Here is a 72,089-nt window from a genome sequence, read left to right on the forward strand (position 1 = left end):
ATAGACAAAGGCAGTTTGAGGAAAAAGTGACATCAATTGTCCAAAGATGATCTTCAATAGCATTTCCAGACCAACCCCAGTCAAAGTGCATAAGTCATTTCCACCACAGTGCACAATTATGAGGTCAGGATGTGGGAGATGCATGAAGGATTTCACCAATGGTATCAATTGGTGACATCTCAATCCTCTCTGGCCAATCCATAAAATATCCACATTTGGTAAATCAAGGTTTAAAATTCCTCTGTTTGTTGCATACCCTTTAGACCAGAATACAAAGCTGTGTCCTACAAACCATTCTGAAATCATGTTCAAGGCAGATCTGGTTGGGATGTATGACGTTACCACGCATACTATTACCACGCATACCATTACAACGCGGTATTTACAACGCATACCGTTACAACGCATAGCGCTTTGAGGTGCTGGATAGTGGTAAGTATAATTTTATATTCCAATTCCAGTCCCCGTGGACACTAGGGAAGGTGTTGGATATAAAATTAAACTTATTCCCTATCCTAGAGCGCCCCCCAGCACAATGCGTTGTAATGGTATGCGTGGTAATGCCTGCGTTGTAAGTGTAGTGTAGTGGTAAAAAATGCGTGGTAAACGTTGTATACCATCTGGTTGTACTCAGATGAGGGCTGTAAATGAAATGGCAGTTGGAAAGCTTGCAGTTTAGAAAAAAAAGAGGAGGACATTCATTGCACTTGAAGCTTAAGAAATGATTGGTAATTTCTGAAAATGCAAAAGAGCATAATAGGGTGATAGTTTTGTTTTTTAAAAGAAGCAATTCTAATGGTCATTGAAAGGAACATTGCACATGATTAGCTGTTATATTGAAAGCTCTAACAACCTTGATGGATTCATTTGCAACATAGTATGATGAACTTTTAAACTCTGTTCTTCCTTAGGTGGGAGTTACCATGGTAACAGGTTGAATGAGCAGTAGGGGGATGGGTGAATATTATGTGAGTTTGAAAGTGTGGAAATGTAGAACCAATTGAAATGTTAGTTTAGTTTTGAAATAGTGTGGGAAGACATTTCATTGGTTATGAGCAGAAATAAGTGAAAAGAATGAGTGGGAAACTGCCATTTCTGTTTCCAGTGTCTGAGCTGCAGTTCAGGGATTCTGCTTAAGAAAATTTGGTGTGTGTTTCACACTGTTCTACATTTTCAAAAGTGATTTTAAAGGTGAGTAATATAGAAAGAGTGCTGTTTGCTGTATTGGGAAGCATAACAAGCATATTGGGCTTCATTACTGTTGTATTTTGAAAATGAGTCAGGTTTCTGCATTGTAGTGCAGTGCTCACTTAAATGGGTTGTGCTCTGTGTGTAAAATGATTTACCATGCTGAATGTTTTTTGATAAAATGTGTGGCTTAAAGATTTTTGACAAGGATCACAGTGAGTGTCTGTGTGAATTAAGGAATTATATTTTCACATTTTTCCATAATGTTAACTGAATACTGCATATTAGAAATGACATTTTGAAATGAGTTAGGTTTCAGCAAAGTAATGTAGTGCATATTGAAATGGGCTGTGTTCTGCGTCTAAATCGATTTACCATGTTAAATGATTTTTGCTGAAATGTGTGGCTATAATATTTTTCACAAGGGTCACACTGTGTGTGTATGTGAATTAAGGAATTATATTTTCATATTTTTCCATAATATTAGCTGTGTGTGCTTATAGTTTGTATCTTTTAGTTTATAGGGTAGACTTCTTTTTAAATTGTTTTTCATGCTTGGATTCAATGCTGGTATAGAGATAGTGTAATGGTTTCATTGGACTTGTAAATATGCTCCTTTTTTACAAGCGCCTTGCGCAACCTTTAACATGGGTGGAAGCAGTGAATGTATGGAAAGGGATAGGAATAGCAGATAGAAAACCTTATGAAATGGTGTGGGAGATGCATAAAGGATTTCACTAGTGGCATCAATTGAGATGGAATATAAGTTAAAGAGGGGCATATTTACAAGCCCCTTGCGCAATGTTTGACATGGGTGCAAGCAGAATATGCATGCAGAGTAATAAAATTGCTACACAGACAAGAATATGAAATGTTGTGAGAGATGCTTAAAGGGTTTTTCTAATGGCATAAATTGAGATAGAATATAAAAAAAAGAGAGGCATATTTACAAGGCCCTTGTGCAATGTTTGACATTAATGCTGGTATAGAGATAATGTAACGGTTTCATTGGCATATTTACAAGCCCCTTGTGCAATGTTTAACATTAATGCTGGTATAGAGATAGTGTAATGGTTTCCTTGGCATATTTACAAGTCCCTTGCGAATGTTTGTCATGGGTGCAAGCAGAAAATGCATGCAGAGTAATAAAATTGGCACACAGACAAGAATATGAAATGCTTTGAGAGATCCGTAAAGGATTTTACTAATGGCATAAATTGAGATAGAATATACAAAAAAGAGAGGCATATTTACAAGCCCCTTGTGCAATGTTTGACATGGGTGCCAGCAGAAAATGCATGCAGAGTAATAAAATTGCCACACAGACAAGAATAGAAAATGCTGTGAGAGATGCATAAAGGATTTTACTAATGGCATAAATTGAGATACAATATACAAAAAAGAGGGGCATATTTACAAACCTCTTGCGCAATGTTTGACATGGGTGCAAGCACAAAATGCATCCTGAGTAATAAAATTGGCACACAGACAAGAATATGAAATGCTGTGAGAGATGCGTAAAGGATTTTACTAATGGCATAAATTGAGATAGAATATACAAAAAAAGAGGCATATTTACAAGCCCCTTGCGCAATGTTTAACATTAATGCTGGTATAGAGATAGTGTGTGCCAGTTTTATTACTCTAGCATGCATTTTCTGCTTGCATCCATGTTAAACATTGCGTAAGAGGCTTGTAAATATGCCCCTCTTTTTTGTGTATTGTATCTCAATTTATGCCATTAGTAAAATCCTTTACGCATCTCTCACACCATTTCATATGGTTTTCTATCTGCTATTCATATCCCTCTCCATACATTCACTGCTTCCACCCATGTTAAAGATTGCACAAGGCACTTCTAAAAAAGGAGCATATTTACAAGCCAAATTAAACTATTAGCACTATCTCTGTACCAGCATTGAATTTAAGCATGATAAACACTTTAAAAAGAAGTCTACCCTGTAAGCTAAAAGATACAAATAATTGTGAGTATACACAGCTAACATTATGGAAAAAGATGAAAATATAATTCCTTAATTCACATACACACTCAGTGTGTTCCTATCAAAAAACTTAAAGCCAGACCTTTCAACAAAAAACATTTAGTATGGTAAATCGTTTTAGACACAGAAAGTGAGATGAGACACACAAACAGACAGATGGTGTAGGCAGAGATTGAGATGACACACACCTACTAACAGAGAGATGGTGGAAGGAGAGAGTGAGATGAGGCATGGAAAGACGGAGATGGTCCAGGCAGAGAGTGATATGAGACACACAAAGAGAGATGTGAACTAGTGTTTATATTGTTTAGTTAATGTAATTGATATGTGTTATGTTGGTAGTGGTCTATAATATGTCATATTTTTCTTTTCAACAGATTGTAAATATCTACAGAGTCATAATAGATTATGCCTACCAAGAACCGCAAACAAAGACTTTATAAGCAAGTTTTATCAATCAAGAGGACTCAATAAGAAGATTCATCCAGAAGACAATCTTCAGAGAAAAGAAAAAATGCTCCTGGTAATGCACCTTTGCTTCCTGTTTTTTTGCAGGATAACTTGAATGGACTCTTGTGCCAAGGTTATTAGTTTCTGGCAACAAATGCATTACATCATCAAATTCTTAAGTTCAGGTGGGATATTTGCAACCATTGATGCTTGCATTGGTGGTGCTGTTGCTTCAGAAGAAGTGCTGGGAGTAGAGCCCTGCTCCTCTGATGATCTTTTTATTACAGCCTTACTCCAATTGTTTGGGTGTATATTCTGGACATGGCATTCCATGCTATAAGTTCCATAGCTGTACTGTTTCTGTGGATTCCCTCTTGAAAGTACTGTGTGACAGATTTTAAATGTGACAAAAGGCGCATTTACCTTTTTCTCTCTTTCTGTTTTTTTTTTAAATTTCCATACTATGGACTCTCTCTGTGTTCTAGGGGTTTCAGGAACAAACTCTTCTGAAGGTGAAGTAGAAGAATGAACTTTTTACACAAAACAATTGTTGCATCTGTGGTTCCTGTTCTTCTGCAAAATTACAATGGGCTGTTGTCCGAAGACTACTAATTTATTGCAATGTATGCATTGCATCATTACATTTTTCAGTTCTGGCTGAATGTTCACCACCATTGAAGATGGCATTGGTGGTACTCTGGTTCTTGCTGTAGATGTACTAGGAGAAGAGTCCTGCTCCTGACATCTTTGCACCACAGCTCTACTCCAATTGTTGGGGTGTATATTTTTTACATGGCGTTCCATGCTGTGGGTTCCAAATGAATATTTCTTATTAGGATTTCCTCTAGATAACACTGTGTCACAGATCTTGCAGGTGACCAGTGGTGCATATACTTTCTTCTGATGTTCTGGAAAGCTGAAAAACTTCCCGACTAGAAAAAAGGTGTTGCTTCTCTGAAAGCCAAAGAAGAATGATGAACATGGGAGGGGTCTTTCAAGAATTAGAGTAGGAAGTATTATAAACCAATAAAATCTTTTGTTATAAGGGCACATGGTTGGATGTAAGCTTACGGAGTGTTTACGGAGCGTTTACGGAGTGCTCACGTAAGCTTATTTTGCGTTTACGTTTTATTTACGGAGCGCTTACGTCATCTTATGATGTGCTTACATGGTACGCACCCTCGTGACATTTATAATTGTTTAAATAAAGTTATATATGTTGTTTAAAAGTTTAAAATAAACATGTTCTTTACTATCCCAGTTAATATGTTCCTTTATTTAGTTCTTTTTTTAACCAGTAGAGGTAGTTGTAAAAAGAACTGTTTGGTACGCACCCTTACAAGATTTGTTATTGCTTAAATAAAGTTATATATGTTTTTTAAAAGTTGCTTGAATAAAGTTATATATGTTGTTTAAAAGTTGATTAAATAAAGTTATATATGTTGTTTAAAAATTAAAATAAACATGTTCTTTATTATCCCAGATATTGTGTACTTTTATATTGTACAATGAATATGTAGATATAGCGATAAAACTTTCGGGGGTAAATAATGAATTGCTGTGTACATGCACATCTGTGCATGTACATTTGTGCCATGTGTCACACATACATGTCGTAAGACCATGTATGTGTGTGACATGGCACACAAGTCAGAATCAGGGGTGCAACAGGCTGTCAAAGTGACAACCTGTCCCCTTTGACAATTCGGTAATTTTACCGAATCGATATTTACTGATTCAGTAATTGCCATTGATTCCTATTGGCCTCAAGGCCCATAGGAATCAATGGCAATTACCGAATCGGTAAATACCAATTCGGTAAAATGACTGAATTAAACAGATTTGGTAATTTCAAAAGACAAATTACCTACATCCCATTTACTTACTCTTAAATATTGAAGTGGTATGATTTGGGATGCGAGGTAGGTAGGCATTTACCGGTCGGCTGAATTTGGCCGTTGCTGACCGGTAAATGCCTTTTCCTATGTAGGAGGCATTTATTTACAGATTTGGTATTTTTACCGATTCTGTATTTACCGAACCGGTAAAATTACCGAATCGGTAAATACAGACTCGGTAAAAATACCAAATCTGTCAATTCTAATGTAGGTAGCACTGTTGACAGTGCTAGAGGCGTCTAAGAATTCGTTATTTACCACCCAATACAATTGGGTGGTAAATAAGGAATTCTTGTGTACATGCACATCTGTGCATGCACATCTGTGCATGTACACCTGTGCCATGTGGCACACATACATGCCCTAAGGGCATGTATATGTGTCACATTGCACACAAGCCAAAAACAGGGGTGCTACAGGGTGTCAAAGTGACAACTTGTTCCCCCTGGCAGGATTCGGTATTTACTGATTCGGTAATTACCGAATCGATATTTACCATTGATTACTATGGGCTTCAAGGTCCATAGGAATCAATGGCAAATACAGATTCGGTAATCATCGAATCGGTAATTACCGAATTTTACCAAATCGGTAATTCATTTGGTAAAAATACCTACATCCCCATTGCCAGTTCTTAAATACCGAATTGGTATGATTCGATATTTAGGAAGTGGTAATCTGGGATTACCTATATCGGGCCCTCGGTATTTATAAGTAGGTAAATCGAGATTACGTACATCTGGCCCATTGATTTGTAACATATTTATATACGTATGTTACATTTCAGTGCTTTGGAAGTAGTACAGAATGCTATAGGTAAACACCTTATAGGTTTATGCTGTACCACATCCTTATAGTTTTGCACTTTGACATTCACTATGACAAACTTTTACATACAAACATAGAACTCTAGTTCTTTCTTTAACCAGTAGAGGTAGTTCTAAAAATAACAGTTTTTTTTGTTTGTTTTGCTTGAAAAACGTAGAAAAATGAACTTTTTACACAAAATAATTGTTCAACAGGAACAAACTATGAAATTGAAAGAAAAAAATTATTTGCTGCATCTGTGGTTCTTGTTCTTCTGTAAAATTACTTCAATGGACTGTTGTCTGAAGGCTACTAATTTACTGCAATGTATGCATTGCATCATTACATTTTTCTGTTCTGGCTGAATGTTCGCCACCATTGAAGATGGCATTGGTGGTACTCCGGTTCTTGCTGTAGATGTACTAGGAGAAGAGTCCTCCTCCTGAGATCTTTGCACCACAGCTCTACTCCAATTGTTGGGGTGTATATGTTTTACATGGCGTTCCATGGTGTGGGTTGCAAATGAATATTTCTTATTTGGATTTCCTCTTGATAACACTGTGTCACAGATCTTGCAGGTGACCAGTGGTGCATTTACCTTCTATTGATGTTCTGGAAAGCTGAAGAATTTCCAGACTATGAACTCCTTCTTACTTGGGCAAGGGTCCTCTTCAACAAAGTCTTCATTAGAAGAATGGTCAGACTCTGGATGTTCAGCCATTTGGAAGTATTTTTCTGTAGCTAGGAGCTGTAGAAAAAAGGCGTTGCTTCTCTGAAAGCCAAAGAAGAATGATGAACATGGGAGGGGTTTTTCAACAATTGGAGTAGGAAGTATTATAAACCAATTAAATCTTTTGGTTTGAGGTCACATGGTTGGACGTAAGCTTACGGAGCGCTTACCGAGCGTTTACGGAGCTCTTACGTAAGCCTACGTTGCGTTTACGCTCTATTTACGGAGCGCTAACGTAATCTTATGATGCGTTTACGTAGAACGCACCCTCGGGAGATTTATAATTGCTTAAATAAAGTTATATATGGTCTTTAAAAGTTTAAATTAACATGTTCTTTATTATCCCAGATAATGTGTACCTCTATATTGTGCAATGAATACGTAGATATAACGATTTAAAGTTTATAAAACTTTCGGGGGTAAGAGCTCGAAGCTTTCACGGTGCGCGGACGGAGCTCTTACGTTGCGAGATTTGTTACTACTTTAAAAAGTAATATACTGTTGTTAAAAGTTTTAAAAAAACAATTTCTACATTAAAGCAGATATTGTCTACCTTCAAAATCTACGTTAAAAACGTAGATATTATGTTTTAGAAACGTAAAAAAATGTGTTGGGGTAAGAGCTTAGAGCGCTCGCGGAGCACGGACCCTGTAATCATATAAAAAAAAAAACTTGAAAATAAAAATTATATATATATTATATTAAATAGATATATTCACTGAAAAAACCATAGGTTTCAAGCCTTACATAGTTAGGTCTTAGCATTTAAAAAACCTTGCAAATTCACTAAAAAAAACATAGGTTTCAGGTCATATATAGTTATGTATTAGCATTTAAAAAATCTTGCAAATTCACTGAAAAAACCATAGGTTTCAGGTCATATATAGTTAGGAATTAGCATTTAAAAAACCTTGCAAATTCACTGAAAAAACCATAGGTTTCAGGTCATATATGTTAGGAATTAGCATTTAAAAAACCATTGAAATTGCTCCTATATAGTTAGTTGTACTAACTATATTTCGCGCACCCGCAATCCACTGCTGATGATGTCACATATTACATCATTCATGACATGGTCACTGACATCACTGATGACATCACTGATGACATCTCAAATGACATCACTGATGACATCACTGATGACATCATCCAGTGACTGTGTGTTTCTATAAAGTTTAAATAAGTTTTACATATTGAAAAATGAGTGGATGTATAAGTGTCTGGATGAAGGATTTAGTAGGTACATGACTGAATGTATGAGTGATTGATTAAATGTGTCTTACTGAATGCATGGGTTAGTGACTAAACTGTCTGAGTGTGTGCATCAGTATGTCTGTTGTGTAAGCTACTGCATGTGTTGATCAGTAGGTATATGAGTGGCTATATGTGTTATTGATTGGTCGCTCGAGTATTCGTATGGGAGACTGAGTGTGTGTGTGGGTAGCTGGCATACATAAATGACTATACATAAGAGTCACTGATTGTGCGAGTGGCTGTATGGATCATTGTGTACTTGTATCAGTAATCGTATAACAAAGTAAGTATGTGTTTGTATATGTTGGAATAAGTAAGGTGTTGTGTGTATAACTGTATAGTTGAGGAAATGGAAGTGTGATTGATTCTTTGCATGTCTGACTAGATGTGTGAGTAACTCCATGGATGAGTGCCAGAGTGTGAGTGTCTGTATAGGTGTTTGAGTGCAGATGATAGTGTTGTATTGATGAGGGACTGTATGTATGAGTGATTCTATGGGTAAATGATTGGATGTCTGTGTAGACCTAGAAATCAGTGAGTGCGTATGTAGTAACTGGTATTGGTGTGTCAATGGTTTCAAGAATGGTAGTCTGTATTTAACACTGGTTGTATCAAAGGTTATATTAGAGTGTGAGGAGGTGCATCGTATTATCACATAAATGATATCATCAGTGATGTGATCAGTGATGTCAAATGTGATGTCATCAGTGATGTCATCAGTGATGTCATTTGAGATATTATCAGTGATGTCATCAGTGATGTCACTGACCATGTCATGAATGATGTAATATGTGACATCATCAGCAGTGGATTGTGGGTGCGCAATATATAGTTAGTACAACTAACTATATAGGAGCAATTTCAATGGTTTTTTAAATGCTAATTCCTAACTATATATGACCTGAAACCTATGGTTTTTTTCAGTGAATATATATATATATATATATATATTTTTTATTTAAAACGAGTGCACCACCGTTGCCGGAAAACTTGGAAGGAGGATTGAATAACGTTTCCCTCACCTTGGAATCTAGTCCGGAGGAACAAACGGGAAGTGCGGAAGCCGGCGAACACTATACGTGGTAAGCCCACTTATTCAATTTGTAATCCCGTGTTGTTCTGATCACTATATTGGACGGTTAAGCGAGGGGTTTCAGCAGTAAGCAGGCATTGGTTATTTGTTGGCTCCCGGGACCGGGATACCACATAGAACTGAAATAAACAGAGCATGTTTAACATGTCAGAACGCAGAGATGCGGCTGGTGACACCTTCAAGAATAAAAACCCGGACATTTCCAAACCGCCACCCAAAATCAATGTGGCAGTTACTAATACTCTGACACCTCAATTTAAAAAATTAGAAAAACTCTACGAGTGTGAACTCCGCAAGTGGTGGGAGGGAACATCACTGCAAGGATATATCGAGGTACAGAGGGTACCTCGAGGTTTACGGATCTTTACTGTTCCTGCGTACGAGAACCCAGATCCCCTCTTATTAGAAACATGGGCTACACATATAGCCAATTCATGTAAAGGCATGTTGGAGATTTTAATTCAATTTGCGTGGAGTGACCGCGACTAAGTCGTGAAGGAGATCCAGGAGTTGGAAGAATTAATCTCACAAAATACTGATAAAGAACAACTTAGGGCGAACATGAAAAAGAGACTACTGAAATATGAAACTAAGATTAAACTGAGAAAACAAGAAAAATTTGACCGGGACGAACTGGACTACGCAATGGGGAGGGTTCTGACCTTCCCTAAGAAATATGACCAGCCACGAAAGGAAGTTGCGAGAAAGAGCCAAATGCCAAAAGCCTCAGTAGAAACAAGAGTAGAAACCTCTGATTCAGATCTCACCACAAGTGAAATATCCGGAGATGAGACGACGGGCTCAGTAACAGTGCCTTCAGTACCAACTACCAAAACTCCTTTTCAACAGGAGTTCAAGGTAATTCAAGAAAGTTGGCTCAGAGATGGCAAGAACAAACCCCCAGAAGAGGCAGGCAAACAAGGCATGGCGGCTGGAAAGGGAAGAGGCAGCGGTCAAACAAAAACAACCTCAAGGGTAACCAGAAGCCAGAGGAGAGGCAGATGGTGAGCGCCTCTGATCAACTGACCATTGTGAACCTATCCCAAAGACAATTAACATCAGTGGAAGAGTCCGTTCTGAAGTTAGGACTCACATTTTGTCCGAATAATAATATGGAATATACGCAAACGCGAATTGACTTGTATAAATTTATTTGGAAGGTCAAATTGCACAAGTTTTACAAGACTAAACCAACTGTTAAAGAAGCAAAACACCTGAGACAGAATAAAAAGGACACTGACCTCTTAACTGTCAATGATCTGACAGCGTGTGAAGTTCTGCAAAATCTTAGACTAGAGGGAGACATGGAAACTAATGCAACGTGCAACCCTCTCACACAAAGATTGGCCAATGTCAACATTGACCAAGAGGCACCTAAGAGTGAATTTAAACTTGCATCGAAATTCGCCCCCCAGATTGCTGTGGATTCAATTGATATCATTTCCGATACGGTCATCAGGGATCTGATGGCTATGAGGACAGAACAGAGTCATCAGAAACAGCATTTTAATACCACCAAGGAACAAAAATTGGCAATTAAGAATCTGATGGAGGACAAAACGATCGTATGCAAACCCTCCGATAAAGGAGGGAACATTGTCATCATGTCGAGATCACAATATATTGCAGAAGCCATGCGTCAATTACAGGATACAACTTGCTATGCCGGGATAATGAAAAAAGATTACCTGGCAAGCATTGATGATCTACACGCTTTGCTTAAAAAATGGCATGATAAGCAAATGTTGGACTTCGAGGAATACCTTTTTCTAAAGACTGTGAACCCTATTTTACCTTGTTTTTACCACCTGCCCAAGGTACATAAGAACATTGACAACCCCCCAGGGAGACCCATCATCTCCTCCATGGGAGGACTCACTGAGAATCTTTCAAAATTTCTAGATCATCATCTATTCGGTTTTGTACTGTCTCTGAAATCTTATATCAGAGATACTACAGACTTTATTGAGAAGGTGGAACTTCTTGCCTGGCAACCCTCCTATGTACTGATTACTTTGGACATCACAAGTCTATATACTTGTATAGACCATGAACAAGGTCTGAATGCTGTGGAATATTTCCTGAACAAAAGAGAACTGAAGTATGCAATGCACAATAAGATGTTACTGGAGCTAATTAAATTCTGCTTATACAATAATATCTTTCTCTTTCAGGATATCATTTATCGACAGCTCTCTGGTACGGCGATGGGCTCCTGCTTCGCCCCCAGCTATGCAAATTTATTCGTAGGCTGGTGGGAGGAGCAGGTAACCTGGGCCCCCAGAAACGCCACATGGAACAACAAAGTGGTGGCATGGAGCAGGTATATAGATGACCTGTTCCTGGTGTGGGACGGGTCCATAGATGAGGCTAATCAGTATATACAAGTACTTAATGATAATGAGTGTCACTTAAGGTTCACGGGTGAAGTGAACAGTGAAAAGGTCAACTACCTGGACCTTCAAGTGAGTGTAAGAGAGGGACGAATCTGCACAAAACTTTATCGTAAGCCGACTGCCGGAAATAGCGTATTGCACGCTTCAAGCAGCCACCCCCGTAAAATCATTAACAACATCCCTTACGGGGAATTCTTACCACTTAAGCGTAATTGTACTCAAACTGAGGATTTCGAGCAAGCAGCCACTGATAGTGTTGAGAGATTCTTGAAGAGAGGTTATAACTCAAACCTCCTACAGGATGCTTTGAGTAAAGTCAGGAAACTACCCCGCAGTACCCTTTTTGTGAAAAAGACCGGTTCCACCGTAGACGGAAGATTCCGCATGATAACACCCTATTCAGCGGATTCCTTTAAATTAAGATCCATTATGTCCAAACATTGGCATATTTTAAAATCTGATCAAATCGTAGGGCCTGACATACCCGATGTTCCATTAATAACTTTCAGGAAGGCCAGATCACTACGTGATCAGATGGTTCATAGTTATTTACAGCCGCTGGATAAACAACAAGGGACTTTGAAAGACGTAAATCCTGTTCAGCCAGTAAGAGAACTCTGATGTATGAAGTAACAGGCTGCAAATGTGGAAAGAAAATCAACACATTTATGTCCTACTACACTGATCATGCGGTCTATTGTCTAATGTGCCCTTGCCCATTGAGGTACGTTGGAAGTACCATTAACCCTGTTAAATTAAGGGTGTTGGAGCATATGCGGGCCATCATGAATAAAGACTTCTCATATCCGGTGGCCCGTCATTTAGCAATTAAACACAACAGCAACAGGGATCTCCTGAGATACTTTTGCTTGGACTGCGTTGTTGAAAATCCAAGAGGAGGTAAAACATTGCAGACACTCAGGAGATTAGAATCTCAATACATTATCGATTTAGAGACAAGGGCGCCTAGGGGTCTAAACATGGGAAAGGAACTGGCATCTCACTTGGGTTGAAGAGAGGATATCAGTATTATGAATGCTAAATTGTACAGTATAATAGTTTGAGATATATGACAATATAACCAATGTGTTGAAGACGGGTTTATGATTGAAGATGCGCCTTGATGTAAATTTTAGTTGTACAATGGAAATGTTTGAGGTTTGTTTAATCCATTTAATTTACCTGAGACTCCAGCAGCCATTTCATGGCTGCAATTGCCGATACACGCCAAGATTTTGTTTAAAATTGTTACTGAATAATGCGATAGACGCAATGATGTTGCGTTGTGTTTCACAATGCCATTTAATTCTCAGGACTCTGAAGTTTGGATGAATTATGCCCACTAACTCACAGTGAATGATTTTCTATTGAAGACTGTATTTGTGCCGACACACGGCGTAATTGACGGTTTAATCAACCTAACATGAAACTTTCCTATGACAAATGTTTAAAGTGTAACATATTCAAAGATGGCGTGTAAAATTGCGTGACTGGTGAAGTCCATTGTTTGTTTTAATGACTCTTACAAACATAGATAATGGTGCCGCACAGCGTTCCCTGATGTGAACACTGACGAAGGGATTTTGCTCCCGAAACGCGTTTGTTCTGAATAAATTCCTTTGCTGAAACTCTGCTGAACCCGTGAGTGCTGTATTTTCCTGAACCCGGCTGGGTATTTTAAAGGAAATTGGAGCTGTCATATATATATATATATATCTATACTACTATAATAAAGGAAGAACTTTCAGCCTTTGAGGCGGGTAAACTCGGGAACCACAGCACCAATCCACATACCCGATACACTGTTGGAATCGTCAGGGTGTGTAGATGGTTATAGGCTATATACATTTTTAAATAAAACGTTATTTAAAAAATTTACAGTAAAATAAAAAGTAGTCCCTCCGAAGTAGCGCCAGCCACGACGTGCGTGCTCACGTCAGGAGCGGGGGGAGGAGCAGCGTCCAGGAGCGCGGCGAGGAGCGGCGGACATGGCGCGGGGAGGAGCGGTGACGTGAGGAGCAGCGGACAGTCCAGCGGCGGTGCGAGCAGCGGACAGGCTGGAGGAGCGGCGGCTGAGGTAAGGGTGCAGCAGACATGGCGCGGGGGAGGAGGGGTGATGTGAGGAGCAGCAGACAGGCCAGCGGCGGTGTGAGCAGCGGACAGGCGGGAGGAGCGGCGGCTGAGGTAAGGGGACCCATGTCGGGGCAGGCGGGGGACGGGCTGGGCGTGGGCCCGGGCTACAGGAGAAAAGAGAATGATCCTGTGTTTTATGGTGAAACAGCAATCATTAACACACCTCTAGGACAAAAAGATTAGCTATGATGTAAGCTTTCCCAGCCAATGTGCACTCTGTAGAACGGATTGGTCAGCTGTACACCTCTGCAAAGAAGAACAGACATATTTAAAGCAGTATATCAGCAGCGGACAGGCGGGAGGAGCGGCGGCTGAGGTAAGGGGACCCATGTCGGGGCAGGCGGGGGTCGGGGCAGGCGGGGGACAGGCAGGGCGGGGGCCCGGGCTGCTGGACAATTTTAGGGGCGGGCGGGGGTCGGGGAAGCCTGTTGCTCCCGGACAAGGTTGGGACGGGCTGCTAGTATATATATATACTAATATAATAAAGAGAGAGCCCAAACCTTTGAGGCGGGTAATCTCAGGAACCACAGCACCAATCACAACACTCAATACAGCGTTGGGAAGGGCAGTTGAAGCAGAATGACATAGGCTATGCAGACGCCCACCATATACATTTAAAAGGTAAAAGAACCATGCCAGCAAAGTAGTCCCTTGTGGGCGTGTCTGCGTTGTGCTGTGGCGTGACAAACGCTGGGGGAGTGTGGTACGTTCCGCCCTTCATGCCATGTCTCATATCGTGTGCTGTGAGCGTGTGCTGGGGGCGTGGGCATATGCGGGGCGCGGGATTACAAAAAGTGAGCGTTGTTCCCAATATTTCATTGTTTTTTCGGGCCAGGTTCAGTACATTCCATCTCCGGGTGTGCTTGCCCCGCGCTCCCAGTGACGTGCACCTGCTTTACTGTATGGAGGTCAGGCATGGCGCTATTCCCAAGGGCCGGAAGGAGCGCAAACAGGGGCCATTGTGCAGGAAATCTAATCTCGCCTTAACTACCTGTGATGCTTGAAGCGCACACTGGAGATTTTCCAGTTTTGTTGCGCACAGGCGTTGCACCACGCACATCCGGACACAAGGCCACCTCCACGGAAATAGCAAGAAAGGGACTATCCCTCCCCGGTAAGTAGAATGGTGGCACGGCGGCCAACATCTCCAGCAACATACTCATATGTTTTCACAACCCATTTTAAAAATGCACAGGTCTCTCTCATTGATGGCCAGCACCGACATACACTTTTAGACACATCTCCCACCAGAAGTTCTAGAATTGCGAACTTTAGAGCTGGGGAGCTGCGTTTGAATCTCGGCATCAGCGCAACATCCTATGATTCCAGGCAAATCGCTTTGTCTACCCGTGCCTACCACAAATGAATGTGTTCTTCTGTAATGTAAATTGTGCTCATGCCCTGTTGTCGAGTTCGCGCTATATAATATTGCAAGGAAAAATAAAGTAGGGAAACTCGAGTTCACACACTACTGACCGCGCACTCTTAATTGCATCAGCAGTGCACTGTGAATCGGAGCGTTTCACAGGCCTGTCACAGATAAGAAATGCTATCAAAACGAAATCCTACAAAACAATATAACACTGGTCGGCAGCAATTCATACCCGGACAACGTCGGGACGGGCTGCTAGTATATATATATAATTATATATATATTCTTGTCACAACAGCACTTCAGTACGCTCTCAGTAAACGTCCACAAGCCAGCTCATATTCCAAGGGTGTTTATTCCAGACAACAACATGTTTCGGCTTACCAGAAGCCTTGTTCACGTTAAAGTGCTGTTGTGACAAGGATTAATCACCGGCGTGCTCCGCCGGTGGTGTACGCCAATTCCCTCGGGGCAGCAGGAAGTCGGAAGGAGCGTTTTTTGAAACTAATATATATATATATATATATATATATATACGCAAATGTATTCGTGGGCTGGTGGGAGAAGCAGGTGGCCTGGCGGAGCAGTACAACACATGGGTGAATTGCACCATGTCTTCATACAGATATGTAGATGACCTGTTCATCTTATGGAAAGGTCCTAAATCGCAAGCAGAGGCTTACATTGATGAACTCAATAGGAATTCTTTGAATCTCCACTTTAGTGGCCAGATGAGTCTAACTATGGTATCCTTCCTTGACTTAGAAGTATTTATTTGTGATGGCAAAATCTGCACAAAGCTATTCAGAAAATCAACAGCAGGTAATTCAACTCTTGAAGTGAGTAGTAGTCATCAACAAACCTTGAAAAATAACATTCCATATGGGGAGCTATTACGCCTCAAAAGGAATTGTTCAAATAACGATGACTTTGAAGAGGCAGCTAGTGAAGCCATCGAACGCTTTAAGGTCAGAGGGTACAAGACTGCCTTGCTAAATAAAACATTTGAGAAAGTAAAGAATATTCCACGTAAAAACTTAATGAATGAAACAAAGATGCCAACCCACCGAATGTGATAGCGCAGCATGTAGATTTATTACAACATTTTCTGGTGAGGCTGGGGTACTACGACGCATACTATATCGCAATTGGCATATACTAAAAGCTGATTTGGTAATTGGTAAAGATTTATCTGATCATCCCCAAGTTACCTTTAGACGCAGTAGATCTCTTAAAGATCACTTAGTAAAAAGCCATTATGAGTCGGTACCATTTGTCCCAAGAGTGAGCAATATGACAGGATGTTTTCAATGCTCAAAATGCAAGGCATGCAAATGTAGCACTAAAGTACTCACCTACCAGGTCCCAGACAGAAAAGATGTGAAGAAGATTAATTATTTTCTGACATGTACCACACCTTTCTGTGTATATTGCCTGGTGTGTCCTTGCATGAAAATGTATGTTGGTAGCTCTAAACATCCTGTAAAAAAGAGAATTCTAGGGCATGCACGTGCAATTGAAAATAGAGACCCGACATATCCGGTGGCAAGGCACTTTTTTGAAATTCATAACAGTGATCGTTCCCATCTCAAATTCTTTTGCATTGACCACGTTCCTGCAAGTGACCGTGGTGGCAACAGGATACAACGATTACGTAGACTCGAATCGAGATACATTATCGATTTACGTACCATTATTCCCTTTGGTCTTAATTCAGAAGAAGAATTAGCGATACACTTGGGTGAAAATGGCTCTGTAATACACTGGAGTTGTAAAATAACGATCACTACACGTAGACAAGTGTGGCCTCAAATTATGTGAATATTGAGTATTGTTGATTTGATGGTTTTATGCCATCATGGATACTGAATATGAATGAACTTTTCTGCAAAAATGCATCATTGTCCGTAGATATATCTTTCATTGCTGAAGTATCTCGCTCAATTATGTTGTTTATTATTTTCTCAAAGGTCCAAATGACATTGCCCACCCAGGGCTGAATCGTGAGAACTTATTCTAAAATGTTTTATTTTAAATGACTGAGAGCTATATAGATTTGTTCGCAATCATATATAATGAATTGTGATTCATCTTTGCAAGAATAATTAGTATGATTATAAAGCGATATATACAATGTATATAAACATATTTAAAGATGGCCTCTATATTGGGATCAAGGAGGTTGTCCGCTCTCTCTCAATGAAATGAATCCCCGCAAACGGAAGGGGAATAGCCATGAAGAAATGAGCTTTAAATGGCGGGGAGCTTCTTCATTTTGTGTGTATACAGGGGAAAAAGGTACGTTCGCCGAAACGCGTCCTGTTTGTTCGTGAATAAAACTTTGAAAAACTTACCACAAGAGTGCGGCCACTTCCTTTCCTGTGTGAGAGGTTTTTCTTGGAGCAGATATATATATATATATATATATATATATATATATATATTAAGCATGAGCGAATTTTGCGGATCTCGCGTTCGCGAATTTTGCGGATTTGCGGATTCGCAATCCGCAAAATCCGCGAATTCCCGCGAATTTGCGGATTTTTTTTTTGTGTTCGCCCGTGTTTCTGCCAGTTCGCGAGGGTTTTTACAATTTCGCAATTTGCGAACTTACCTGTCGGGTCGCAAGTTTTGCGAACTTGTTGTTTCTACGTGTCCAGCCTGTTTGGGACACTCTTCTTCATCACTGCCACTCTCTGTCACCACTGCCACTCTCTGACTACTCATGCCACCCTCTGGCCCACCCATGCCACCCTCTGTTTCATCACCACACCCTCTGGTTGTCCAGTGTACATTATTTTCGGCAAAGCAAAGCACACCTTCCCTGCCTCAAGTGACCTGAATTAATTTGGGGCTGATTAATGTGTCACAGAATATTTTTTTAGCTGGCACCTGCTTCCTTAGTGCGCCCTGATTAGTGATCTTTTGCACTTGCTAAGTGCTTTCATTGTTGCAAAATTAGTTACAACACCTGCCCTGCCCCAACTGACAATAATGAATTAGGGGCTGATTAATGGATTTTAACTTCCAGCCTGGCTCCTGCTTGTCTCCCTTAGCTGTAATTCAGGACCTATGTGGCATATGTGTAACTATTCTGAGGTTCAGAGCAGGGTCACATAATAGTTTCAACTGGCAACTGAACTCTGGAGGGGCCCCTCAGGAAGCACTACAGGAAATGGCTACTAATGATGAGCCTGAACTTTTGAACCTGGTAAGTAGTTACTTTCAGTTTTGCTAAGATCGTATTTCTGCAATTTTGCACTTATTCGCGGGGCGCGAACTCACGCGAACAGTGCGAGCAGTGCGAGCAAAATCCGCTGCTCGCGGATTTGCGGATTTTGCGGGAGATTCGCGAATCTCGCGGATTGCGAATTTCCCGAAAATCCGCAAAATCCGCGAGCGGAACGGATTTTCCGCCCATGCCTAATATATATATATATATATATATATATATATATATATATATATATATATACGTTTTTAAGGCTTTCTTCTTTTGAAAGGAATTGAAGTCGCACACGCTGCACAATGCTAAAAGGCATTTATTTCAAAAAGTGTGGGGCGCACCTGACGCGTTTCGTTTGTCTCTGCAAACTTCTTCAGAGGTATAGTCCCCGATGAGAGAGCACTATTCGTGGGCCGCTGGCGGTCTTTTTGGAAGCAAGTCCGGCCCTCTAGTGGACAGCCAAGTTGATGGTTAAGTGCGGCATGCTGGTCCTCGTGGTCCACGTATTCAGTGCTCCCGACGGCCTGATGATTGTTGTTTGCCTCATGAGTCACTGTCTTGCTGAGAGACTTAGTTCTCAGTAGTGCAGTTCCTTGCAGTTGGACAATACCATGAACTGCATTTGGATCCATACCAGGCTCCGGTGTCTGGCGGCAGCCATTATCCCCATAAAAGTTTGTTTGACCGAGTATTGAGTTTTCGGTCCGTGTTGCGGGGAAACGTGGCGCTCTCACTGGTGGTGCGTCCTCCTGCAACCGGACCAATCGCTAGATATGTTTGTAAGGCTTTCTTCTTTTGAAAGGAATTGAAGTCACACATGCTGCACAATGCTAAAAGGCATTTATTTCAAGAAGTGTGGGGTGCACCTGACGCGTTTCGTTTGTCTCTGCAAACTTCTTCAGAGGTAAAGTCCCCGATGAGTGAGCACTGTTCGTGGGCCGCTGGCGGTCTTTTTGAAAGCAAGTCCGGCCCTCTAGTGGACAGCCAAGTTGATGGTTAAGTGCGGCATGCTGGTCCTCGTGGTCCACGTATTCAGTGCTCCCGACGGCCTGATGATTGTTGTTTGCCTCATGAGTCACTGTCTTGCTGAGAGACTTAGTTCTCAGTCGTGCAGTTCCTTGCAGTTGGACAATACCATGAACTGCATTTGGATCCTGTAGTAACTAAGTCCAGCCGAGTTGAGGTATTCAAGAGGTATTTATTAAGATGTTAATTAATCAGGAATAAGCCAAGAACAAGGACCCACCAGGAGCCACCAGCAGGCAGCTCAGTCCCATCATAACTGTGTGTTTCTTTCAACCTCCACCCAACATTCTATGATGAAACACAGAGCAGAGGCATTCCAAAGGCATTCCACTAGAAAGCATGAAGTGAATAAAGGCATGCATAGAAATGAGCCATAGTAGAATATAACATACCTCCTTTTCTTCGTCAACAAAAAAGAACATAGGAACATAGAACATGAAAGAAAGAAAAAGCGTACCGATCATCAAAGAAAACGTACCGATCATTACGAGCTGACACACCCACTGGCCAGACAAATGTGACAGAAAGAAATGAACAGCAAGAAGCATAGAAACTACAGAGAAGATATGAATGAAAATAGATCAGATACATTCCCACTCTGTAAACACAAGACAAAGCAAAAAGCGAAAGAACACCCAGATTAGAGGAGTGACAGAAAAGCAGAAGGAAAAAAATAGGAACTGAGACAGAAAAGCAGAAAGGCATAAATAGAACTATTCTTCCCTTTCTTCCCAACGAAAACATAAACGTGGAACAGACAGGTAGCAAGGACATAAATAGGAACTATTCTTCCCTTTCTTCCCAATGAATACAAAAACACGGAACAAACAGGTAGCAAAACTGGAACACAAGAAAAATAAGACCTTCCACTCTCCTCGACAGAAAACAACGAGAAAGAGAACAAAAAGAACAACCCAACAATCACTCCAGACACACCCACAGCTAAGGAGAGTATGAAACGGTGAAACATTGAGTATATTATGGAAATACCAAACAGAAGCAGAGAAAAGAACAAATAAAGATCTTTCATGCCACCCTGTTCAACAGCATTAATAAACAAATTGAATAGATATTGAGATTTTTGGAAAAGAACCTCATATAAACAACCTGTAGAAATTAATAATGAATAACATTAAAACATTTAAAGACTGCAATAGAAATTACATCCTCAAAAACATTGAGATGGAGAATCCTCCATGTCGACAACCTCTAAAGGTCAAACATTGAAATATTGATAGGCAGCAATAAAAATTGAAAACCTTAAAAGTCACACATTGGCAACATTAGATACTCTCTTGAACGTGACTATTTGAAAATCTTGAAAGTCACACATTGAAACATTAGATAATCTCTTGAACGTGACTATTTGAAAATAAACGTGAGCACGTCGAAAAGTACCACAATGTAATACCCAGGGAGGGAACACAACTGGACTGGATGTAGATTTGATGCACATTTGAAATGCACAAATTGAAAATAAAGAAAAATTAAGAAAGTGAGCCTGAAACCTTTTGAACATGTAAACTGGACAACCTGGTGTAAAAGTAATTTGACGTCCACAGTAATGGAACAGTATACATAACACACACACCATGACCTGGCATCGAATAAAAATATTGTGCATCATAGAACAGGATGAAACAGTGTAAGCTGTAAACGGAATAAATCCCTGTAAACTGTTGAAAATAAACTTAACAATCTTTGCCCCCGTGTAATGTATGCCTACTAAATAGAAGGATAAGCATACACCAGAAATTGCAGATCCACAATACCTTCTCGTCGGATGTCTTTTAAAATAAACAGCAGATCCACATTACCAAACTTACTGTTGGACTGGTTCGAAATACATTTAGAACAACTGAAAAATGAACTCCGATGGTGACAGGACGCACTGTGTGTACTAGCTGTTGATAAGACTCACTAACTGCTGATAAGACAAAATGGCGGCACGCTCCTAGACGTGAATGCCGGGTGGCTTCAGGCACGCTCTTGCTGAGAGGCGTCCAAAAGCAGCAGTGAAGTTTTCCAGAAGAAAGACGTCATGAAAGGCACCACGAGAGAAAAGGTGAGGAGCGCGCTCTGACTTCAAAGTTTGAATATAGAATGGCAGTTATACCAGTTTCAGTCACCAAACACAAAAAACCAAAATAAATGTAAATTTTGGACATTAGGAACTGTGCTTCAGTCCGAATTTAAATACGAGGCAAAATGTAAGCAGCTGTAGACTGTGCCGATTTGTGAGCAGCTCTGCTGTGTCTGAATGAGTCGTAGCTTGGGAGACTCCTTGAGTCATTGGCAGTGGTTTAAGATATTAAAGAGGAAGACAAATAAATAATGAAACTCTTCCAGTCTGAAACCATAAGACAAAGTACTGACAGCTCCCAGGGCACAGAACAGAGATGAAAAGAAGGTTTAGAGAGCGTCAGGCTTACCTCCATGAAAGTACATCAATTGAAAACACTCTTTCACAAGGCAGTTTGTAAAAGAGCTGATGCCAGACTCACAGCAGAAAACGTTGACACTTGCAGGCAGGTTTGACTTGCAGGCATAGACAATGTAAGTAGGCTCACACTGTTTTGTAGTATCAGTAGGTAAACATCATGGTTGAGGTGTCTTGAACCAAGTGCGCTGTAGTATCCTTATTGAAATGAATATGAATTTCCTTTTGAGACGCACCGGTGGCGTTAAAGTGACACATGGCCTCATAAATGAGGCCTACCGTCTTCTAGTCATGCGTCATATTAAATATATGACGTATTATGTCAGAAGTACTTACAGATACGTCAGTATTTCAGACGTATCTGTAAGCGCAAAAGTGATGCATTGCTGGAGTGTGTCACAAAAATGATGCAAATCCAGCAATGCATCTTTTCTTACCCTTCCACACCCCCATTCCTTTTCAACATTTTCTTTGAATATCCACATTTCCCATGTTCACTCTCCTTCACCTTACTTTCCTTCTCAACACTAACCTTCATTCATTCCCCCTTTCTTTCTCCTCTCATACCTTTCTGTTCTTTCTTTCTCATTTTCCTTTCCATTATCAATGCACTCCACTTCACTTACTCTTTTTCATTTTTTTAAGAACACAGCTCTTTGATGAGAATTGGAGGTAGTTCTGAAAAGAACTTTTTTTTCTTCTTTTTTCTTATTTTAGAACAGAAACAAAAACAGGGAATGGAAACTGCTCAACAGGAGCAAAAAAAACAAAAATATTTAGGGCTGGGAACGGCAGCGATGGTTCTCCAATGCTCAAACCATGAGCAGGACACTTTGCTCCCCAAAGGTAAGGAGTTGATCGCAGTATCTGCATTTCAGGACACCTTTGTTGAATGCAGGCTGAATGTTTGGAACCAGCTACTGCGATCGCCCCCTCACAGAAGTAGTTGCTCCTCCGGTGGATGTAGAGGCCCCATCACTGGGAACCTCTTGTGCCAGAGCCCTGACACTTTCCAGGGCAAAATTCTCGGGGTGCCTCCTCTCCACATGGCGCAGCATTGTGAAGTTCCCAAATGAATATTTCTTTTTGGGGTCACCCCGTGACAGGACTTTTTTGCAGATCCTGCCCTCCACTTTTGGAGCATTCACCTTTTTCTGGCCATCTGGTATGGAAAACAATTTCCAGATGAAATGCTCTTTCACCTTTGGCTGAGGAGGCTCTTCATCAATGAATTCAGGCTCATCTTCACTGCTGGATTGTCTGGCAGCCATGATTAATCAAGCAAGATTGAAGAGAAAAAAAGGCAGGTCTTTCAGTCACAAAAGTGAAAGAAGAAGTGAAGGAAAAGGGTGGGGATTTCATTCTTGGTAAAAAAAACCTGTTAGCAACCAATGAAAAGTGTTATTTTAAGGTCACATGACTTGACACGCTGACGCTGCGCGCACCGGAGCGCTTCCGGGGGCGCATACGCGGCACGAACGTAGGCGCTTCCGGGGCGCATACGCGCGCGAATGAAGGGGCTTCCGGGGCGCATACGCAGCGCGAACGTAGGCGCATACGCGGCGCGTACGTAGGCGCTTCTGGGGCGCATACGAGGCGCGAACGTAGGCCCTTCCGGGGCGCATACGCGGCGCGAACGTAGGCGCTTCCGGGGGCTCTTACGCGGCGCGCCGAAATGACTTTTTGATAGTTTCACGGAAATGCAAAATTATTTTCATTTCCTTTTTCAAAAAAATTGCTTTTATATGTATGGTAGTAAATGTCTTGCGTTATTATTTACTTTTCATTCATATTTTTTTACACGAACGCAAGTAGCACTCTGGGTGCACTCTCCCGAGAGCTTACCGGTGCGCGGACCCAAAGCGCACCCAAAAAAAATGATAAAAAATATTTTTAAAAAAATAATATTATAAAAAAAATAATACTAATTAATACAAAAAAATCGTAGGTTACAAACTCGATATAGAAAGGAATTAGCATTTAAAAAACCTATGAAATTCACTGAAAAAAACATAGGTTTCACACCAGTTATAGTTAGGAATTAGCATTTAAAAAAACAATTAAATTCACTGAAAAAACCATAGGTTTCACACCAGTTATAGTTAGCTGGAAATTTGACAAGGATGGTGTCATCAGTGATGTCATGAGTGATGTCACAGACCATGTCATGAGTTATGTAATATGTGCTATCATCAGCAGTGCATTGCAGGCGCGCAAGTTATAGTGAGTCCAACTAACTATAACGTGGGAATTTTAATGGTTTTATGTCAGTAAAATTTCCAGCTAACTATAACTGGTGTGAAAACCTATGTTTTTTTCAGTGAATTTAATTGGTTTTTTAAATGCTAATTCCTAACTATAACTGGTGTGAAACCTATGGTTTTTTCAGTGAATATATATATATATATATATATATATATATATATATATATATATATATATATATATATATATATATATATATATATATATATATATATATATATATATATATATTCAATCCAAAAATCTCCTCAATCATGAAGAACACAGGACACCCAGAGCTTCTGTTAAGGTATTTATTCTGGCAGAATAAATACCTTAACAGAAGCTCTGGGTGTCCTGTGTTCTTCATGATTGAGGAGATTTTTGGATTGAATACGTTAAGCCGGCTGGTGGCTACGCCGGACCACCCACTGACAGCCCAACTCATGTACCGGCACTAGTGGAGGATATATATATATATATATATATATATATATATATATATATATATATATATATTACCTACTGGCGTCTCGCCAGTAGGTATATAGAGTTAGGATTTTTTCTCTATGGGACTTTTGAAAATTCTATGTCTAATAACTTTGGCGTTTGTGGACGGAATCGGCTGAAATTTTCAGGAAAATGGCACATTTTGTTTCTGAGCAGCCCCTGAAAATGTGGGGGGTTTCGTCAAGGGGGGGCCGAGAAAAAAGGGGGGTCCCAAAACGCGTTTTTCCCATGTTAATTTCCATAGGGCCTTTGGCCTCACTTTTAGCTCGAACGGCTGAATGGATTTGCACGAAACTTGGCAAAATTGTAGGGACTGTTAGCCCGATGTGCCTTTGCTAGGTCTCAATATATGTGCTCCAGTGGATTTTGAGAAATTAACGTTCAAAACAAGATATATATCTGTAACAGCGCTCCGGGCTGCGCTCCGGTCCGCTTACTTTTCGCGAAACGGAACTTTGCGATGCGAAGCTGATTGGCTCTCCGGCGTCTGTCAACATTCTAAACAGTCCTGAGCGGCCGCCATCTTATCTCTCGGTAGGATCGAGAGAGAAGAAGAGGTGAAAAACGAAGGGGGAATTTAATGAAAGGGGGCAAGGTATACCCCTCTTGACCCCCTAGGAATGTTGTTGGGGTTATTAAAGGGTCCCGTGGGGAAAATAAAAAAAAAAAAAATTTTCACGGTAGAAGCGCTTCACGGGCCGCGAACTGGGCCGCAAACTGGTAGCGAAACGGGAATTCGCCATTTTGTGCTTCGTTTTAATTAAATTACTAGGTATAAGGGGGTGCGGGAGACGTATCCTAATCCCTTATGTTTTCTGAGGGTGGCTGAGGAGGCTCATATATGTTGATACATGTCTTCCAGCGGCTGTGCGTGAGCTTTTTTTTTTTTTTGCTGCGTGACGTCTGTTAACGTTCGATTCGATGGAAATCAGGAAGTGTTGACCGCCAATTTGTCAGTGCGATAAAATATTTTGTTATAAATGAGTCCTTATTGATAAACATTGTCTGCGCCATCTTGCCTTTTTTCCAATGCCACAATTTTGTCGTGCACGGCAGCCATTTTAGATGCCAGGCCGGTCCCAGGCTATCACCTAGCCCTGCGGATGTAGTTTATGGCCCCAGCTGTAGAGAATCCAGACATGCCAACCCTCCCGATTCAGGCGTGAGACTACTGATTTCAGTGCTAGTCTCCCGCCTCCCGATTTCTGCAAGCAAAAACCCGGGGGCATATTACCAACAACTAGCGATAATTTTTGTCTCTAACTTGTTTAGAGACAAAAATTATCGCCGCACATCGGCGATTTTTATCGCAGATAAACCTTGCTATTAGCAAGATTTATCGCAAATGCGATAAAAAACGGCCGCAATGTATGAATATCGCTGAAAAGTCAGCGATATTCATGCATTATCGAGCAAATGCTCTTAGCCATGTTATCCACCTCCCATTGGATAACATGGCTAAGAACTGCTCAGGGCAGGTGTTAGCTTTTTGAGATATTCGCGCTTAGCGCGAATATCTCCAAAAGTTGGTAATAGGAGATAGCGATGTTAGGGACTGTTTCCAGTCGCTAACATCTTGGCACGCCCACTTTGCATGTCATTAGTGATAAATATCACTGACATGCAAAGCGGGCCCAAGATGGTCGCTATCTCCTTTTAGCTGTCACTAACTGGTGTTAGCGACAGCTTGGTAATAGGGAGATCATTTTATCTCCGCTTTCTTGGCTTTTAAAGCCAAAAAAGCGGAGATAAACCCCCTTGATAATATGCCCCACGATTCCTCGGGGGTTTCAGCTGACAAGGCTTGGTATTGTGTTACGTGGTAATTCTTCCAGGAAACGTCAGAGGGTTGATGCAGGGGTTCTAGAAGGGGTGATAAACCATTTAAGCCTCATGAACAAGCGCATGGTCTTTTAAAGATCTGTGAAGTACTCGGGGCGGCGGTGTGTGTGTGTCCTCTTTCAGGAGCGGGCGGGGGGGGGGGCACTGCCAGCAACTTGCCAGGCCAGGCAGTGTTCAACACTTGCATCACCCTTTCTCTGCCTGCTATTGCGCTCCATGCTTCGGAAAGGTAAGAAAAAGAACGTGCATTTGAGTTTGAAATGTCCGGTCCTGTAGCAGTACACTTGCAAAGCCCACACATGACAATAACCCGATTCAAGGCCCCATTCACCCGATTTTTTAAAAATATATAGCACTCCAACAAAGTAGGATTATAAAACTTTATTAACTTTTAAATATAACGAACGGAACAAAAACTGTAACAAACATTTAAACATTTTTGACAAAAAAAAGCAACAATGGTCAGAAGCTGTCTTTTGTGCGAATAGTCCCAAGGCAGCACAACGTGCTGAGTTCTGGACGGCACCCAGGTGATGTCACCTGGGTGCCGCACTGGTTTTTGGGATCCTACAATGCAGCTCAGAAAAACAGCGTGGGGCGTCCCGGGTGGTGCGGGGGGAGGCCTCGTCAGTAGCGGTCTGTTGTGCGAATAGTCCCAAGGCAGCAGAACGCGCTGAGATGTGGATGGCACCCAGGTGATGTCCAGTAAACTGCCGCACTGGTTTTGGTATCCTACAATGCTGCTCCGAAAATTGGCGTGGGGCGGCCCGGGGGGGGGGGCGTGGGGGAGGCGGCGTGAACGGGCCTCCCCAGGTGGCGGCCATCCAGCTGAGTTGCGCCCGCTCTTGCGGCTACAGCGTCTCGCTCACCATGTAGTTGAGTTGCTCCCACTCTTGCAGTGCAGCGATAGGCGGCTGCCACAGGACTCTTAAAATGGCGGCCGGCTCTTCGGTTTTGGGCCTGGTCCACTAAAATGGCCCTGGGACACCTTGGAACTCGGACGCTTGCCTGCTAGGGCTTGGGCTCCATTCTCGAAAGCGTCCCCTCAGCCGTGAAGATTCTACAAAAGTCTTGGGGGCCCTCGACTCCTGCAGGCTTCCGGTGGGGAGCGGCTGCCATGATTGCTCGCGGAATGACCACGACGGAGCCACGAGATGGTGGTGCTCTCATGCTGACGCCAGCTTCAGTCTGAATCATCCAGAAACAAGGTGGGGCTTTCATCGTTTGGGAAAAAAAAATGTTCTAAACCAATGAAAAGTGTTATTTTTAGGTCATATGACCAAGCCTTCCATCTTTAGGAAACCAAAAGTAAAATGAACCAATGAAAAGTTTTATAAACAAGTCACATGACCTGTTATGCGGCATAGGGCTACAAAAAGCGTAGAAAATCCGTTGGCACGTGAGGCGGCGTCAGTAGCGGACCGATGTGCGAATAGGCCGAAGGCAGCACAACGCGCCGAGATCCGGATGGCACCGAGGTGGTGTCCAGCAAATTGCCGTACTGGTGTGGCCATCGTACAATGCTGCGCCGAAAGACGGCGTGTCCAGCTGAGTTTCGGTCACTCTTGCGGTACAGTGACTCGAACGCGCCGAGATCCGGATGGCACCGAGGTTGTGTCCAGCAAGTTGCCGCACTGGTGTGGCCATCCTACAATGCTGCGCCGAAAGTCGGTGTGGGGTGCCCCGTTGGCTTATGAGGTGATGTCAGTAGTGGAACGATGTGTGAATAGGTCGGAACCAGCACAAGGCGCCAAGATCCGGATGGCAAGTCCTGGATGTTGAGTGCCATCGTTGAGAGTTCTGAGCAGTGCTTGTAAGACTGTCTGAAGCTTATTTGCACCTGCTGCAGCTTCACTATTGCCCTGGTGTGGCCAAAGATCGCCCATGACATAGGCGGCCGGCTCCCGAGGTCCGGCGGAACTTTTTTCCTTTTCCTTTCTGCTTCTTGTCCCACAATCCGTTTCACCTGAAGACACGACCAGGTCCCTGAATGTGTGCAGGGGGACGCTATTGATTGAATGAAAATGGCGGCTTGACACAAAGCTGACTCAAGCGTTGCTGTTGATGCTATACAGACAAAAATTGGTTTTCAGTTTGTACATTCTTCAGGATTTTTTTTTCCATCCAAGGCTGATTGAGAGTTTGTAGAAAAATGGCTTCAGATTTTCCACATATTACTCTTCAACATTCTTCCTAAATGTAACAATGTGAGACTCACTAGGAGAACGGCTGTTTATCTTTCCTTTCAAAATGCTGCCAACAATATTTTCTGAATGGAAGACACCATCTTGTAGCATAAAGGGCCGAAAGGGGTTCTGGTCTGGTCGATGGTTGGTGGAGACATTTTGACTATATCTTGGACCTGCCCGGCCTCGCCCAAAATGGCGCCGGTATAAATGGGACTCGTAACTCCTTGTTGTGTACTGGTTGAACAACCTTGATATCACGAGATATGAATGCAGTTTTGATGCTCATGGCGGGCAGGGACGAGAATTGATTGAATATTTCGACATCCCTATTGATATTAAGTTCTGATGTGTTATTGATTACTGTACTATTGAAAGTTCGAATTAACGTCACCCATGGTACTTGCACGCAAATGTATATCTAGATAACTTTTTTGTAAGTGGCCCTGTCGTATTTTAATTACAAAATGTACGTCCACTGATTCCGCAACTGTTAGACACCTTAGTTCTTGCAACCTAATGGCTCGTTCGTTACGTTCCTCTATAATGTAAATGTCTCCTCATCATATACGATTTCAGTTTGCTCCGTGGCCGGCCCACGTGGTTATAGGCCCGTATTTGTATACTGACATTTTCACAATAAAGGTTTTTAAAACAAAACATGGTAGTAGTATTTACATTGGTAAAGTTTTTACTTTTAGTCACTGTTTTCGAATCAGTAAAAGGCAAGTGAAATAAAGCAGTCCAATTACATGACGGATAAAAGGTATAATATGTAGGAACGCAGTAAAGATAAATGGTCAAGGGCAGTTGTGTTTTCCACTCCTGCAACATAAAGTGATCGATAAGAATCTGATAATCAGGCGTATCGGCGACTAAGACAGCAGGCCGAGTCTCTTTTACTCAACGGCTCCGTCATGGAACGAAGAAACGCCCTTTTTCTCGAAAAAGGAATATATTTTACTTGCAGGACAGTTGAAATTTTTCCGGGAAAGTACATTAGCCTGGAATATTATAACATATATGTTATAAAAAAAAAAGTTCGAAATCAATAAAAAGCGTATTTTTTAGGTCATATGACCAAGCTTTTCATTATTAAAATAACAAAAGTAAAATGAACCAATAAAAAGTTTTATTAACAAGTCACATGACCTGTTATGCTTACGTTACGCGCTGCGCGCCGCGCCCCGGATCACTTCCGGGTGCGCTAACGCGGCGTGTCATATAACGCATTACGCGACAACGTAGGTCAAGAATATAGTCAAAATGTCTCCACCAACCAGCGTTCGGAACACAACCCCTTTCAGCAGTCCAAAAAGTTCTGTAAAATGACAACAGAGGGGACAGGCAATAAGAACCATCAGTCAAAGAGGGGAGGGCAAGTTCTTCTCTACCGGGTCATGTTGGGGCGCTACCGGAACTGATCGAATTGGTAGTCTACAGTGTTTCTGGATGTTTCAGACTAAAGCTGGCGTCAGCATGAGAGCACTACCATCTCGTAGCTCCGTCGTGGCCATTCCACGAGCAGACATGGCAGCCGCTCCCCACCAGAAGCCTGCGGGAGTCGGGGGCCCCCAAGACTTTTGTAGAATCTTCACGGCTGAGGGGACGCTTTCGAGAATGGGACCCAAGCCCTATCAGGGAAGCGTCCGAGTTCCAAGGTGTCCCAGGGCCATTTTAGTGGACCACACCCAAATCTGAAGAGCCGGCCGCCATTTTGAGAGTCCTGTGGCAGTCGCCTATCGTTGCATCGCAAGAGCGGGAGCAACTCAACTACATGGTGAGCGAGACGCTGTAGTCGCAAGAGCGGGCGGTAAACAGCTGAATGGCGGAAGAGGCACAGTGTAGCAAAAGCGGGCGGAATGGCAACTAAAACGGTAAAGGGGCGCCCCACTACAGCGTGTCTTCAGGTCAAACGGATTGTGGGCCAAGGTCCAGAATAGAAGAGTCATCAAAAGGCAAAAAGTTCCGCCGGACCCCGGGAGCCGGCCGCCTATGTCGTGGGCGATCTCAGGCTAAACCGGTGCTATAAGACTTGGGGAGGGGGTCGGAGCCAAGCGTCTTCTCCGAGTCCGTGCCATCACACCGCCCCTCGGGGGCCTCCGTCAAGCGGTTTAGGGAGGTACCATATCACATTGTTTTCAAATGCAGTCAGGTCCACAAACGACACTCACTTACTTTGAGAATAGTGAAGCTGCATTAGGTGGAAATAAGCTTCAGACAGTGTTACAAGCGCTGCTCAGAACTCTGAACTATGGCACCCAACATCCAGAACTTATGCCATTTGAGAATGGCAGTGACATTGAAGCAACTCAGGGACCAAAACCATTAACGTACTTTCACGTATGAAAATCTTACTTGGGGAGGGGGCAGGAGCGAAGCGCCCCCTCCCAGTCCGCGCCACCACACCGTATGTTGAAAATCTGAAGCCATCGTTCTACAAACTCAACCAACCTTGGATGGAAAAATCTAGGAAAATGTACAAACTGAAAACCAGTTTTGGTCTGCATAGCATCAGTAGCAACGCTTGCTATCAGAGTGCATGAGTTTCATGCTCGATCGATTGAGCTAGCCGGATCGGGCAATAAAAAGTATAAAATAGTTATGTAAATAGTTATTTAATAAAATGTTTTACCCTGTTTCTTTGCTGGTGTGTTGTCTATATTTTTAATATTTGCATAGGGTTTGTCGTTATTTTGGGCGGGGTGGGTGACGGAGCCGAGCTGTCTTGCAGCCCTCATGGTGTGGAGCTCAGTTCATCTCACTATTTTCGTATTTCTCATGAAGGGTTGTTCCTAATATTTCTATTTTAGCGAGGTCAAAAAGAGATCCAATTAGTGGCCTACTGATTTTGCTCGATTAATTTTATTTTTTTACACGATTTTTCACTATCTGCAAAGACTAAACAGAGTATTGCGACTTTGTGCTTGTTTGTAAATAGAGAATGAACCAAAGAGAATCAATTGTAAAACAGTAAATGCTTGGATAACAATCAATCAAATGGAGAGACAAGCAGGCACGACGGATTACAACGGGGGTAAAGGCCTGCGTTAACTACTCTTCACTATCTGCAAAGAGAGAGTACTACTAAGAGAAAAGAGGGGAGGGGGGCAGCGTTCAAAGCACATCAGCGTGCATAAACACGAAAAAGTTTTTACCTATCACGTACTTGACATTTTACAGCTTTTGATATTTGCTATTAAAAAACCAATGAAATTCACTGAAAAAACCATAGGTTATAGGCCATATATAGTTAGGAATTTGCATTTACAAAACCTTGAAAATTCACTGAAAAAACCATTGGTTATAGACCATATATAGTTAGGGATTAGCCTTTTCAAAACCTTATTTTACTCACACAAAACCATTGAAATTTCATATATAGTTAGTTCCACTAACTATATATCGCGCACCCGCAATCCACTGCTGATGATGTCACATATTACATCATTCATGACATGGTTAGTGACATCACTGATGACATCACTGATGACATCTCAAATGACATCACTGATGACATCTCAAATGACATCACTGATGACATCTCAAATGACATCACTGATAAAATCACTGATAACATCTCATTTGACATGACTGATCACATCACTGATGATATCATTCATGTGATAATACCATGAACCTCTTCAGACTCTAATATAACCTTAGATACAATCAGTGTAAACAGACAGTCACAGACTGTCACTCATCCATGGAGTTACTCACACACCTAGTCAGTTATGCAAAAAATCAATCACACCTCCATTTTCTCAACTATACAGTTATACACACCTTACTTATTCAAACATATACTAACACATATTTACTTTACTCTCTTATACAATCCCTGATACATGTTCACAATGATCCATACAGCCACTCACACATTCACTGGCTCTTATGCACAGTTATTTATATATGTCAACTCTCACATGTACTGTGTTTTACATATGTACTTACTTTGACATGTAGCACTGAGATATCCATTCACTCACTAATACACTCATGCACAGTCAACCGCCCATACAGCTGTTTCCACATGCACTTTTGAACCCATACATATAGTGAATCAACTACTCACACATCTATGTACAGAGTCACACACCTCCCAGCCACCCATACACACACACTCAGTTTCCCATACAAATACTTGGACAACCAATGAATAACCCATACAGTTACTCATATAGCTACTGATCAACATATGCAGCAGTTTGTAGAACAACAGATATAATGATGCACAAATTAAAACAGTTTAGTCACTAACCCATGCACTCAGTGAGACACATTTAATCACTCACTCATACAGTCAGTCATGCACCTACTAAATCCTTCATCCAGACACTTATACATCCACTCATTCTTCAATATGTAAGACATATTTTAACTTTACAGAAACATACAGTCACTGGATGTTGTCATCAGTGATGTCATCAGTGATGTCATTTGAGATGTCATCAGTGATGTCATCAGTGATGTCACTAACCATGTCATGAATGATGTAATATGTGACATCATCAGCAGTGGATTGCGGGTGCGCGATATATAGTTAGTGGAACTAACTATATATGAAATTTCAATGGTTTTGTGTGAGTAAAATAAGGTTTTGAAAAGGCTAATCCCTAACTATATATGGTCTATAACCAATGGTTTTTTCAGTGAATATATATATATATATATATATATATATATATATATATATATATATATATATATATATATATATATACATATATATATACATATATGTATATGCTACTGGTGGTTGCCAGTAGGTAGTTATAGTTAGAACCTATATTTCATAGGAAATGTGTTGTATGATTTGCTAATAACTTAGCAATATTTTTCAAAACAAAGGTCTATCCAGGTCAGCTCCTATCTTGAAAGTTTGGGGGTGAATCGTTAAGTGAGGGCTGAGAAAAAGGGGGTCCCAAAAGTGTTTTCAACATGTTAATTTCTATGGGAAACTTTAGCCAAGGCTACAACTCGAACTGCTGAACGGAATTACACCACATTTGGCAAAAAGGTAGGGCTTGAAAGCGTCCTTTTTTAAAAAAAATTGTGTAAATCCGTTCGGTAGTTTTTGAGAAATTAAAAAAATTAAAATATTAATATCTGGGGGAGTGGTGGATTCATGTACCCTCCCAACCACGAGCTTCATTCTAATTGGCTGCCAACACTCCAAACCAGGAAGTGTTGGCAGCCATCTTATGACTCGGTAGAACCGAGTCACAAGAAAACAGTGAAACAAAGATAAAAAAAAGAAAAGGGGGCAGGGTAAAAACACCCTGACCCCCTAGGCCTGCTCAGGGGGTCCCACAAGGACCCCCGGGGTCAAAAAAAGCAGGTACCTGGTGGGCTACTTTGCCTCCAGGGACCCTCATGATTCAAGGGGGATTAATCCCTCAACTTAAAACCCGCCAGGGGGTGGTGCGTTTGCATAGTGGTGAAAGGAGGGGGCGGGCCTGATGTGACATGTGTGTACTATCCAATTACTCCGCCAAAAGCCAAGCACTTATACATTCACCATGCACTCTCCTTGCAGTACTATAATCATCCAGTCAGTACTCATGCAAGACCCATGCACTAACTCATGCACTGCTACAATACCCTGAGCACTACCCATGCAGTCCAGCCATCTCCTTGTGACTACCTATGCACTCCTCCATTCACCCAGCCAGAGCCATGTCATTATCTAATCACTGCACCAAAACACAAGCACTTATAAATTCACCATGCACTCCCCTTGCAGTACTCTAATCAACTAGTCACTACCCATGCACTCATGCAATGACCCAGGCACTAACACATGCACTTGTACAATCCCCTGAGCATTACTGATGCAGTCCAGCCATCTCATTGTCACTACCCATGCACTCCTCCAAACACCCAGCCTGCACCATGTACTTATCCAATCACTCTGCCAAAACCCAAGCAGTTATCAAATCACCATGCACTACTGTGCTTGCACCACTCTAATCATCCAGTCAGTACCCATGTACTCATGCAAGGAACCAGGCACTAACTCATGTCAAATATAGAGGAGGTCATGCTAATCACAGGGGTACCCCAACGCATAATATTCCCTATTGTATGTAGGTGTTTTCACTGTATTCTAAGTGCCTTTTAGCATAGCACTGGCTCTAGGTCTGGTTAGTCAGAGTCAGTTACCACCAGAACACGTCAGCAAGATGTTGGGGGCACAGGAGGACTTTCTGCTTCTCTGTTGGTTCTTTCTGCACATTTCTTGCTTCCTCCTGTACTTTTCCTTGTCTTTCTGGACTTCTGTTACCTCTTTCTGCATTTGTCTTGCTTTTTTCTGTGCTTTTCTTCCCCTTTCTTCACATGTCCTACCTGTGTAGGCATAGTTAGAAATTAGTCTTTAAAAAACCTTTGAATTCACAGAAAAAAACATAGGTTTCAGGGAGGTTATAGTTAGAAATTAGCATTTAAAAAACCTTTGAAATCACTTAAAAAAATATAGGTTTCAGAGACGTTATAGTTAGAAATTAGCATTTAAAAAACCTTAGAAATTCACTGAAAAAGCCACAGGTTTCAGGGGTGTTATAGTTAGTTAGACATTTCACTTGTAAAAAACCAGAGAAATCTGGCCATTATAGTTAGTTCAGCTAACTATAACTCGAGCCCCCGCAAAGCACTGCTGATGACGTAATAAATTACACTATTCATGACATGGTCAGTGACATTACTGATAACATCACTGATGACATCTCAAATGACATCACTGATTACATCATCCACGTGATAATCTGTTGGACCTCCTCATACCCTAATATAACCTTCGATGCACCCACTCTAAAATACAGACTTACCATTTTTGAAACCATAGACACACTAATACCAGTTAGTACATACCCACTCACTAATTCCTAGGTCTACACACACATTCACTCATTCACCCAGGCAGTGACTCATACATGCAGTCAACCATCAATACGGCATTATCATATGCACTCACATATCTATACAGACCTTCACACCCCCTACTCATCCATAGAGTTGCTCACACACCTAGTCAGTCATGCAAACAATCAATCACACTCCCATTTACTCACCTATACAGTTATACACACCACCTCACTTATTGAAACATATACTAACACATTACTTACCCTCTTATACAATAACTAATACAAGCACACACTGATCCATACAGTCACTCTCACAATCACTCAGTCTCACATATAGTCATTTATATACTCCAACACTCACATATACTGCCTTTCACATATGCAGTTACTCACACATGTACCACTGTGGCATCCATTCACTCACCAACACACCCATACACACACTCACCCACCCATACAGCCCTTCACAGGTGCACTCTTGAACCCATACACCCAGTGAATCATCCACTCACACATCTATGCACAGAGTCACACCCCCACCTACCCACACAGACACTCAGGCACCCATACAGATACTAAATTGTGAAAATCATTTCTTTAACTTCCCTACCGATTGTACTGATTTAATCTTTGCAGCCCGCCCTGTTCCATCGCGGCCGGTGCCGTTTGCGTGGAGGGTGAGGCGAGCCGCCATCTTGGGTGGGGCTGGACCGGATCTAGCGGTCTAGTTCTCCCGGGAGGCAGGCTAGAAAACGTTTCCAGGCACAGAGCCTTCCGAGAACGCTTGGCTGGTGGCAGCAACCTGGCCCTCTTGGAACCCTGCGAATCACTTCTGCTCTAAGCGCAGTCATTGGTAGACATTGTCGCTGCTCTGGCGCGATCAAGGCGCCAGCGCTTTTGAAATATTTTATGCTCATTTTTAAATTGTGAAAATCATTTCTTTAACTTCCCTACCGATTGTACTGATTTAATCTTTGCAGCCCGCCCTGTTCCATCGCGGCCGGTGCCGTTTGCGTGGAGGGTGAGGCGAGCCGCCATCTTGGGTGGGGCTGGACCGGATCTAGCGGTCTAGTTCTCCCGGGAGGCAGGCTACAAAACCAATGTGTATTCAGGAGCGCAGCGGAGAAGCGCAGCGGGCGCGACGAATGCGCGCCGAAGTCGCGCATAAGTCAAGCCCGTCTGCGCCCGTCTGCGGCAGACCGGGGCCTGGGGCCAGAATCCCTGGTCAAAATTACAAATACTCCTCCCTAGAGTTATTACAACTCAGACCCTCAGATAGTGGGGGACCCGCCCAACCTGCTTACGCTTTAAAGCGCGCCGCCACCTATGGTATTTTGAACCCCGAGTTCATTACCGATAAAGCCACCAGGCCAAGCCCCTTTTTCTCTCCCTCACCCTCTCCTGACTTAGAGACCACTCTCAAATGCTTTTACTTAAACACTAGGTCCATGGTTAAACACCATATGGACATTTTCCTCCTGCTTCAAGCCGAGCAACCTGATATCTTACTCCTCACAGAGACTTGGCTTAATGCAGACTCTTTGCCCGACATTTTAGCAGCAGTTCCCTCTAACTATTACATTCTGCATGTTGACAGACCTGCTGACAAAAGGGGCGGAGGGGTTGCTGCGATTATTCGCAACTCCCATAAAGTCTCTCTTTTACCGTCCCTTGACCTCATAGGATCAGATAACTTGATTTTTAAAATGGACACCAATAGTGGATCACTTCTTATGATCCTCATCTACCGTCCCCCTCAAAACATGCCCACTTTCGCGGCATCTTTAGCAGAACAGCTTGCCCCTCTAATAATCTCTCACAAAAAAATCGTGCTGCTGGGCGATCTCAACCTTTGGCTGGACTCTGCTGAGTTAGACACTCAGGCAGCTGCGTTGAAAGAGACCCTTCTAGACATGAACCTTACCCAACAGATTCATCTCCCAACCCATGAAAAAGGGCATAGCCTTGATCAAATCTGGTCTCAAAACATCTTCCTGGCTATCAATTCCATCACGCCCTGCATCTGGTTGGATCACTTTTTGATCAACTTTATCATGACTACCGAAAAAAGTAGGAAGCCCCCTTCTCAGAAAGGAGGAAAAACCAGAATATGGAAGAATGTCGACATCCCCGCTTTTATTGACACCTTAATTATTTCCCTTCCCCCATTAGATCAGGATATCGAAGACATTGAAGAAGCCTTTTCTAGGTGGCTACTTCAGGCAGCTGACGCACAAGCCCCCTGCACCAATTTTCCCCGCTCTCGCCCCAATGACGCTCACAGGTGGTTTACACCTCTTCTGAAAACTTTGAAACTTGAAGTCCGTCAAATGGAGCGAAAATGGCGAATAGCGTACTCAGAACAAGACAGAGCCAACTATTGCAAGGCCCGAAAGGACTATCAAAAACTCATCCAGAAACATAAAACAGACTATTTTTCGAAAAAAATCCTTAATGCCCACAATAAATCAAGAGAACTGTTTAACATCGTGGAAAATCTTAGCGGCAGCGATAGAACTTCTCTCCCGGTGGTCCCCACTCAGGAGCTCTGCAACTCGTTAAACTCCTTTTTCTTTGATAAAATCTGCACCATAAAACAAAGTATCACCACCACTCAGTTCCCCCTCCTTCTGGCTGACATCTTTCACAACTCTGCGACCCTGGAATTTTTTCCCCCTATTGATAGTGCCATTTTATCTAAACTCCTCGTCAAGGTTAAATCCGGTTCCCCTGATGACATTTGCCCCCCTCACATTCTGAAAGAAGTGGGAACCAGCATTCCTGCGGGCATACTTTCTATGCTGAATGGATCGCTCGCACAGGGTAAAGTCCCAGACAATTTTAAAAAGGCCCTCCTTATTCCCCTGATAAAAAAAGCAGGAGCCAATCCGCTAGATCCACTTAACTATAGGCCCATATCCTTGCTGCCTTACTGTGCCAAACTACTGGAGGCTCATGTTTGTGACAGCATTTCCAAATTTCTGGAAGAATCAGAATATCTCGCACCTAACCAGGCTGGCTTCCGCCCTTGTCATTCCACTGAAGCAGTCATTCTTTCGGAGCAGAACACTTTGAGGCGGAACGCGGATGAGGGGATCCACCAGGCTCTGGTGCTACTGGACCTCTCAGCTGCGTTCGACACGGTCGATTATACCATCTTGGTCGACCGTGTCGAGCAGGCAGGTCTCAGGGGCCCTGCGCTGAGTTGGATCCACTCATTCATCACTGGCCGTACTCAATCTGTCAGACTGGGTTCCTTCACTGCCCCTACTATACCCACCATCTGTGGAGTACCTCAGGGCTCTTCTTTGTCACCTTTGCTTTTTAACTTGTACCTACGCCCCCTTCTGTACTCTCTTAGGAAAGCGAAAGTTACCATCTTCAACTATGCAGATGATTTGCAGCTCATCTTCCCTTTAAACACCAAGGACTCAGTGGTAGAATTCCAAAACACCATGTCCCACATTCTGAGCTGGATGAACTGTAATCATTTGAAGCTTAACCCAGGCAAGACCGAAGTGGTCTTGCCTGGACAGAGTGCACTTAGTTGGAACCCCAGCTTTTGGCCTTCTAGCATGGGAGCCCCTCCATCCAAGTCATCCTCGGTTAAGAGCTTGGGAATCTTTATCAGCGAGGACCTCTCCCTAAAAAAACAGGTAGGAGCAGTTGTGTCATCTAGCTTTTTCCAGCTGAAGAAAATTAAGAAAATTGCCTGCTTCTTCTCTCCGGCTGCCCTTACACAGATCGTCATCTCCCTGGTCCTGTCCAGATTAGATTTTTCCAACAGCCTCTATTTTGGGCTTCAAACTGGAGAGCTAAAGCGCCTCCAGCTGGTTCAGAATCAGGCAGCCAGACTTCTTTTGAATCTCTCTAAGAGGCAGTCTGTTAGACTCGGCCTGAAACAGCTACACTGGCTGCCTGTCGAGCAGCGTGTAGCTTTCAAAGCCGGGTGCATCCTATTCAAGTCTCTACACGACTCTGGCCCTCTATTTATTAGAGATTTATTCAAGAGATACAACCCTTCCCGCAATCTCCGGTCCATCCACAAATCCCTTCTGATCGTCCCTTCCTACAAGAGGAAGCGCCTTGGAGGCAGCTGTTTTGACCATCTTGCAGCTGCCTTCTGAAACTCTCTCCCCCTTCAACTAAAACTGAGCGACAATATCCTCAGCTTTAGACACTCCCTGAAAACTTGGCTCTTCTCTCAGGCGCATTGCTGAGCTGCCTCATTTCTACTGTGACCGACGCGCTACGTTCCTTCCTACAGCGCCATGAAGCCCCCGGGCGTACGAGCGCTTAACAAATCCATATTAACATTAACATTAACATTAACAAACAACCAATCAATAACCCACATAGATCCTCCTTTAGCTAATCACAAAACCATGTAACCGCTTACACACCAACTGACAAACTAAACTGTGTGAATGTCTATATCAGTCACTAACCCATGCATTCAGTAAAACACATTTAATCACTCACTTATACAGTCAGTCATGCACCAACTAAATCATCCATCCAGACACTTATACACCAATTCATTCTTCAATACACCTTGGCACATATATAAAACATATTTAAACTTTATAGAAACACACAGTCACTGGATGATGTCATCTGAGGTAATATGAATTTTCATGGTCAATTGTGTCCCCTATCGTAGACCCCAACGGCTCCATGTACATGCTTCTAGTACATGTAAGTTCCCTCCACAACCAGCTATGAAGACGCAAATACATTTGCGTCCAACGTTAACATGTCCTCTTTCAGATCCACCATGAATGGGTCGGATATTCCGTTCCTAAGTATGCCTTGCCAACGTCTTTATATGGTGCACTTTCCATGTTTTCTAGCTCTGGCGAGTTAGGCCCTGATTTCTGCCATCGAGCCTTTTCTGCCCTCTGTCTCTGGAAGCCGCAGCCTGCTGCTTCCTGACCCTTGACTTACTCCCTGTGTGGCGAGCGGTGCCTAGCTCGGCCTGCCTTGCCTGCCAAGACTGTATTCAACCTTCAAGTTATCTGCTCCGCTCCTCGAAAATACATTCCTGTCTAGCAGTTTAGGAAAACATCCTTCCCAGCTGCAGAGCAAAGGGCCCGGCCTCACTGTCTCCATGCAAGTAATTCATAGCTCCCGTTACCATGGTAGGCCCATGGCCTCCTTGCCTTACACGTAGACACGTAGTTGCATATGCACGCACTAGCAGTCAGTATAGAATAGCCTCTGCCCGAGAGACCTTTCCTTCTAGATAATACAGTTCCTTAAACACAAGATATAGATATGATTTGGGTTTAGGTTGTTCTGACACTCCAGACTTCTGTCTCCTCATGAAGGGCTAAATGTCAAGTCCCCTTCACCCTCCAGTTTCACGTCAGTCACACGTCATACTGCTGCGCGCGCATCTCTGCCACATGTTTTTGCTGACACTGCAGGATTCTTCTAGGGATCCACCTACTTGCGTTACGTTTTCAGTGACGTTGTCTAGCACACACCTCCGTGTACGCCCTTGTGCACGCCTTCTGTTACGAACACATGTTCTTATCTCATTTCTTTCAGCTGTTACGCCTCCTGCATCAATTTCTATTGTAAATGCATCTACTATATAAATGATACTCTGTTAATAAATCATTGTACATGTCCTATCCGTTCCCTTGCACATGCTACCTGGTTCGGACCAATAACCAATTCCTTTTTAAAGGAATAAAACCCCTTTAAAACCTCAACTACCCCGGATTCTGTCTCTTATTTTGACTGAGTTATTCTTATTGAACTTTACCGCATAAATTAAGCATAGGTAATTAAAATTTACCACATAATTGGCGCCCGAATAGGGACCCCTCCCCCACCCCACGCGCCGGAGGTGCGTTGCAGGCCCGGTCCCCTGCCACAGCCGTGAAGGACAACTACGCGTACCCGCAGGATTTCCTGTATCTCCCTCAGGCCAACGGAGGTGACTGAGGCTGCGATCGACGCCCAGACGAGGCGGTGAGGAGTGCGGAGGATCCCGACCAGAGCCTAGCTGAGAGAGCAAAGTCCGAGGTATTTGGAGGCCCACCAGTTCTGAAGTTCCGAAGTACCTGCGTCACGAACCGAGTCGAGTCCAGTCCAGTCGAGTCCAGGGTCCAGTCCAGTATCGAGTTTCCGAGGCCTTCTGTTCCGTGCTTCCCGGTGAGTACCGTTGCTGGGGACGCATCTAGACGAGTGCATTAACTTGTGCCCGGTCAAGACGGGGTTGGGTACACAGCCACGGTCTGCACTGTTTAGCAGTGTATCTGTACTGTTTAGCAGTATATCAAGTATGGAGGTAGCTAGTTTCATTTTAATTATTATTGTTCGTTTTCAAAATGTTTAAAATATGTTTTAATGTCGTGGTATGAGTGATTGTTCGATCGATATTACTGTGCTCATTGTATTAATTGTGTTCAAATTCAAGTAAGTATCAAGTATCAAGTAGTACGGCTGAGACATGCCGCTATTCTCTAAACTGAGACAGATAGGAACTAGAAAAGGGATACTAGAGGAAGCTGTTCCCATTCCACCTAGGGACACTCCAGGGTACTTTATGTACCACAAGCACGGCTTAGACGCTGTATTATATCTCGATTTGTGGGTAGACTATACTAAAGATTTAGCAGAGAATCAAAGGTGGCCCGCCACAGGGACATGGGATGCCGAGTGCATCATGAGAGTAGAAGAAGCATTATGGAAAAAGAAAGCCAGACAGTCACAGAAAGATGCCATTGAATTATGGCGTAAAGAATCGCATAGACGCACAGAAAAAGCACTCAGAAAAGCAGAGAAAAGTAGAGAGGATTCAGACAAAGCCTGTGAAAATGTATTAGTTGAAGAGGGGATACGAGTAAAAACAGAACAAGTAGACCGACAACGAAACGCTCTTATGAATGGTATGTATCCTCTTCTGGCCGAGGGTTTACCTAAGGCCACTTCGGAAATACCGAAGAATCTGCCACCTCCATTGGTCCCGACTAAAGTACGTCACAAGGCCACAAAAGACATATTCCTTTCTTCCTATTTAGACGATGTAGCCCCCGAATATGTTAATGTTCCGCCACCACGCACACCACCTGCTGATGGCACTCCACCCCGAAATCATCTACTCCCACCTCCGCAACGAACTCCTTCTCCCGTTCCACCACCTGCACCTGCTCCCTCAACCCTTCCTGCACCTATTTTTCCGATCACTAACCCATTCAATCCTTTTGGTCCTGGCACCTCGGGAGGTGCGACAGGTTTTCAAACACCGCCACAATCACACCGATTGACTTATAGGGATCTAGCACAACAACGTACACCCCAATCAGTCGATTATGACATATTTAAAGAACGTCTTTCAGACTGTCGATATGATCCAGTACCCGGTAAAAATGACGACAGAATGATGCTCGCATCAGTACGATTACGACGAGTTACCAACTTTTTACTGTTACTACCAGGAATGGTTGAACACCTAGACAGAATATATCATTTCGTTCAAACGGGGGAAGGCTCTGAAAGTATTGGCGAGGCCATGGCTTTCCAGAAAGTTGACACTCAAGCCAAGATATTACGGTTTTTCATAAACTGCCTAATAAGAGAACAAGATAGGCTTGGTGTAGACCAGGAAGAAATGAAAGCACTCAATAAATGGGGTCAGAATATAGCCAATGGGAAACATGATAAACAGAGTTGTATAAAGAACATGCACCAAAGAATCAGAAATGCAGTAATAAAAATACATGAAAGAAGATCGCAAGAAACAGAAATAGATTCAGACAAGGTTGAATCCTCAGGGGAGGAGGAAACACCAGAAACTGCAACAGGACAATCACAATTACCAACTAGAGAAACGATAGCATATGTAGGTAAGGGAAGACCTTTTAATAATGCAATGCGTCCGGTACGCCCAGAAAGTAAGAGACTTTTTCAAGCAGCCATGTCAAATCCAAAAACTCCTGAACACCTATTTCAGGCTACTGATAAAATACTTCAAGAACGAATGGGGTACCATGTATTAAATTCCATGGATGAACAAGAATTAGCCAGGTCAGCAGTCCAATGGGCTGACAGTTCTGACACTTATAGTGATGATGGCTTAGCACAAATATTTTTAAATCTTTCCCCTGATGAACAGAAATTAGCTGGAATATACATGATTCAGCATCTCCTCATATTGTATAAAAGCCAACATTCTGATCCAGGTCCCCTACCTGATATTTTGATAGAGCTACTCTCGAACAGATGGAGAGGTCTAGGTACCGACTTAATTAAAATAATTCTAGAGCATCGGCACAGATACAGTACTTTTCTGACCACACAGTCTGTTCCAGCTCCACCTCCAGAAAGAAAAATGTATTACATAGACAGACAGAATCCCTTGCGAGAGGTACATCCAGTCAAGAATGATGATAATACTTTTAGACGTGTGTTTGTGTACACACCCATAACTAAAATGGAACTGTTAGAAATGAAGAAGTTAGTGCCTAGTCATGACAAAGATCCCGCAGGTTTCCACCGTGAAATAAAAGATATGTTATTCATGGGTGATTATACCTACCCCGACATCATGAAAATATTGAAAGTATTATTGCCTGCTGGTATTTATGAGAAACTCAAGGAAAAAGAATGGGAGGTGGGAGAAGCAAAGATTGATTGGGCTGTATTAGAGAACGAAGAAAATACTCGTACCCCAGGCCTAGGGCTTGGGGACAAAACTAAAGCATTACCAGGATTGTTAGTACAAGTCTTGCCACGTTTGTTAGCAACGAAAAAGGAGGACTGGGATGCAATCTCAGCCTGTAAACAGAAACCCGATGAGGACACTAGTGATTTTTATTCCCGATTTGAGAAATGTTTTGTTATTAATAGTGGCCTGAAACCAAGTAGCGAGTCATATCCACATCTTTTTGTATCTAAATTGGTCGAAAATTCCCTGCCCCAAGTTAAGAATCGTGTTCTGAAAGTCGAGAGCACATGGCAAGCTAACACGCCTTCACAAATGTTACAAATGTTACAGTACCACCAGAATAGAATTAGAGAAGAACATGATCACGAACAAAGACGTATGAAAGATACAAAAATGAAAATGTTAGTTGCTCAGTCAGTCCCAGCTGACGGTCAGAAAAAGGGTATGACACAGTCCAATAATTTAGCAGCTCCTGTTAAAGGGATATGCAACTATTGTAAACAGCCAGGTCATTATGTAAACGATTGTGCAGTTTTGAAACATAATATCTCAACAGGTAAAACTAAAGAAAGGCCGCGTCCTCCTAGACAGGACCAGGCCCAACAACAAGTACAACAGAATATCCAGCCTATGCAAGCTTCACAACAGACAGTACAGACCGTAGCCATGCCACAGCCACAGCCCATTACCGCAACACAACATGCAACACAACAGATGTACCAGTATGCGCAAACTGATTATCCCGATTATCAGCGATACACATGAAACAGCCTAGAGAGGGAAGTTGGCTTGCCTCTTATTGAGGTTCCTGTAGATCAAGAGGGTCCTTATGTACACAGCCAAGTGTTAGGAAAAGATAGAAAGTTTTTGATTGATACAGGGGCAAGCAGGACAACTATAAGTCATGACGAGGTTCCAGGGGCACCCCTCTCAGGCTCACAGAATGTTTCCCTTGGATTTTCAGGCAAACCTATTGTAAACGAAGTATCACAACCAGTACCACTTTTAGTTGGTCCATTGTCTCGCACGACAGACTTGTTGTTAACGAAATCATGTCCAGAAAACTTGTTAGGCATCAAGACACTGAAAGCTCTAGGAGCTGTGATATGTTGCTCTCCGGAAGGAGTGAGACTGTTCCTACGTGACTTTAAGGGTCACTATGTGTTGAGAGATATTGATCCTAGACTACAGAACGTTCCTGCACATTTATGGGCACAAGGCCCCACTGATGTAGGTTGTATGCACATTACACCATATCGAGTCACACTTAGACCAGGAGTAGTCTTACCACGAATCCGACAATACAAGTTACCACCAGATGCTATAGCGGCTTTACTGAAAATCATTGACGAGCTCATTGCACAAGGAGTGGTTGTAGAAACAGACTCGAATTTATGTAACTCCCCCATCATTCCAATTCTTAAACGTACTGATCCAAATGCACCCCCAGTTTATCGATTAGTTATCGATCTGCGCGAATTGAATAAATGCATCGTACCACAGTATCCTGTGGTCCCAGATATCTCGTCTTTATTGACTGCCATTGATTCCGAAGCCACGTTCTTTACTGTAATAGATCTGAAGAACGCCTTCTTTAGCGTCCCCATTGATCCGGAAAGCCAATACCTTTTCGGATTCTGTCTAAATGACGAAGCTTCAAATTTGCACGCGCACCTCAAGGATTCACAGAAAGCCCCAGCATCTATAGTCAAGCACTGAAAAGACAACTAGACAGTATACACATGCCTGACAACACTGCTCTGTTACAGTATGTCGATGATCTACTGATCACCGCCCGCAGCGAACCCGAATGTGAGCAAGCGTCACTGACGGTTTTGCATTTCCTGGCTGACAAGGGACACAAGGTGTCCCCTTCGAAGCTACAATTCTGTGTTCAGCAAGTTGTTTACCTTGGGCACTTGCTGACCAAAGGGGGGAGACAGCTGACACCTGACCGCATTCAGTTAATTGTAAACATGTCACAACCCAAGACACAAAAGGAGGTACGGGCCTTTATAGGCCTCACTTCTTACTGTAGACAATGGATCCCTCAGTATGCATTTTTAGCGAAACCTCTCATACAGTTGACAACCCAGGAGGCAGCGACATCGACTGTCCTCCCTTGGACTCAGGAACACACACAAGCTTTTGAGGACTTAAAGAAAGCCTTATGTCAAGCACCAGTTTTAGCGACACCATGTTATAGCAAGCCTTTTACACTTTTTGTCACAGAACGTGAAGGTACTGCATTGTCAGAACTCACTCAGGATCAAGCAGGTGCATACAAACCGTGTGCCTACTTTTCTAGTACATTGGATCCAGTAGCCCAGGCTCTGCCTGCGTGCTTGAAATCAGTAGCAGCAACAGCCCTAGCAATCAGACAAAGTGATTCCATAGTGCTAGGACATCAGTTGACAGTACAAGTTTCACACTCCGTGGAAGTTCTTTTAAACCGAACACAGACTCAGCACTTGACTATAGCAAGACTGACAGGTTATGAATTGACATTGTTTCAGCCACACATAGAAATCAGACGCTGCAACACATTGAACCCTGCTACGCTTTTGCCATTAAGTGAGACAGACCCATTGGCACATGATTGTATTGAGGTCATTACCATTACGACGAAACCCAGACAAGACTTGACAGACACCGCATTACCAGATCCAGACCTGACACTTTATGTGGATGGTTCATGCATGAGAACAAGTACAGGGGACTTAGTGGCAGCTTACGCAGTCACGACAGAAACTGAAGTCATAGAAACAAATTGTATTGACACCTTGTCAGCTCAAGCAGCAGAGCTCATCGCTCTGACCCAAGCCTGTATTCTAGCCAAGAATAAGAAAGTTAACATATACACAGATTCCCGTTATGCATTCGGAGTTGTACACGACTTTGGTGTCCTGTGGCGAGAGAGAGGTTTTTTGACCTCTCACGGAGCCAAAATTCAGCACGGTTCCCTCATCCGAACTCTGTTAGATGCAATACATCTGCCTACAGCGATATCCATCATGAAGTGCAAGGCACATACCAAAGTCACAGATATCATTTCCCAGGGTAACGACTTAGCAGACCGCACAGCCAAGCATACAGCTCAGACTCAGACTCACACAACTGATCTGACAAAGACTATAGTTCAGACACCGACACATTGTATGACAGTTAAGGATCCCGCCCTAGATGTAATTGATATACAGACACATGCTACACCGGACGAAATCAAGAAATGGACTGAACTAGGAGGGGTCCAGACAGATCAAGGATGGATGACGAAGGGGAAATCTACATGGTTTCTCCCCGACTCTATGGTTCAAGTTATCATTAATACCGTACACAGTCCTGCACATTTAGGAGAAAAAGCTATGTTAGACAGTATTCAACATCTCTGGTTCAATAAACATTTACGAGCAGCAGCCAAACAGAAAGTGCGTACTTGCATGATTTGTTGTCAGTTCAACCCTGGTAAAAGCATTCCCGTAGAGCAAGGTGGATTTCATCCTCCCGATCACCCTTTTGAAGTCCTCCAGATGGATTATATCCAGATGGAACGTTGTCGAGGTTTCAAATATGTTCTCGTAGTTGTATGTGCACTTTCCCGTTGGACAGAAGCATATCCAGTCCCAGATTACACTGCTCCGACCACTGCCAAACAGCTGGTTCGTGAATTTTTCCCCAGATATGGTTTGCCCCGTGTCGTGTACTCAGACAACGGTCAGCCATTCTCGTCCGAGTTAATGAAACAGGTATCACTCCTGCTCGGCTACCAATGGAAGTTCCACTGTGTCCGACATCCCGAAGCAGCAGGTCTCGTAGAGAGACACAATCAGACCCTGAAAACTCGTCTTGCAAAAATCTGTAAGGAGAAGGGTGTCGACTGGATCGTAGCTTTGCCAGTTGCCCTTTTTTACATGAGGATGGTCGCCCATTCCAGAACAGGGCTATCCCCGTATGAGGTGGTCTTTGGTAGGCCACCGAATATGTGGGGGACGCCTTTGCCCAGAAAGATTACTGATGTTGATTGTAATATGTTGACAGATTACCTTGCTTCCTTGATGTCTGCACTCCAATCATGTCGTTCACAGGTCGCTGCAGCCTTTCCCGACAACACCGATGTAAAGCCACATGGGATCATTCCGGGGGACCATATTCTCGTCAGGAACTTCGATCGGAGGAGTCCGCTGGAGCCCCGTTGGCAGGGGCCGAAACTTGTCTTACTCACCACGAGGACTGCAATCAAGGTCGAGGGCCGAAAAGGGTGGCTCCACTCCAGCCACGTAAAGATATTTCATGGACTGCTTCCAGTTACAGACTCTCAGCCCTCCCCCTCTAAGGACTGCCCAGATTTCAGTGACTCTAAACTTCCCTTGATAGAGAAAACTCCGTCCGAGGAGTATAAATCCAAATTGAGGTCTAGCAAGTCAGACAGTTTAATTGTTTAAGTCCTCCCCTAGGTGAATCGGTTAAACCTGATTCTGACATGTATCCCCTAGACCCCAACAGAGAGAGAGATAGACAGAAACAGCTCAAGAAACGTGAATTATGCAAATCTCTTCGCAGCCACTGTATTGTGACTTTATTGATTATGTTTTTTCTAAGTCTTATGATCATTGCTGCGAGTGTACTGCTACATGTATACTACCCTATTTTCAATCATGCACATTCCTTTTCAAATGACACTGTCGAGCACTCTTTCAGTGAATTACCCCCGCATGAATTGTCATACAGACTTGCGCTGCGCAACAATACATTCATTAGCATGTTACATCATTCCCATCAGACCAGCAATGCTACCAATTGTTGGATATGTGGCCGACTCCCTCCCTATCAGAAATACAAGGGAGTTCTGCCTCTTTTTCCGTACCCGTTCACACATAATGGGTCCTGTGGTGCATGGTTTAGTTTAATTAATTCCTTAGATTCAGATTCCGTAGTTTACCAGGGCAACTGGGTATGGGGAAATCTGAACACAGTTCTACATAGAGTATGTTTCCCTGACAAGGAGGGTCTTCCCAAAAGAACAGGAACTGATCTAGAAAACGAAGTATATGGATTAGGTAATTTTACACTTAACCTCATGATTCTGAATGTTGAATCCGAATCCGAACCAGTCTTGCCTGCTATGTCCGTACTACCAGTTAAAGGTGAATTATGTGTCAGAAAGAATGGTTCAGTACACCTGGGTCATAGTAAATGTACTACTGTGATCGAATTCAGTGATAAGGGCAAGTCTACATTTAAAGCTTCACGTCATTCCTACTTCGTTTGTGGTCATACCGCATATATACGTTTACCTCTAGATTGGGATGGCACCTGCTACATTGCATTCCTTCTGCCACCCGTTTTCCTAGCCCCTCCTGATTATCATAGAGACATCCATCTAGTACACAATAGACCACAGAGAGATCTCCCGATTGTCGACTATACTGAAACGGCATGGGAGCAGTATACAGATTTCAATAAAGGTTTCTTTCCCTACTTAGGTACTGTCTTTAATAGTAAACTGATACGAAAATTAACTAGAACCCTTGAAGCAGTAGTGAATGAAACTACATCCGCCCTAGGTAACTTAACAGAGGAGCAGTCTGCTATGCGGATTGTTGTTCTTCAAAATCGTCTCGTCCTTGACGTCATCCTGGCCGATAGGGGCGGAGCCTGTAGAGTCATCGGATCGAGCTGCTGTGTTTTCATTCCACAAAACGCACCTTCAGTATATAAAGCCATTACTCGTCTTCACAAGATTGCAAGTCAGATACACCAGAATCCAGGCACCTGGACTTGGTCCGGTTGGTTCTGGAGCATGTTATCAGCCTGGGGATGGAAGGTCCTATCCTTCCTAGGTATTGCCCTTCTCATAGTATTCAGTTGTTGCCTATGTTTGCAATGTGGGCCAGCGATTTGCGGCTTGTGCGCCACATCATGTATTCCTCATTCAAGTCCTCATTCAAAACGCTATAAGAAGAAAGAAGAGCAAATGATGTTACATGAACAGATTGATAGATTAATGAGGATTGATATATCATGAAGGGTCCGTAGGGGACAAGGAGGGAATGAGGTAATATGAATTTTCATGGTCAATTGTGTCCCCTATCGTAGACCCCAACGGCTCCATGTACATGCTTCTAGTACATGTAAGTTCCCTCCACAACCAGCTATGAAGACGCAAATACATTTGCGTCCAACGTTAACATGTCCTCTTTCAGATCCACCATGAATGGGTCGGATATTCCGTTCCTAAGTATGCCTTGCCAACGTCTTTATATGGTGCACTTTCCATGTTTTCTAGCTCTGGCGAGTTAGGCCCTGATTTCTGCCATCGAGCCTTTTCTGCCCTCTGTCTCTGGAAGCCGCAGCCTGCTGCTTCCTGACCCTTGACTTACTCCCTGTGTGGCGAGCGGTGCCTAGCTCGGCCTGCCTTGCCTGCCAAGACTGTATTCAACCTTCAAGTTATCTGCTCCGCTCCTCGAAAATACATTCCTGTCTAGCAGTTTAGGAAAACATCCTTCCCAGCTGCAGAGCAAAGGGCCCGGCCTCACTGTCTCCATGCAAGTAATTCATAGCTCCCGTTACCATGGTAGGCCCATGGCCCCCTTGCCTTACACGTAGACACGTAGTTGCATATGCACGCACTAGCAGTCAGTATAGAATAGCCTCTGCCCGAGAGACCTTTCCTTCTAGATAATACAGTTCCTTAAACACAAGATATAGATATGATTTGGGTTTAGGTTGTTCTGACACTCCAGACTTCTGTCTCCTCATGAAGGGCTAAATGTCAAGTCCCCTTCACCCTCCAGTTTCACGTCAGTCACACGTCATACTGCTGCGCGCGCATCTCTGCCACATGTTTTTGCTGACACTGCAGGATTCTTCTAGGGATCCACCTACTTGCGTTACGTTTTCAGTGACGTTGTCTAGCACACACCTCCGTGTACGCCCTTGTGCACGCCTTCTGTTACGAACACATGTTCTTATCTCATTTCTTTCAGCTGTTACGCCTCCTGCATCAATTTCTATTGTAAATGCATCTACTATATAAATGATACTCTGTTAATAAATCATTGTACATGTCCTATCCGTTCCCTTGCACATGCTACCTGGTTCGGACCAATAACCAATTCCTTTTTAAAGGAATAAAACCCCTTTAAAACCTCAACTACCCCGGATTCTGTCTCTTATTTTGACTGAGTTATTCTTATTGAACTTTACCGCATAAATTAAGCATAGGTAATTAAAATTTACCACACATCAGTGATGTCATTTGAGATGTCATCAGTGATGTCACTGACCATGTCATGAATGAAGTAATATGTTACGTCATCAGCAGTGCAATATTGAGTTATAGTGTCAGGGCTCACAGGAGGTTTCATCCTCGCAGCCCTGTTGTGGCTCTTACTTCTGCCCCCTCTCTGCAACAGAATCATACCAGGGCTCATCATGCTTGGAGTTGGCGAGTGTGCTGGAGGCACTGGACAACCAAGATGGCCGCCTGCACACCCGTCGTTTAGCGGTCTAGTTTTTATCCTCTACTGTTTGGAGCTCCAGGTGAGGCGTGCACCAACGTTCTACTGCACATTTCACCGAGAGGCTCACCGGGTTCAGACCTACTTTCTACTCGTCGTGTGTAGATAGGAGGCGTCGCAACAAGCGGTTCTTCAGCGTCGATGCCCTTTATAAAGAAAAAAACAGCAGGTAGTGTTGTACGCGCATGCTCATAACAATTAGAATTAACGCGCAAGTCTTGAGGAGTAGCGTCCTTAGGCTGTTGTCATCTGCGCATGTCCCTCGAGGATTGGAAGCAGTACGCAGGTACTGGGGTGAAGAGTTCTTGATTTGTTCATGTTGATAGTTCCGAAAGAAGTACTGGAACTAGAGCTTCATAGTTGGTTATTTAGCAAGTCTACAAGCTATTGCAAAGAGTAGTCGGTGTGCAATTAAGTAAGAAGCAGTTGGTTAAAACTCTCTGCAGAGACTTATCAGTAATTGAAAAGTTGTGAGAATTATCACAAGATTTAGTTTAATACTATGTGACGTTTATGGGCGGCAACAATATTGCAGCTGTTGTTGTTTGTTTAAGAGACAGCGAAGGTTGTTGACATTATCGCTTGAGCTCCCGTCAAGAACCAAAATATTAAATACTTAGAACCATTGTTATTTAGAAAATAACAAGAAGAAGTTATAAGAGAAGGCGAAAGTTACTCCAAAGTAAATCTTGAGAAGGGTTACCAGGGGATACAAGAAAATAAGTATTTGGTAGTACACTTACCATATTTTTGCCTCTTTAAGAATTAGTGTGAGAACTTCGCCAGCACCTGAGAATAAGAAAAGGATAATTACAACAAACACATTTATCAGCACTCAGAATAGAAGAGAGGCAAGCCCATGGAAGGTTCCTGGTAAGAAAGAAGATCATTGTTATGTGTAATGTTTACATTACAATTGGAATGAACATAAGAAAGGTAACGTTAGAGAATTATAGAAAAAGGTATTTGCTTGCAGCCTATAAAAAGAAAGAAAAAGACGAGGCAGAGAACTATAGAAGAATACGTGCAGTTTCTTCTCTCTCCCATTCCCCTTTCCCCCTCGATATTTACCTGTGAAGGTTGTAGTAAAAGCATAGCAGAAAAGTATTGAGAGGTGAGTTGGGAAAAGGCATCATTCTGCTCCTGTGTGGTTACAAGAGTACTTAGCCCTGACAGAGTGAAGTGCCCACATTGGCATCAACACCCGAGCAGAATGACCAAAGAATTTGACTTTAAAAATTTGGGAGATATTTTGGCCAATATACAGATAAGTTTGGAGGCAGTCAGAGAAGAGAACTAGATACTTCGACAAGAAGTGATTAACCTAAATATGGGGGAAATTAGTTGAGGAGCTAGTTCTAAAACCTTCACATTTGAGAATCCAAGAACCAATTCCAGCACCACGACCATGGCCCCCACACAAGTTATTCACTCCTTGTCACCAGTTATTCCTCTAACCCCCAGAGCGATTTAATGGGGACCCACAAAAAGCTCAACCCTTTCTGACCCAGTGTTCGTTACACTTCCTGTGCAGACCCACAATCTTTTCCAATGCACAGTCTCGTGTTGCATTCATACTGACGTACCTCAGCGGTGACGCAGCCTCCTGGTCTATGCCTTTGGTCACCACAGATGATCCAGTTTTATACAACCTAGAAGATTTCAAGAAAGAATTCCTCCAGATATGCGACAGAAGGAGAACCTCGCAGGCAACAGATAATGAATTACTGGAACTGAGACAGGGAAACCGGGAACTGGTCACTTACCTTGCTCAGTTCAACAAGCTAGTTGTGGAGACAAACTGGCCAGAAAACAAAAGAGCGGCAGTTTTCTACCGAGGACTACGTGATGAACTAAAGGATTCCTTGTCGCAAATCCCTAATCGCCCTACTGAAATATCCAAATTGGTGGATTTGGTGTTGGAATCGATTTTTGTCAGACAGAACGAAAGGGTGAAAAGAGGAGAGAGTTCTGACCTAGTGTTCCTCGATTCGATCAAATGAAAACAGAAACTTTGCGAGCTACTGAGGGAACAGCTGGGGTAGAACCAATGCAAATAGGTGCAATCAGCAGCCCTCTATCCAAAGAAGAGAAAGAGAAAAGGCGACAAAACAAACTTTGTATATTTTGTGGAGGAAGTGAGCATTATGTTAAAACCTGTCATAAGAGGCCAAAGACACCCATGAGGGAGAAGGAAAACTCGCAGCACCACCAGTGAAAGGAGTTGGGCTGGTGGATGCACGTGACAAGACATCTCCAGTGAATCATCAATTAGCTAACACACTACAGGTCTCTTTGCCACATTTGACATTATCTTTATCGTTAAAATTTAGAAATGTGGTGTTAACCCAAGTAATGATCATGGTGGAATCCGGAGCCACTGGCAATTTTTGTGATCAGAAGTTTGCTGAGCACATTGGATTACAATCTATTAAAAAAGAAAAGAGTAAAAGAGTCAGGGCGGTGGATGGAACTGATTTAACTTCTGGTCCGATCACTAATCGTACGGAACCAATATATTTGAAAACAAGAGAAGAACATCAAGAAATCATACAATTCAATCTCATAGACGCCTCGCAATTTCAATTGATTCTTGGATTGCCTTGGTTAACCGAACGTAACCCGTTAATAGATTGAACTGCTAGAACGATTCAGTTAAACTCAGAATATTGCCTCAAGCATTGTTTCAGAGAAAGAGAACTACCGTTAGAACCCAGTGTTGCTTCCCAACTTTGTGAAGATGGAGCGTCTGTGTGCCTAAATCAGACAACAGAACTAACAGAAGAGTTAAAGGATTTTGCAGACATATTCAACGAGGTTCATTCAGAGCAGTTACCACCACACAGGTCCTATGATTATAGGATAGACCTACAGCCTGGGGCAAATTTGCCATGCAGCAGAGTATCTAACTGAAAAAGAAAATCTTCATTTAAAGGAATATTTGAAAACAAAAAATCTAGAAAATGGCTTTGTTAGTCCATCGCAATCTCCAGTATCCTCTCCCCTTTTCTTCGTTCCGAATAAAAAAGGGGGAGATCGCAGGACTTGCATAGACTACAGAGGAATCAACAGGATAACAGTTAAAAATCGATATCCATTACCATTAATTTCAGTACTCATCAATCAAGTCAAGGAAGCCAAAGTATACACTAAGTTGGATCTGTGGGGGGCTTACCACCTAGTCCGTCTTTGTGAAGGTGATGAGTGGAAGACTGCATTTCGGACGAGATACGGTATCTATGAGTACTTGGTGATGCTGTATGGTCTTTGCAACACACCTGCTGCATTCCAATACTTTATTAATGATGTGTTAAATACATTTATCGACCAGTGTGTCATAGTTTACATTAATGACATTTTAATCTACTCGAACAATGAAGAAGAACACCAGACACAGGTACGAGCAGTGTTACAGCGCCTGAGAGAGAGATCCCTCTACGTAAAATTGGAAAAGTGTTTGTTTATCACTGAAACAGTGGAATTCCTAGGATTCATCCTATCACCAGCAGAAATCACAATGGATCAAAAGAAGGTGCAAGCAGTGAAAGATTGGAAATCGCCCACAACAATAAAGGAGGTGCAGAGCTTTATTGGATTCTCCAATTTCTATCGACGATTTATTCATGATTTTTCCCAGAAAATTCTTCCTCTTACATGATTACTGAAAAAAGGAGTACCATTCAAATGGTCAGATGAATCTGAAACAGCTGAAACGGCATTTAATTTATTAAAAGAAAAGTTTCACCACATCTCCTGTTTTGTTGCATGCAGATCCTGCCGAACCATTCTCCGTGGAGACAGATGCTTCTGATTCAGCCATTGGAGGCATACTTTCTGAACGACACAGAGATACGAGTCAACTGCATCCAGTAGCCTTTAGTTCACGCAAATTAAACCCAGCCGAATGTAACTACACCAACACGGAGAAGGAACTTTTGGCTATAAAAGATGCCTTCAAGGATTGGAGGCATTAGTTGATGGGTGCTAAACACACTGTAACCGTGTTCACCAACGATCGTAACCTAAAATTCTTACGTTCAGATCGCACCCTTACCCCAAGACAATTACGTTGGGCGCTCTACTTTGCAGACTTCGATTTTGTCATCACTTTTCGACCAGGAGCAAAAAATGGAAAGGCCAATGCTTTGTCTAGGTTGGATACAGACAATCAAAAGGTGATTGTTGATAATCAACCAATCATTCCAAATGAAATGGAAACATGTGCTGCAGAGGATTTGCAAAGTACTATTCAAAATGGTTGACCTTAACATGAACTCACTATGTATTTGCCTACAAAAACTCTTCAGAAACAAGCTATGAAAGAATGTCATGATCACCCATTAGCAGGTCATAAAGAAGTATCAAAGACTGAAGAATTAATCAAGTGTCGTTTCTGGTGGCCTTATATGTGTCGAGATATTCGTCAGTATGTTTTGGAATGCGAGATCTGTGCACGGGGAAAGTCTGATAGACAGGCTCCTAAGGGGTTTTTACAACCTTTGCCCACACCACCACACCCTTGGCACACTGTTTCGATAGACCTAAGAGTAGATCTACCTTCTTCTCAGGGATTTAACACTATCTTGGTATGTGTAGATACTTTTAGTAAGATGACACATTTCATACACCATAAAGGTACACCTACTGCTAAGCAACTTGTCCAACTCTTTAATCATAACATAATTCACCTACATGGTATTCCTAAGGTCTTGATTACAGACAGGGGCTCACAATTTCTGTCTCATTACTGGAAGGCCTATACTACGGGCCTTGGTATTGACCATCGCTGCTCTACTAGTTTCCATCCAGAAACCGATGGTCAAACCGAGAGAACCAACCAAGAGTTGGAACAATATCTTAGACTCTACCTACTGGATGAGGAAGGTGATTGGCCTGACTATCTTTGGACTGCAGAGTACACTCACAATATTACTAGGAACGTCTCCACTGGTTATTCGCCTTTCTTTATGAATTCTGGCAGACAGCCCAGCTCCCAAGTAGAGTTTGGCAATGTAAATGTTCCAGCAGTTCAGGACCTTGCCCACCACTTTAATAAAATTCATAACACTGCTACACAAAACTTAACAGCTGCTAGAGACCGGTACAAGCATTTTGCTGACTTGAAACGCAGACAACAACCTGACCTCACCGTAGGAGACAAGTTATGGCTCTGTACAAAAAATGTAAGATTGAAGGGCACTCGAAAATTCCAACTACGTTTACGTTTTATTGACCCTTATCCTATAGCAAAGGTTATTAACCCAGTTACTTTCCAGCTAACTCTTCCAAGTAGTGCCAAATTTCATCCAGTTTTTCACATCTCCCTACTTAAAAAGGTCCATCCAAACTTACGACAAACACATCCACCTCCACCTCTGGTTCTTGATGGTGAGACCGAATATGAAGTCAAAGACATTTTAGACTCTAAGAAGGTTCGCAATGATCTCTTCTATGTCATTGATTGGAAAGGATATGGTCCTGAGGAACGATCCTTGGAACAAAGTTCCAATGTCCATGCCCCTTGACTGATCAAGGCTTTCCATGCTAAGTTCCCTACTAAGCCACGGTCGGAGGAAACCCCTTTGGAGGGGGTACTGTCAGGGCTCACAGGAGGTTTCCTCCTTGCAGCCCTGTTGTGGCTCATACTTCTGCCCCCTCTCTGCAACAGAATCATACCAGGGCTCATCATGCTTGGAGTTGGCGAGTGTGCTGGAGGCGCTGGACATCCAAGATGGCCACCAGCACACCAGTCGTTTAGCGGTCTAGTTGTTAGCCTCTACTGTTTGGAGCTCCAGGTGAGGCGCCCACCAACGTTCTACTGTAGTGTTGTACGCGCATGCTTATAACAATTAGAATTAACACGCAAGTCTTGAGGAGCAGCGTCCTTAGGCTGTTGTCATCTGCGCATGTCCCTCAAGGATTGGAAGCAGTGCACAGGTACAGAGGTGAAGAGTTCTTGGTTTGTTCATGTTCATAGTTCCAAAATAACTACTGGGACTAGAGCCTCATGGTTGATTATTTAGCGAGACTACGAGCTATTTCAAAGAGTAGTCGGTGTGCAATTAACTAAGAAGCAGTTGGTTAAAACTCTGTGCTGAGACTTATCAGTAATTTAAAAGTAGTGAGAATTATCACAAGATTTAGTTTAATACTATGTGACGTTTATGATTGGTAACAATATCGCAGCCGTTGTTGTTTGTTTAAGAGACAGCAAAGATTGTTGACATTATCATTTGAGCTCCCGTCTAGAACCAAAAAATTAAATATTCAGAACCATTGTTATTTAGAATATAACAAGAAGAAGTTGTAAGAGAAGGCGAAAGTTATTCCAAAGTAAGTCTTTAGAAGGGTTACCAGAAAATAAATATTTGGTAGTACACTTACCATATTTTTGCCTCTTTAAGTATTAGTGTGAGAACTTCGCCAGCACTTGAGAATAAGAAAAGGATAATTACAATAAACACATTTATCAGGACACAGAATAGAAGAGAGGCAAGCCCATGGAAGGTTCCTGCTAAGAAAGACGATCATTGTTATGTGTAATGTTTACAATAAAATTGGAATGAACATAATAAAGGTAAAGTTATAGAATTAAAGAAAAATGTATTTGCTTGCAGCCTATAAGAAGAAAGAAGAAGACGAGGCAGAGAACTAAAGAAGAATACAGTCAGTCTCTTTTCTCTCCCATTCCCCTTTCCCCACTTGGTACTTACCTGTGTAGGTTGTAGTAAAAGCCTAGCAGAAAAGTATTGAGAGGTGAGTTGAAAAAAGGCATCATTCTGCTCCTGTGTGGTTACAAGAGTACTTAACCCTCACATACAATTAGCTGAATTAACAATAACGGCAGAATTTCTCTGGTATTGTACGAGTGAAATGTCCAACTAACTATAACGTCCCTGAAACCTGTGGTTTTTTCAGTGAAAAAAAATTATATATATATATATATATATATATATATATATATATATATATATATATATATATATATATATATATATATATATATATATATATATATATATAATATATATATATATATATATATATATATATATATATATATATATATATATATATATATATAAATATATATATATATATATGCACAAAGATAGCCGAACTGTTGCCCCAGGTCCCCAGGACGAAACAGACGACCAAACGAGTCCGATATGAGGCAGTAAGATTTTAATAAGGCAAACTCAGCAGCAACAGCAAACTGGCGCGTTTCGGGCAGGTGCCCTTGATCACAGTATATATATATAGTCATTGCAGCCAAAGATTTCCCCACACCTGCCAAACATTTTTTTTAAGGATTTTTGCCCCTCCCCCCAATTGAGGCTATTCCTTCTGGTGCGAGGGGTGCTCTTAAGGAGGTTACGGTGCCTGACTGTTGAAGGCACCAGCAAACTCATAAGTCAGGCCACCCAGTAACTTCCAGGATATCTCATTAATATGTAAGGTCCTTTGGCATGTCACACACATATTGGATGGACCTGGGAGGGATTACCTAGTCATTCCCATGTCAATACCAGAATCGAAGTGGCGGACTGGAGGGGCTAAGAGCAACTGCTACTGCCCCCACGTCCTCTCTATAAGCATGCCCACCTTCTCTATCTACTATTTCTGCTGGTGGGAGGGAGGCAGAATGAAGAGGAGGGGTAAGGAGCAGCACAGCTTTTTTCACCCTTCCACCACCATCCCTCTCACACCACCAAAAGCAGGAATGAACCAGGGTTGTGGATTGCAGTAGAAGGACTAGAATTGTTCTTAGTCACTTCCCTTCCAATCACTCCTTCCTGGTCATTTGCCTGAGAATGCATCTTAGTCTAAGAGAAGCATTCTTAGAGGTAGGGACAGCATGTCTGTGCTCCAGAAAGAAGGTAGACGCTGTTCAGCTTGTTTCATAGCCTAAGCAAAAATTCAAAGTTTGTGAATTTGTAGACACTAATCTGTGCCCCAGCAAGAAGCCAAACACTGGCTGTTTTTTATTTCTTATCCTAAAAATAAATCCAAAGAGTGTATGGCACCTTGCTGGGGACCATTCTGCCATGGATGTCCACAATATTCCGAGAATTACCATCATTGAGCAATAGTTACTCACAATATTGCAAGAACTTCCACCGTAGTTCCAGAAGTACCAGTGTGACATGGGTGCTCACAATATGTCTGGAATTACAATCATTCTGCCTGAATTAACATAATGCTATGTCTGGTCACTATTATGCAATGGTTTCTGACAATATGCCAATAAATGCTGCCATGCTGTCGGGATCTCAATTATACAATGGGTGAGAATTATTGTAACTACAATTTTACTGTGCAGTTAATTAAAGCCTTTACAAGTGATAATCTCATGTCACACGTTCAAACAACAGTTTAAAGCAGGACTTAAACCACCATTAAAGCAAGTAAAAAAAAAAAAACTGGACTCCCAAGAGGATTTGTTTCTGTCATTAAGCGAATAAACAATACAAAATGAGCAAAATGTTATCGCCATGGACTAAGCCGCAAAGCAAGAAAAGCGGTCCTTAATAAACAGATACTAATCATCAAAGTAGATGAAGGAGAGTAAAGCAAGGTGCCAAAGGATACTGCTTGTTGGGTTAGGCTCTTTGGCATCACGATCCGTGGTACCCTCAATAGGCACCCTTGGCTGTCAACGGACAGTTCTTCTTTCACTTTCAGAAGTGTCTCTAAGGCGCTTCTCGCCTGCAGTGTCCTTTTGCTTAGTGATGTTTGAATGGCTCTCCAGTTGTTGGCCTGTAAGGCGGTCACCACTAGTTGGAGGACTTCATCGCTGCGGGTTGCTTCGATGATCATCTCCATGCTCATCTGTAGGGGTCTTGACCTTTCTAGCACTACTTTCACGTATTCCTCTGTTTCTGCTGCATCCTCTTCTTCTCCGCTAGTTGCCGCTCGGGGGTGCCTCGAGAGATAATCCGCGGGGTTTGTCGCTCCCGGCTTGTATTCCAATTGGTAATCGTATTCTTGGAGTTGTAGGATCCATTTCTCTATTCTGGGTGGCGGTTTGGAGACTGAACCTCGGAATAGGGGGATCAGAGGCTTGTGATCCGTGGAGATGGTAAACGGGTGTCCGTATACGTAGACGTGGAAATGCCTCCAGGCCCAATGGATTGCAATCGCCTCCCTCTCTATCTGAGAGTATCGCTGCTCAGTTTCGGTCAAAGACCGGCTGGCGTAGGCAATGGGCGCCCAGTCCTCTTCTCCCTGGCGCTGTGTCAGCACGGCTCCTAGGCAGTAAGTGCTGGCATCCATGGCTATGTTAGTAGGCTTCGCCGGGTCAAAGTACAACAGAGTCTTATCCGCCGACAATGCAGCCTTAGTGTTTCGGAATGCGGCGTCCTGTTTCTCTTCCCACTGCCAGGGGGTGGTGGACTTGGTGAGTTCCTGGAGTGGCCTGGTGAGGTTGGACAAGTCCGGGATAAACCTCCCACAGAAATTCACCATGCCCAGGAAGGTTCGTACCTCCGACATGTTGGTCGGGGCTGGGGCGGCTTGCACATCCTTCACCTTGTCTGGGTCAGGGGCAATCCCTTGGTCGGAGAAGGTGTATCCAAAGAAGCTGATTTTATTTTGGAGGAATTGGCAATTCTCGCGGTGCAGGGTCAGGCCCGAGCCTTTGATTCTTCGCAGCACGCCTCTCAGTCTTTGGTGGTGTTCTTCGACAGAGTTCGCGTATATGAGCAGGTCGTCGCTGACGTTCAAGACTCCTGGGAGCCCGCTCAGAACCTCCCTGATGGTGTTCTGGAAGACCTCAGCCACGCTGGAGATGCCGAAGTTGAGGCGTCGGTATCCTCTGAGACCTACATGGGTGGAGAAAGTGGTTATGTAGTGGGAGTCCGGGTGCAGGGGCAGCTGGTGATAGCCCGACCGGAGATCCATTTTGGAGAACCACTTTGCTCTGTTCAGTTATCCCAGAATGTCATCAATGGTGGGGGTTAAGTGTCGTTCCTTCTTGACCGCCGCGTTGGGTAAGCGCACATCTACACATATGCGGACCTGGCCTGGCTGTTTGGGTTTTCGAGCCACTACGATTGGCGACACCCGCGAAGTGGGCCCACTGACTTTTTCAATGATGCCCTGTCGCTCGAGGGCTTCTAGTTCTTCCTCCACTTTCTTCCGTAGGTGGAACGCTATTCTTGGATGCCTGAGGGCCACCGGTTGAATGTATGGGTCAATGTGGAGCGACACCTCTTTTCCTTTTAGACATCTGATGCCTCTGAACGTGTCCTCGAACTCCTCAAGAATCGTGTCGAGCTCCTCTTCTAGTATCGCCATTGTGAATGATATGAGTTGGAGTTCTTCGGCCGCCTGCCCGCTGAGGAGCATGCCACTGCCTTCTTTGGTGCCGTAAACGGTCATCAGGACCTTCTGGTCCTGGTGTTGTAGTTCCTTTTGGAAGCACCCAATCAGCGGAATGGGGGTCTTCTGTCCGTATGCGAACACTCGGATCTTTGCTGTTTTCAAGGCTGGTCTTTCCCGCAGTTGGTTATATACGTTTGCCGCCATGAGTTCAATCGAGGCTCCAGTGTCGATCGTGGCTCTCACTTCCTGTTGGTGTATTCTTATGCGGCACTTTGGGAGACGCCTATTCTTTCTCTGCGGTTGGTCAATGGCGAACACGTAGTGGACTGGGTAGTCATTGGAATCATCGTCCATGTCTTCACTGTCTGGGCTCTCTCTGATGGCGTGGGCTGCCTCGTTCTTCAGCTTGTGGATCTGCAAACCGCTGCAAAGTGATTCATTCGTCCACACGAGCTGCATTTTCTCCCGCGCGCCGGACAATCTTGAGCGCGGTGGGGCATGCCTCCGCAGTACCCGCATTCCTTCCGCCGTTCCTGCGGCTTCCTTCCTCCGAATTGGCGTGACTTTGGCCGGACCACATCGACCTGTTCGGCCGTGTTGACTTGCTCCGTTTTGACTTGCCTATGGAGAGCTGCCTCTATGTGTGACGCTCTCGCTTGCAACAGTTCTTTGGAGCGTCCTAGTTTCAGGATTTCTGCTAGCGGTTTTCCGTCCTCTTGAAGGATTTTCACTCTCAGGTTGGACGAGTAGCACCGTTGTATAGTTTGGCCTCGTATCTCCTCCTGCTCGTCACGAAACCCACAGGTGCTGGCGAGTTCTTTAAGCCTGCCATGGAATGCATCAAGCGATTCTTCGGCCTCCTGTCTTGCTTGCCTGAATATGAACCGTTCATAATCTTTACTGGCCATCGGCTCGAAATGTGCGTTGAGCGCATTGAGGAGTGTGATGTAGGTGTGTTGCGTGGCTTCTACCAGGGTCTTGTAAATCCTGTGGATATCTTTTCCTCCCAGATAAAGGAGTAGCGCCCAGCGGCGTTCCCTCGCCGTGCCGGCACCCTCAAAGTAGAATTGTAGGCGCTCCGTCCAGTCTTTCCAGCATGGCGCCAGGGATTCAGGGGCGTCGTCCACCGCAAATGGCTCGATGGGGGGGGGAGGCCGCCATGTTGGCACGTGGGGATGCTCAGTGCAAGGATGGGGCGAAACTGGCGCTGGAGCTGCTTGTGGCGATGTCACCACGATCTGCCTCACTGATGGGCAACTTTGCAGTGCTTGTGCAATTAGGCTGTCGATGTTTAGGGCCACACGTTTTGGCAAGGACTCGCTCTTGCGGTCGTGATGTGCTCGACACCACCAACCGTTGGTTGTGGACTTGGGGCGCTCTTACCCCTGTTCTTCAGATCGGGGCATCAAATCCGCCACTCGGGGCACACCACTCTTGTCGGCAGCATTCCCGACCCACAGACACATCCGCGGGGGCTGCCGTCTGCGACTGCCGTCGTCTGCCGGCTCCAGGTTCTGGGACGGGTAGCTCGGTCCGGGCCCACTGCGCTTGGGAGGCCAGGCTGCCGGTCGAGCGTTATCGCACCACCGGAGGGCAGACGGGGGTGGCGGGTGGGGCACAGCATGGGTCTTTTAAACCCTCGTCGCCATTGTCAGGTCCGGGGGCCGCATGCGCATTGGTGGGGAAAGCGCCACGGTAACACATAGACCCGGGACACCAGTTTCGCTTTCCGCGTGGTCCGGACTAACTTGCCCGGCCACGCCCTCTTTATTTTATAGTGCACCGCGTGACGTATGACGCCCGCGTAAGCGCACGCCTACGTGTGCTATTAACTAGACTGCTAACCAGCAGTCACGAACATTACATCCCAGAGTTACATTTTTCTCAGCTCAGTCTATGTGAGCCCCTGTTCTAGTACCTGGATTTTCTGCGTGTGGGAAGCCTTGGCCGATTTTACCACAGTAAAGTCCTACTGGTAGTATTACATTGGCAATGGGCTGCACTGCTGCCCAGTCCACATGTATGTCATGCCAGGCCATATCCTCTGCTCTGCAACGCCATTCCTCCCTCCCAGTCCACACTGGCCCTGTCACTTTTACCACCTGTTTAGAGCAGGTGATAAACATGTGAGATTAACTCCAAGGAACTGCAAATTTTGGGCCAGATTTACCAGTTTTTCACTCAGTGCAGCGCAGTGCAGCAGTCGCAAATGCTGTGCTGCACAAGAAGGGGATCTCACCATATTTACAGAAATATGTTTCTCTCCTCCAGCTCTCCCTAACGCCGGCACAGAAAGCGGCCGTGCATCACGGACACCCCTTTGCACCATAGTGCAAGGGTATCTCCGGGAGTCTAGCATAGGTTTTATACTGAACGGATACACCACCAGTGCAAAATACTATGCTTAGGCTAACTTTAAACATTTTCCTACTTTGTATGTATGCTGTACAGTGCAGCACACATGCAACATCGGAAAATAAAGGATAAAAAAGCATTTCTCCTTCGTCCTTCGTAGTGCTTATCTGAAATGGGTGCTATTTTCTGAAGCTAACCTTGTCTATTTTTTTAAGTAATAGAGTTTAGCGTCAGAAACCTTGGGTGGTTGCATAGAAACGCCCACACACCACCCATGGTAAGCCCCCTTGGTGCTAAGTAAGGCAAAACAGCGCTATGCACTCCTTTTCATGACTTTAAAGCGATTTTCCACCAGCTAAACATTTTACTCCGGAAAGTTAATAGGTAACAAAAGATTTAGCATCGTTTACACGAAGTTAAGTCCTATTAAATAGACCCCTTCGTGCTGAATTCTGTCCACTAAGCCATGCCTGCACAGTCATTTTCCTTCCTTCTGTTTCAATTGTATTGCAATGGTTACTACATAAATGTCTCTTTGAAACTTTAGCAATCCCTCATCAACTTTGATGCCACATATATATCTTTTCGATGTTTATCAAATTTCTTAGAAAACAAAACATATCCGTTAGGAATCCATTAGATAAGCACAGCAACCAGATGTGGACGTTCTCGGTAACCCGGAAACAAATTGTTTAAAACAATGTTATGTAGTGGCATGCTGGCCCAGGAATATTCCTGTACCCTGATTGAACAACATGGTGTCGGAGTTTTTTTTTTGTTTCAGAATTTCGATGAATTTTATGTTGCACTAGAGCTCGGCTATTTACTTTCTGAATCTGAATTTCTCTTGGAATTCGAGAGTAGGCCATCTGGAGCTCTTGTTCCAGGCGGGCATGTGTACTATGAACATGTTTCTGCTTTCACCACACTAGCCGCATTTCATCGACACACTCCCATTGAGCACATGGGACACATTCTTCATAGATTTCCGAGGCGTATTACATTTCTCATGCCCCATTTCTAGCTATGAAACATCAGAAAACATATTTCCCTTTCTTTGATGAAATAAACAGTCCTTTCTCAGAGAGGCTCTCCACAGGCTAAGCATCACATGCCCTTCGGCCCTCTGGCCCGTGGGAGCTCTGGGAACTCTTCGGGCCTGGCCTTCTGTTTTTACAGCTTCGCAGAAACACCTGTTTCACACAACATCTTGCACAGGCTGTCTGTCTTTAGCCATGCTTTGAATTTACAGTCTTCAAGACTAGTTAAACCGGCCATGCTGTAGCAATTTACATGCAGACAGTTATTTAATGATTTTTACAAACGAATGTTTCTTAAACAAGAGATTATTGTGTTGACAGCGGACTAACGCATGTGTTCTGTGGCTAGTCCCCTTTCCAGTTTCATCCTGGCACCCTCTTTGGAGTTGTGCGCACACACATCTTTCATGAATTTAAAAAATAATCATGAACGCTGCGATTATTCCCAATTTTGAAGTCTCGACTGTAGTTTGATGTATGTATTAAAACGTGTTTTGCTCTTGAACTTCAATTCAACAAAATTCCAAGTGTAGCAAAAGTGACATCCCATGCCCTTTTTACTCAATGACTTCCCCGGAAGTGACATCATATTACTTTTGACGTGAATGTCTTCCCAGGAAGTGATAATATCATATGGTGACATGACTTGTTGCACTAAGAACCTTGCAATAAGTGCAAGCTTATTTAACGTTACTGAGGCTGATAAATGCATATTTTAAATATTACATATATTTCACTAAAGTGCTGCTTATATATGCACAGCCATCACTTGCCAACCTACACCTATCATCTTCCAAACCCACTCATATACAATAATAGCTTAATATGCCAGAGGAAAAAACGATCAGATACCCAATATTCAGTAACTCTGCTGCCCTATTCATGCCCTCATCATCCTGCAAAAAATAGCATCGATGAAGCAAACCAACATACCAAATCCATGTTCTTTGAAAGTCTAGTCTTTTTGATATTAACAATGAAAAAGGCTTTATTAACACACAGATTGATCATTTAAAAACACAGCACGAATAATTATATTTGGAATATTATATAACGCCCCCTGCTGGATACAGCTCCTTTGTGTTTTTATTAACTGCTTAAAGCTAAAGATGCATAAAGCAGAGCACTAAGATGTGTGCATCAGGCTTCTATTGACCAGTGCCAAAATCTTCATGCGCTGTCACAACCTCCAATGTCCATTGTAACTTCCCTAGGTGCAGTCCTAGCCTCCAGTACACAGTGCGCACTCCTATCCTCAACCCCTGTCTGGAATGTCTATTTGAGCCACGTCAGGTAATGCTGAAGCCTCCAAAGTCTCCATTATCCAGCCTTCCAAGAGCTTTATGCATCTTCATGTTCTGCTTGAGTTTCATCAGTCATCCACTTTAACATATTTATATTAACTTATTCAGAAAAGGCATCTGCTTACCTTTCAGCAGTCATTACTATCTTGAAATACATTTGTAACCCATACCTATTCAATGGTGGTAATTTAGGTAAGTGGAACAATATAACCATTGTAGAGCTATTTGTGTAACCCGAAGACCACTCTTTTCGGGCTGATAACATGGGTACCACTGAGTTGGGTAATAATTAACACCTGTTACTAGTGCCAAGAGATCATTGTACAGTGTGCTGTATGAGTGTAGTAATTATTATTATTTGATGTTTCAGCCACACATAGTAATGTCCTTAATGGACTAAATCTACAGATGACACGAGGTTCTCCAGAAGTCTGGACAACCATGAAAGGATGCAACTTACATTAACAATTCTGCGGGTCACATTTGATTGTTTTCAAGAATGAAGTGATACAGGGGCCCTTGATTAGATGAGAAACTACGTCATGTATCAGGGATAGTTTATTAAATTGAGTAGCCAGAATGACCGCAAGATCAGCACATTCAATTGCCAAAGGCTGTAGACAATTCACATTGTGTAAAACAGAAGGGACATTTGAAGTCAATTATAAATCTTTTGTGTGAATTGCACAGAATAATAATTGGCATTTGGATGACAAGTATGAATAAAGTTGACCCCTACATCTAGAATAATTATGAGTAAGAAAGGATTCTGGTAGTAATATATTTGTTCTTCTTGGCAATTTAACGCCAGTGACATCCAAGGTGATTTTGCAAAAAGTGACATACCGGAAGTGCAAAGGTCTTGTAAATAAGCCCGAAAGTTTGTTACTACACTGAAGGAAGCGTTCCAATTAGGGTCACCCCGGTCACTCACGACCACCTCTCAGCCTTTCATACCAAATTAAAAGTCGGTCAGACAGTGGAGAATACAAACCAATATCTGTTTATTCAGGTACAGTCAGAGTGGAGGCCTGGCTGCCCAGTCACTTAGGAGTGTTGCAGAGGGTCTAATATCAGCATGCACATTTCAGAACCAATGAAGGCACATCCACAATGGAATTTTCCAAGCAGATGCAGCAGAACAGTGGAATACAAAAAATAAGGTTCGATTCTGGAGCCGGGCACACAACATCTATCAGTCAAGGTCATTCTGCCCGTGCCTGCCACTAGACAAGTGGAAGAAGGTTTCTATCTAAGGGGAAAGGAATGCACTAATAAGAACAGTGTATTCATTAGTGAAGTAAAACCTAACCTTGAAGAAAGAGAACCTAACATAGGCCTTTTCTCAGAAATGGCAGTGTATAAGTTTCGATTGTAACCCAAAATGGAGCCTACATATAAAATGGTGCAGCGAATGCTAACATACATGTACTAATGCATAAGTAAGATTCTTTTTATTCTAACAACACACATGCAAAAACAAACCTCTTCCTTTTTCTATGCTGATGATATGATAACATTTGACCAAACACCAGTTGACATCCAGCGTTTAAATTAGGATAAGGGATTTAATTTACAGCAAATGATATTGACACACAGATTATGGTCATTGACAAAAATAAAAGCAAAACGTGGTGAATGGTTTTAGAGACACATTAAACTGAGGGTGATGACGACTAATGATATCTGTGGATTATATTAGAAAACAAGCTGCTATTGGAACTGCTTCTTTTAAACGTATTTGACTTGAGAACAAATAGCCTTAATCACCATAATACACTGGTCAGTAATCTGACTATTGATTTTAGCCTAATGACTGTACCTATACACTAAAGGAACAGAAAAAGTATAATAGTGTTGATGTCATCTAAGTGATTAGATGTCCATGTGTTATAAATACAATTTGAATCTTATGCATTGAAATATATTCTGTTTTATGTGATGTTTTCTCTTTTATACTTTTGTGTTCTCTTCCCTCTTTCAGATATTTGCTTTAGATTCATTGGAACTGAATCAGGATATGTTAATTGATTCAACTTTCTATAAATGGTGTTTTCAAAATTGAGATTTGAAATCCAACTTCACCATAAAAGAGGATTTCTCATTACCAACACAAATTCTTTATGTGTTCCCATTTGGTAGTTATCTTTATTAAATGTAGTAAGGTAACCACACTGTTATCCTTGTGCTGCTGCCTAGATGTAATGTACCTAGCTTTGTAAACCTAATGTGCAATAATATAAATGAACGCAATACAGTTTTAAAGTAAAACATTTTTTAAACCATCGATCAGAAAACAATACTCAATATAAAAAAAGTGTCCAATATTTGATGATATGGGAGCCATCTTCATATCATCAAATATTGGGCAATTTTATTATATTTAGACAGCAGCACATGGTTCACAACAGAGATTTGTGTTGTTTCATTTTTATTTTTTACAACAATGTTAGATAATTTTGGTGTAGTTGATAAAAATAAACCTGGGCAATACAGGGGTTGGAGAGATTATGCAGTCTGTGCATATTCTTTCATGTTTATTTCTGGTTAGCTTCCACAGGTATGGAGGGTTTAAACTGCATGTTGTGTTTATGTGGATGGGCTTCACCTGGGGCGCTGACTAAAGGCTGATAAATAACTCGTTGGTTTGGAGCACTATTCAGTTGGTGTTAGACAACCAATTTACGAGGTCACACTGCCGGTTTTGGTGCTGAAAGGTTTAAAATTGTGAATATAAATGTGAAGCTCTGTAAGCTTTTTTTCATTTATATTAGGTTGGTCCTTGTTGTTTTTTCAGTTTGTTTATGCACACGGATGGGGTTAAGCTGGGGTGTACTGTAGGCTCGGTGTTGGAGTATTCATATTTCTGCATTGTATTTTGTGAACACAACATCTGATTTGGAACCTTGGGCATATGTTTCTCATGTGGTGGAGTTAAGGGCATGTTGGGTTTGTGAATATTGATTTTGTGCACAGCATGTTTATGGCTTTAAAGGATTATTCACACGCGTAATTCTGGAAGACTGAGTATGTTTTCTGATGGATCGTGTTATATTACAGCTACTCCTGACAAATGGGCTGTTCAGCCCAAAATGCATTGAGTGAATTCTTATGTCATCTGGAATGAATTTGAATTGCGCTGTTGAAAAAGACCTGGATGGGCATTTCTTGAGCTTTTAATGTTTATAAATCAAGTTGCTTTTGTGTATGCTCATGAAGTACTGATGAACAAGGATACACATGGACTAAAATGGAGTAAAAATAGATTATGTGGATGAAAAGTGTTTCAAGTGAATAGAGTCTAATGGCTTTCACCTACATAGCTGAGCGGCTAGTTACTGGAGTGCAACAACAGAACAAACAGTTTTGAAAAAAGCTTTATTTTGCCTGGTCAAAATGGCAGTTGAAAAATGCACACACAGACTGCAATGTCAGGGCTGGGACAGGTTTGCAAGGCTAATTAAGTGGGCGGCACAACAAGTGCTGCAGGCCGACTAGTAGCATTTCATTTACAGGCCCTCTGTATATGTAGCACCACTTTATTAGTGTCTCACAAGTAAATAAAATATGCCAGTTGGTGACAAGCCAATGTACCATATTTTAATGAGTGAACACATGCACTTTAGCACTGGTTAGCAGTGGTAAAGTGCATGGAGTTCTAAGGCTAACAATAATGAGATAAGAAAAATATGGAGGAGTAAGGGAAAATGTTTGGGGGAAGACCACCCAAAAGCTGGCAGGTCTAACACAAGTCAAACTCTCTGGGCCTACATATATCTGCCTGCATAGTGACAGAATGGGAGAGTGCAATATGTGCTGCCAGGATAATACAGGCTTTGATAGGGCAGTGCCCTATGCTCCCCCCCCACCCCCCAGCCAGCTCCCACTCCAGTTCCCTGGCTCAACACAGTAGGTCCCGGAACCACCAATTCTGTGTAATCAATATATCCCCACTTACTTTATACTTGTTTAGTAATTTGAGTACCAACAGTCAATTCACTGTGGAGAGGGTGCTACAGAAAGCCGCTCACCTTTTTGTTCAGTTCTGGTGTTAACCTAATTTTCATCTTCATCGTTTTGTAGACTTAATCTATCCAAACGTTAGGTCATCAAGTTGTTGTTATAGATTCTTGCTCAAACTTGGGATATTTTGTGCCACTCCCAAAAATCTCGACAGCTCAGGAAAGCAACTATAACTCGCCACATATAAATGGACTATTTGGAACGATAATTAAAATAATGTATGGGACTTAAGGTATAAATGCAAAAGAGGTTATTATATACAATAAAGAATGCATTTGGAATGGGTAAGTCATAGTTGTTTCCCTGTATGAGTAACGTTAAGAATAGATTGGACGCTGTGGGGTATAAGAATGGTAAATATTGGTGCAAGAAAAAATATAAACAAATAACTGTAACTATTGTATTTATAATGTTTGTGTAGTTTAACGGTAGGTTGTGATAGAAAATTATAACAATAACCGCTAACTATAACTGACTTTTAACCTTTCTGTTGTTGGGGAATTTTATGTGTTTCTAGAATAATTAGATTCATGTATATGATGGGTTTTCTTTAAAGTAGTACTTGAAAAAAAAGTATGAAAAATGGTACATGTCGACCAGGGCTGTGGGCTTCTCATCTGAGAATATAAGCGTTGTAAACCATCAAGGAATTTGCCAAACCCTGCAGCAAAACAACAGATGTCCCACCCTCCCAAGACCGCTGCATCAGACTCAGCACCTTTTTTTACATCACAGTTAAGATGATCTACAACAACTTCAACAATCAAGACGTCTGCACTGCTCCAGCTCCTCTCCCCAGCAATGCCACCCAACACACCCTGCTCAATTAGACTCCACTCACGACAGAAGACACCTTAGAGACCATGAATAGCATCCACTCTGAGGCATCCTCAGATCCCAGCCCACCCTGCATCTTCCACAAAGCTGCTACAGCTATCGCACCTGAACTACGCTGATCAAGTGCTCCCTCGAAACTGCCACATTCCCCGATTACTGGAAACATGCCTAAGTCACCCCCCTCCTGTAGAAACCCTCCGCAGACCCGACGGACCTCAAGAACTTCAGGCCAATCTCCCTGCTTTCATTTAGAGCCAAGGTCATCGAAAAGGCTGTCAATGCCCAGCTTGCAAATTTCAGCCAAGCCAACAATGCCCTGGACATCTCCAAACCGGAT

The sequence above is a fragment of the Lissotriton vulgaris genome, chromosome 3_1 (assembly GCF_964263255.1).
Source record: "Lissotriton vulgaris chromosome 3_1, aLisVul1.2, whole genome shotgun sequence".
Lineage (NCBI taxonomy): Eukaryota > Metazoa > Chordata > Amphibia > Caudata > Salamandridae > Lissotriton > Lissotriton vulgaris.